This window comes from Ranitomeya imitator, chromosome 3 (genome assembly GCF_032444005.1).
Source record: "Ranitomeya imitator isolate aRanImi1 chromosome 3, aRanImi1.pri, whole genome shotgun sequence".
In the NCBI taxonomy this organism is placed as follows: Eukaryota; Metazoa; Chordata; class Amphibia; order Anura; family Dendrobatidae; genus Ranitomeya; species Ranitomeya imitator.
This window is the reverse complement of record NC_091284.1, coordinates 37034735-37095682: the sequence shown is the minus strand read 5'-3', so window position 1 is coordinate 37095682 and position 60948 is coordinate 37034735. Positions and strand designations below refer to the sequence as shown.

The following is a 60948-nucleotide window of genomic DNA, read 5'->3' as shown; positions in this document are numbered from 1 at the left end:
CTTTCTTATTTAATCCCTGATTATTTTATAATTACCTTGTACATATTTTTTTCAATTGTCTCAAATTGCAACATCTTTATATGACTTATTTTATAAATACTGCCTGAAACTTTTGATGGAGTATAATATTTAATACTAGAGTCGTTCTTCATGCTCTAAAACGTACCCTGTCTCCTGAAGGAAATTACGCTACTGTTTTGGGTTAGCTTCGGACCCGTTTAATCGAAGCTGGTGGCAGCTTACCGTGTGCAGGCCTCTGGGTGTTGTTGTAGCGACTGCGGCGTTGATAATTATTGTTCCTGCCTGAGCGGGAGTAGTTTATCGCGTCGCTGCAGCGTGCCCAATAGCCAGTACATAGCAGGCAGCCTTTCTGGCGACTAATTACCCCAGGTGCAGTACCTAATCTGACCTGAGAGAAAGGGGGGCACCAGAGAGCTGCAAGTGTTAAGTGGAACTGTAAGCGGGATATATATAAATCCCTGCAGTTCGTGGTATATTGAAGAGCAGTGGGATACCTAAAATAAGCCCCTGCTGTAAACTAAGAGGTCAATAGCCTTGTGTGTGTTTTTCCATCACATTGTGGAGTGGAGGGATAACTAAGATATGCCCCCCTGCACATGTGATAGCCGTCTGTTGGCCTAAAGTCACCCCGATCTGTGACGTGGGGGTGACGGTCACGGTGTGAATCGTGACAATATATATATATTTTGGCAGTTCTTACATTTTAAAAATTACAAAAAGGAAAATAGCGGATGCAAAAGTTTGGTCACCCTTGGAGATTTGTGTACTCATTATTTTGACCACCTGTACCCCCCAAGGCTGTTTTCACCTTCATGACCAGGCCAATTTTTACAATTCTGACCACTGTCACTTTATGAGGTCAGAACTCTGGAACGCTTTAATAGATCCCACTGATTCTGAGAACGTTTTTTCATGACATATTGTGCTTCATGATAGTGGTCAAATTTCTTCAATATGACTTGCGGTTATTTGTGGAAAAAAAAGGAAAATTGGCGAAAATTTAGCAAATCTTTTTATGCCCTTAAATGAGACAGTTATATCACACAAAATAGTTAATAAATAAAATTTCCCACATCACGACTTTACATCAGCTCAAATTTTGAAACATAATTTTTTTTTTGGTTAGAAAGTCATAAGGGTTAAAAGTTGACCAGCGATTTTTCATTTTTCCAACAAAATTTACAAAACCATTTTTTAAGGAACCACCTAATATTTGAAAAGACATTGAGGGGCCTATATGACAGAAAATACCCCAAAATGAAACCATTCTAAAAACTGCATCGATCATTTATGCTTTGGGGTTGTGTTGCAGCCAATGGCACGGGGAACATTTCACAGGTAGAGTGAAGAATGGATTTAATGAAATTTCAACAAATTCTTGATGCAAACATAACACCATCTGTAAAAAGCTGAAGTTGGAAAGAGGAAGATGATCCTAAACACACGTCACAATCCACAATAGACGACCTCAATGGCGCAAACTGAATGTTTTACAATGGCAGTAATTTTGACTAGGGGTGACCAAACTTTGATATGCCACTGTGTATGATCTAGTCAGTCATCATTTTACATTGCTCGTACAGATCCTCCAACATACACAGCAGCAAATTCCAGCAGGGTGAGCAGGTGCCAGCATAAGTACATGTGGGGGTTGCCTGGTTGCTAGGGAATCCCCACATGTACTTATGCTGGCTAACAGATGTAAATCATTCAGCTTTAGAAAAACTAAATCTCCGAGCACTAAAATATACTCGGAGGTCACCCGAGCATGCTCATCACTACTCGCCATGTCTACCACTTTTTTCAAATGGGTATATTTTTTTTTTAAGAAAAGTTTTACAGTCAGATTCAGATGAGTGTCATGCATGGAGCGTTAGCTACTTTGCTCGACGTAAGTCAGGAAAAATTTTCTGGGAATTGTCGTTCATCACAATTCCTAACTGCAGTTGATGGGGCGACAGCCAGGATAAGATTTGCTACTTGTTGACAGCAGCAACATATCTGCCGTATTGCTTTTGTCTTCCATGTTTTAAAGCTGGAAAAGCTATTCGCATTGCTTAAGGCTATGAGCACACGTTGCGGATTAGCCTTGGGAATTTTTTGTGCTGATTCTGCATCTCTTGGCAGAAAACGCAGGTGCGGAAATGACGCGTTTTTTGTGCAATTTGCGGCGGATTACTGCATTTTTTACCCCTGCGTATTTCTGTAATGGAATGGGTACAAAAACGCTGCAGATCCGCAAAAAAAAGAAGTGACATGCTACTTCTTTTAATCCGCAGCATTTCCGCATGGAATTTTCCGCACCATTAGCACAGCATTTTTTTCCTATTCATTTACATTGTACTGTATGGCAAAAAACGCTTCGGATCCGCAGGAAATCCGCAACGTGTGCACATACCCTAACAGTGCATCAACAAAAAAAAGTGCGTATTGTGGAATCAATGCTGTGCCCTGTGGCTGTTGGGATGAGGACATGTCTATTGCGTATTATCTGAAGGAGGTGTCTGAGGAGTAAGACAATGGATACAGACATAGCTCCAAGTTGCGGAGGCTTCACCACCGGTACCTGTTTTGGTAGTGTATCGCTGCCACTGAAAACAGTCACCCAGTGCGCTATGACCATGTATTGTTTCTGCCTATAGCGTCTGCTCCAACTGACTGCACCATCAGCAACTTGACCACACACAAGAAGCCACTAGAACGATTCACCACCAACCTAACTTTTTAGGCGTTGTTGAGCTTCCTCCACCAACAGCAAGCGGATTTATCCCCATAGCATCTTTTAGCCATATGTTGCCTGCGCTGCACATTGCTGAGGTCAACACTTGCCTTCTCTGATGACATCAACCTCCTCCAAACCTGTCTTGTCCACCACAGAATCATTTTTATCCCTGATTCAATTGACCTTTGCATTTGTGTGGGAAATGGCCAAAACGTCTTGGCCTCTCCCACCTGATTCCCATCTCAAAATTAGCACAGGCTCAGAATGCTACTACCACAGTCAGCGCCCCAACCACAACGATTCACACAGTAAGCAACATACCTTGGACCCCCTCCAGCCACATGTCATCCGCATACAAAGGCTGACTGGAAAACGTTGCTCTGTTGAAGTCTCTTCTGCCCCCCACCTCCGTATGCTGTTGGTTAAGAGCTATGGGGTAAAACAGAAATGGGCATCACCGATGAAATTGAAATTCCACTGTGTACAATTTTAAACGAGGTGGACTGAGCAGAACACTGACTCAAGCTGATTGTGTCTCTGTCAGAGGCTACTTCATTCTTTTATGACTGAGACGAGTTATGTGACATATATTATATTATTTCCTCTGCTTCTTCTCTATTAATACGCTTGTCAGGGTCAAGAGAGGCCACGGGATCTGCACTTGGTATATCTACTGCCAGCAATGCAGGTAGTGCTGCTGCTAGAGGCCCCCACAGGTATTTTTTTTCCTCTCACACTACCATAAATGTTGCCGGTGTCACTTCTTTGCCTAACACACATTTTGAACACAAGTACATCACATACATTGTATACAAACATTTTTTTCACACCACATAGCTAAGCTCGTAAAATATGGAATCAACCAGAAATGCTAAGCAGGCCAAAAAGGCTAATGCCACACCAGCTTGCCCATAATAAGAGTACGAGGTCTCCAATTTTTCAATTTAAACAGGTGTGCCAAATTCGACCCGTCTCCATTAAGTCTGCGGTTAGTTTAGAGGCCGAGGGCATGATATTTCTGAGGAGAAAAAGTGGAAAAGTGAATTTATATATAATGTACAGGTGCGTCTCACAAAACCTGACAAGCCATGATTAAGGCTCAGAGCTGAACCTTGCTGCTTGTTCATCCCAGGTTGTGGTGACCAGGACCCAAGTCTTTTCTAATGAACTACTGTAACGAATAAAAGTTTTTTCATTTTTTACAAATATATAACTTTCCGTTTTGATTTAGTCGCTGGAGGTTTCTTCCCCCACCCTGAAATCAATTAACTTGTTGATGATATTCTAATTTACTGAGAAGCTCCTGCATATAATCAGTCCGCACCATATTAGTTGCCCACGGCCCCTCTGTGTTGCCATGACAGCAACCGCATCATATTCACTGCTACATACAGTACATTCACAGATCGCCCATGGCAACCAATCACAGATCAGCTTTTATATAAACTGCTCAGAGAAAATAAAAGCTGAGCTCTGATTGGACTATTTATGGGGGCACTCTGCGGTTTGCACTGTATATGGGGGTACTCTGCGGTTTGCACTGTATATGGGGGTACTCTGCGGTTTGCACTGTATATGGGGGCACTCTGCGGCTTGCACTGTATATGGGGGCACTCTGTGGTTTGCACTGTATATGGGGACACTCTGCGGTTCACACTGTATATGGGGGGCACTCTGCGGTTTGCACTGTATATGGGGGGCACTCTGTGGTTTGCACTGTATATGGGGGGCACTCTGCGGCTTGCACTGTATATGGGGGCACTCTGTGGTTTGCACTGTATATGGGGGCACTCTGTGGTTTGCACTGTATATGGGGGCACTCTGTGGTTTGCACTGTATATGGGGGCACTCTGCGGTTTGCACTGTATATGGGGGCACTCTGCGGCTTGCACTGTATATGGGGGCACTCTGTGGTTTGCACTGTATATGGGGACACTCTGTGGTTTGCACTGTATATGGGGACACTCTGTGGTTTGCACTGTATATGGGGACACTCTGTGGTTTGCACTGTATATGGGGGCACTCTGCGGTTCACACTGTATATGGGGGCACTCTGCGGCTTGCACTGTATATGGGGGCACTCTGTGGTTTGCACTGTATATGGGGACACTCTGTGGTTTGCACTGTATATGGGGGCACTCTGTGGTTTGCACTGTATATGGGGGCACTCTGCGGTTCGCACTGTATATGGGGGCACTCTGCGGTTTGCACTGTATATGGGGGCACTCTGCGGTTTGCACGGTATATGGGGGCACTCTGTGGTTTGCACTGTATATGGGGGCACTCTGTGGTTTGCACGGTATATGGGGGCACTCTGTGGTTTGTACTGTATATGGGGGCACTCTGCGGTTTGCACTGTATATGGGGGCACTCTGTGGTTTGCACTGTATATGGGGACACTCTGCGGTTTGCACTGTATATGGGGACACTCTGTGGTTTGCACTGTATATGGGGACACTCTGTGGTTTGCACGGTATATGGGGGCACTCTGTGGTTTGCACTGTATATGGGGGCACTCTGTGGTTTGTACTGTATATGGGGGCACTCTGCGGTTTGCACTGTATATGGGGACACTCTGTGGTTTGCACTGTATATGGGGACACTCTGTGGTTTGCACGGTATATGGGGACACTCTGTGGTTTGCACGGTATATGGGGGCACTCTGTGGTTTGCACGGTATATGGGGGCACTCTGTGGTTTGTACTGTATATGGGGGCACTCTGCGGTTTGCACTGTATATGGGGGCACTCTGCGGTTTGCACTGTATATGGGGACACTCTGTGGTTTGCACTGTATATGGGGACACTCTGTGGTTTGCACGGTATATGGGGGCACTCTGCGGTTTGCACTGTATATGGGGGCACTCTGCGGTTTGCACTGTATATGGGGGCACTCTGCGGTTTGCACTGTATATGGGGGCACTCTGTGGTTTGTACTGTATATGGGGGCACTCTGCGGTTTGCACGGTATATGGGGGCACTCTGTGGTTTGCACGGTATATGGGGGCACTCTGTGGTTTGCACGGTATATGGGGGCACTCTGTGGTTTGCACTGTATATGGGGGCACTCTGCGGTTTGCACTGTATATGGGGGCACTCTGCGGTTTGCACTGTATATGGGGGCACTCTGCGGTTTGCACTGTATATGGGGGCACTCTGCGGTTTGCACTGTATATGGGGACACTCTGTGGTTCGCACTGTATATGGGGGCACTCTGTGGTTTGCATTGTATATGGGGGCACTCTGCGGTTTGCACTGTATATGGGGGCACTCTGCGGTTTGCACTGTATATGGGGACACTCTGTGGTTCGCACTGTATATGGGGGCACTCTGCGGTTTGCACTGTATATGGGGGCACTCTGTGGTTTGCACTGTATATGGGGGCACTCTGTGGTTTGCACTGTATATGGGGGCACTCTGCGGTTTGCACTGTATATGGGGCACTCTGCGGTTTGCACGGTATATGGGGACACTCTGTGGTTTGCACTGTATATGGGGGCACTCTGTGGTTTGCATTGTAAATGGGGGCACTCTGCGGTTTGCACTGTATATGGGGGCACTCTGTGGTTTGCACTGTATATGGGGGCACTCTGTGGTTTGCACTGTATATGGGGGCACTCTGTGGTTTGCATTGTATATGGGGGCACTCTGTGGTTTGCACTGTATATGGGGGCACTCTGCGGTTTGCACTGTATATGGGGGTACTCTGTGGTTTGCACTGTATATGGGGGCACTCTGTGGTTTGCATTGTATATGGGGGCACTCTGCGGTTTGCACTGTATATGGGGGCACTCTGTGGTTTGCACTGTATATGGGGGCACTCTGTGGTTTGCACTGTATATGGGGGCACTCTGTGGTTTGCATTGTATATGGGGGCACTCTGTGGTTTGCACTGTATATGGGGGCACTCTGCGGTTTGCACTGTATATGGGGGCACTCTGTGGTTTGCACTGTATATGGGGGCACTCTGTGGTTTGCACTGTATATGGGGGCACTCTGTGGTTTGCACTGTATATGGGGGCACTCTGTGGTTTGCACTGTATATGGGGGCACTCTGTGGTTTGCACTGTATATGGGGGCACTCTGTGGTTTGCACTGTATATGGGGGCACTCTGTGGTTTGCACTGTATATGGGGGCACTCTGTGGTTTGCACTGTATATGGGGGCACTCTGTGGTTTGCACTGTATATGGGGGCACTCTGTGGTTTGCATTGTATATGGGGGCACTCTGTGGTTTGCACTGTATATGGGGGCACTCTGTGGTTTGCATTGTATATGGGGGCACTCTGTGGTTTGCACTGTATATGGGGGCACTCTGTGGTTTGCACTGTATATGGGGGCACTCTGTGGTTTGCACTGTATATGGGGACACTCTGTGGTTTGCACTGTATATGGGGACACTCTGTGGTTTGCACTGTATATGGGGGCACTCTGCGGTTCACACTGTATATGGGGGCACTCTGCGGCTTGCACTGTATATGGGGGCACTCTGTGGTTTGCACTGTATATGGGGACACTCTGTGGTTTGCACTGTATATGGGGACACTCTGTGGTTTGCACTGTATATGGGGGCACTCTGTGGTTTGCACTGTATATGGGGGCACTCTGCGGTTCGCACTGTATATGGGGGCACTCTGCGGTTTGCACTGTATATGGGGGCACTCTGCGGTTTGCACGGTATATGGGGGCACTCTGTGGTTTGCACTGTATATGGGGGCACTCTGTGGTTTGCACGGTATATGGGGGCACTCTGTGGTTTGTACTGTATATGGGGGCACTCTGCGGTTTGCACTGTATATGGGGGCACTCTGTGGTTTGCACTGTATATGGGGACACTCTGCGGTTTGCACTGTATATGGGGACACTCTGTGGTTTGCACTGTATATGGGGACACTCTGTGGTTTGCACGGTATATGGGGGCACTCTGTGGTTTGCACTGTATATGGGGGCACTCTGTGGTTTGTACTGTATATGGGGGCACTCTGCGGTTTGCACTGTATATGGGGACACTCTGTGGTTTGCACTGTATATGGGGACACTCTGTGGTTTGCACGGTATATGGGGACACTCTGTGGTTTGCACGGTATATGGGGGCACTCTGTGGTTTGCACGGTATATGGGGGCACTCTGTGGTTTGTACTGTATATGGGGGCACTCTGCGGTTTGCACTGTATATGGGGGCACTCTGCGGTTTGCACTGTATATGGGGGCACTCTGCGGTTTGCACTGTATATGGGGGCACTCTGCGGTTTGCACTGTATATGGGGGCACTCTGTGGTTTGTACTGTATATGGGGGCACTCTGCGGTTTGCACGGTATATGGGGGCACTCTGTGGTTTGCACGGTATATGGGGGCACTCTGTGGTTTGCACGGTATATGGGGGCACTCTGTGGTTTGCACTGTATATGGGGGCACTCTGCGGTTTGCACTGTATATGGGGGCACTCTGCGGTTTGCACTGTATATGGGGGCACTCTGCGGTTTGCACTGTATATGGGGGCACTCTGCGGTTTGCACTGTATATGGGGACACTCTGTGGTTCGCACTGTATATGGGGGCACTCTGTGGTTTGCATTGTATATGGGGGCACTCTGCGGTTTGCACTGTATATGGGGGCACTCTGCGGTTTGCACTGTATATGGGGACACTCTGTGGTTCGCACTGTATATGGGGGCACTCTGCGGTTTGCACTGTATATGGGGGCACTCTGTGGTTTGCACTGTATATGGGGGCACTCTGTGGTTTGCACTGTATATGGGGGCACTCTGCGGTTTGCACTGTATATGGGGCACTCTGCGGTTTGCACGGTATATGGGGACACTCTGTGGTTTGCACTGTATATGGGGGCACTCTGTGGTTTGCATTGTATATGGGGGCACTCTGCGGTTTGCACTGTATATGGGGGCACTCTGTGGTTTGCACTGTATATGGGGGCACTCTGTGGTTTGCACTGTATATGGGGGCACTCTGTGGTTTGCATTGTATATGGGGGCACTCTGTGGTTTGCACTGTATATGGGGGCACTCTGCGGTTTGCACTGTATATGGGGACACTCTGTGGTTTGCACTGTATATGGGGGCACTCTGTGGTTTGCATTGTATATGGGGGCACTCTGCGGTTTGCACTGTATATGGGGGCACTCTGTGGTTTGCACTGTATATGGGGGCACTCTGTGGTTTGCACTGTATATGGGGGCACTCTGTGGTTTGCATTGTATATGGGGGCACTCTGTGGTTTGCACTGTATATGGGGGCACTCTGCGGTTTGCACTGTATATGGGGGCACTCTGTGGTTTGCACTGTATATGGAGGCACTCTGTGGTTTGCACTGTATATGGGGGCACTCTGTGGTTTGCACTGTATATGGGGGCACTCTGTGGTTTGCACTGTATATGGGGGCACTCTGTGGTTTGCACTGTATATGGGGGCACTCTGTGGTTTGCACTGTATATGGGGGCACTCTGTGGTTTGCACTGTATATGGGGGCACTCTGTGGTTTGCACTGTATATGGGGGCACTCTGTGGTTTGCACTGTATATGGGGGCACTCTGTGGTTTGCATTGTATATGGGGGCACTCTGTGGTTTGCACTGTATATGGGGGCACTCTGTGGTTTGCATTGTATATGGGGGCACTCTGTGGTTTGCACTGTATATGGGGGCACTCTGTGGTTTGCACTGTATATGGGGGCACTCTGTGGTTTGCACTGTATATGGGGGCACTCTGTGGTTTGCATTGTATATGGGGGCACTCTGTGGTTTGCACTGTATATGGGGGCACTCTGCGGTTTGCACTGTATATGGGGGCACTCTGTGGTTTGCACTGTATATGGGGGCACTCTGTGGTTTGCACTGTATATGGGGGCACTCTGCGGTTTGCACTGTATATGGGGGCACTCTGTGGTTTGCACTGTATATGGGGGCACTCTGTGGTTTGCACTGTATATGGGGGCACTCTGTGGTTTGCACTGTATATGGGGGCACTCTGTGGTTTGCACTGTATATGGGGGCACTCTGTGGTTTGCACTGTATATGGGGGCACTCTGTGGTTTGCACTGTATATGGGGGCACTCTGTGGTTTGCACTGTATATGGGGGCACTCTGCGGTTTGCACTGTATATGGGGGCACTCTGTGGTTTGCACTGTATATGGGGGCACTCTGTGGTTTGCACTGTATATGGGGGCACTCTGCGGTTTGCACTGTATATGGGGGCACTCTGTGGTTTGCACTGTATATGGGGGCACTCTGTGGTTTGCATTGTATATGGGGGCACTCTGTGGTTTGCACTGTATATGGGGGCACTCTGTGGTTTGCACTGTATATGGGGGCACTCTGTGGTTTGCACTGTATATGGGGGCACTCTGTGGTTTGCATTGTATATGGGGGCACTCTGTGGTTTGCACTGTATATGGGGGCACTCTGCGGTTTGCACTGTATATGGGGGCACTCTGTGGTTTGCACTGTATATGGGGGCACTCTGCGGTTTGCACTGTATATGGGGGCACTCTGCGGTTTGCACTGTATATGGGGGCACTCTGTGGTTTGCACTGTATATGGGGGCACTCTGTGGTTTGCACTGTATATGGGGGCACTCTGTGGTTTGCACTGTATATGGGGGCACTCTGTGGTTTGCACTGTATATGGGGGCACTCTGTGGTTTGCACTGTATATGGGGGCACTCTGTGGTTTGCACTGTATATGGGGGCACTCTGTGGTTTGCACTGTATATGGGGGCACTCTGCGGTTTGCACTGTATATGGGGGCACTCTGTGGTTTGCACTGTATATGGGGGCACTCTGTGGTTTGCACTGTATATGGGGACACTCTGTGGTTTGCACTGTATATGGGGGCACTCTGCGGTTTGCACTGTATATGGGGGCACTCTGTGGTTTGCACTGTATATGGGGGCACTCTGTGGTTTGCACTGTATATGGGGGCACTCTGTGGTTTGCACTGTATATGGGGGCACTCTGTGGTTTGCATTGTATATGGGGGCACTCTGTGGTTTGCACTGTATATGGGGGCACTCTGCGGTTTGCACTGTATATGGGGGTACTCTGTGGTTTGCACTGTATATGGGGGCACTCTGTGGTTTGCATTGTATATGGGGGCACTCTGCGGTTTGCACTGTATATGGGGGCACTCTGTGGTTTGCACTGTATATGGGGGCACTCTGTGGTTTGCACTGTATATGGGGGCACTCTGTGGTTTGCACTGTATATGGGGGCACTCTGCGGTTTGCACTGTATATGGGGGCACTCTGTGGTTTGCACTGTATATGGGGGCACTCTGTGGTTTGCATTGTATATGGGGGCACTCTGTGGTTTGCACTGTATATGGGGGCACTCTGTGGTTTGCACTGTATATGGGGGCACTCTGTGGTTTGCACTGTATATGGGGGCACTCTGTGGTTTGCATTGTATATGGGGGCACTCTGTGGTTTGCACTGTATATGGGGGCACTCTGCGGTTTGCACTGTATATGGGGGCACTCTGTGGTTTGCACTGTATATGGGGGCACTCTGCGGTTTGCACTGTATATGGGGGCACTCTGCGGTTTGCACTGTATATGGGGGCACTCTGTGGTTTGCACTGTATATGGGGGCACTCTGTGGTTTGCACTGTATATGGGGGCACTCTGTGGTTTGCACTGTATATGGGGGCACTCTGTGGTTTGCACTGTATATGGGGGCACTCTGTGGTTTGCACTGTATATGGGGGCACTCTGTGGTTTGCACTGTATATGGGGGCACTCTGTGGTTTGCACTGTATATGGGGGCACTCTGCGGTTTGCACTGTATATGGGGGCACTCTGTGGTTTGCACTGTATATGGGGGCACTCTGTGGTTTGCACTGTATATGGGGACACTCTGTGGTTTGCACTGTATATGGGGGCACTCTGCGGTTTGCACTGTATATGGGGGCACTCTGTGGTTTGCACTGTATATGGGGGCACTCTGTGGTTTGCACTGTATATGGGGGCACTCTGTGGTTTGCACTGTATATGGGGGCACTCTGTGGTTTGCATTGTATATGGGGGCACTCTGTGGTTTGCACTGTATATGGGGGCACTCTGCGGTTTGCACTGTATATGGGGGTACTCTGTGGTTTGCACTGTATATGGGGGCACTCTGTGGTTTGCATTGTATATGGGGGCACTCTGCGGTTTGCACTGTATATGGGGGCACTCTGTGGTTTGCACTGTATATGGGGGCACTCTGTGGTTTGCACTGTATATGGGGGCACTCTGTGGTTTGCATTGTATATGGGGGCACTCTGTGGTTTGCACTGTATATGGGGGCACTCTGCGGTTTGCACTGTATATGGGGGCACTCTGTGGTTTGCACTGTATATGGGGGCACTCTGTGGTTTGCACTGTATATGGGGGCACTCTGTGGTTTGCACTGTATATGGGGGCACTCTGTGGTTTGCACTGTATATGGGGGCACTCTGTGGTTTGCACTGTATATGGGGGCACTCTGTGGTTTGCACTGTATATGGGGGCACTCTGTGGTTTGCACTGTATATGGGGGCACTCTGTGGTTTGCACTGTATATGGGGGCACTCTGTGGTTTGCACTGTATATGGGGGCACTCTGTGGTTTGCATTGTATATGGGGGCACTCTGTGGTTTGCACTGTATATGGGGGCACTCTGTGGTTTGCATTGTATATGGGGGCACTCTGTGGTTTGCACTGTATATGGGGGCACTCTGTGGTTTGCACTGTATATGGGGGCACTCTGTGGTTTGCACTGTATATGGGGGCACTCTGTGGTTTGCATTGTATATGGGGGCACTCTGTGGTTTGCACTGTATATGGGGGCACTCTGCGGTTTGCACTGTATATGGGGGCACTCTGTGGTTTGCACTGTATATGGGGGCACTCTGTGGTTTGCACTGTATATGGGGGCACTCTGCGGTTTGCACTGTATATGGGGGCACTCTGTGGTTTGCACTGTATATGGGGGCACTCTGTGGTTTGCACTGTATATGGGGGCACTCTGTGGTTTGCACTGTATATGGGGGCACTCTGTGGTTTGCACTGTATATGGGGGCACTCTGTGGTTTGCACTGTATATGGGGGCACTCTGTGGTTTGCACTGTATATGGGGGCACTCTGTGGTTTGCACTGTATATGGGGGCACTCTGCGGTTTGCACTGTATATGGGGGCACTCTGTGGTTTGCACTGTATATGGGGGCACTCTGTGGTTTGCACTGTATATGGGGGCACTCTGCGGTTTGCACTGTATATGGGGGCACTCTGTGGTTTGCACTGTATATGGGGGCACTCTGTGGTTTGCATTGTATATGGGGGCACTCTGTGGTTTGCACTGTATATGGGGGCACTCTGTGGTTTGCACTGTATATGGGGGCACTCTGTGGTTTGCACTGTATATGGGGGCACTCTGTGGTTTGCATTGTATATGGGGGCACTCTGTGGTTTGCACTGTATATGGGGGCACTCTGCGGTTTGCACTGTATATGGGGGCACTCTGTGGTTTGCACTGTATATGGGGGCACTCTGCGGTTTGCACTGTATATGGGGGCACTCTGCGGTTTGCACTGTATATGGGGGCACTCTGCGGTTTGCACTGTATATGGGGGCACTCTGTGGTTTGCACTGTATATGGGGGCACTCTGTGGTTTGCACTGTATATGGGGGCACTCTGTGGTTTGCACTGTATATGGGGGCACTCTGTGGTTTGCACTGTATATGGGGGCACTCTGTGGTTTGCACTGTATATGGGGGCACTCTGTGGTTTGCACTGTATATGGGGGCACTCTGTGGTTTGCATTGTATATGGGGGCACTCTGTGGTTTGCACTGTATATGGGGACACTCTGTGGTTTGCACTGTATATGGGGGCACTCTGTGGTTTGCACTGTATATGGGGGCACTCTGTGGTTTGCATTGTATATGGGGGCACTCTGTGGTTTGCACTGTATATGGGGACACTCTGTGGTTTGCACTGTATATGGGGACACTCTGTGGTTTGCACTGTATATGGGGGCACTCTGCGGTTCACACTGTATATGGGGGCACTCTGCGGCTTGCACTGTATATGGGGGCACTCTGTGGTTTGCACTGTATATGGGGACACTCTGTGGTTTGCACTGTATATGGGGACACTCTGTGGTTTGCACTGTATATGGGGGCACTCTGTGGTTTGCACTGTATATGGGGGCACTCTGCGGTTCGCACTGTATATGGGGGCACTCTGCGGTTTGCACTGTATATGGGGGCACTCTGCGGTTTGCACGGTATATGGGGGCACTCTGTGGTTTGCACTGTATATGGGGGCACTCTGTGGTTTGCACGGTATATGGGGGCACTCTGTGGTTTGTACTGTATATGGGGGCACTCTGCGGTTTGCACTGTATATGGGGGCACTCTGTGGTTTGCACTGTATATGGGGACACTCTGCGGTTTGCACTGTATATGGGGACACTCTGTGGTTTGCACTGTATATGGGGACACTCTGTGGTTTGCACGGTATATGGGGGCACTCTGTGGTTTGCACTGTATATGGGGGCACTCTGTGGTTTGTACTGTATATGGGGGCACTCTGCGGTTTGCACTGTATATGGGGACACTCTGTGGTTTGCACTGTATATGGGGACACTCTGTGGTTTGCACGGTATATGGGGACACTCTGTGGTTTGCACGGTATATGGGGGCACTCTGTGGTTTGCACGGTATATGGGGGCACTCTGTGGTTTGTACTGTATATGGGGGCACTCTGCGGTTTGCACTGTATATGGGGGCACTCTGCGGTTTGCACTGTATATGGGGGCACTCTGCGGTTTGCACTGTATATGGGGGCACTCTGCGGTTTGCACTGTATATGGGGGCACTCTGTGGTTTGTACTGTATATGGGGGCACTCTGCGGTTTGCACGGTATATGGGGGCACTCTGTGGTTTGCACGGTATATGGGGGCACTCTGTGGTTTGCACGGTATATGGGGGCACTCTGTGGTTTGCACTGTATATGGGGGCACTCTGCGGTTTGCACTGTATATGGGGGCACTCTGCGGTTTGCACTGTATATGGGGGCACTCTGCGGTTTGCACTGTATATGGGGGCACTCTGCGGTTTGCACTGTATATGGGGACACTCTGTGGTTCGCACTGTATATGGGGGCACTCTGTGGTTTGCATTGTATATGGGGGCACTCTGCGGTTTGCACTGTATATGGGGGCACTCTGCGGTTTGCACTGTATATGGGGACACTCTGTGGTTCGCACTGTATATGGGGGCACTCTGCGGTTTGCACTGTATATGGGGGCACTCTGTGGTTTGCACTGTATATGGGGGCACTCTGTGGTTTGCACTGTATATGGGGGCACTCTGCGGTTTGCACTGTATATGGGGCACTCTGCGGTTTGCACGGTATATGGGGACACTCTGTGGTTTGCACTGTATATGGGGGCACTCTGTGGTTTGCATTGTATATGGGGGCACTCTGCGGTTTGCACTGTATATGGGGGCACTCTGTGGTTTGCACTGTATATGGGGGCACTCTGTGGTTTGCACTGTATATGGGGGCACTCTGTGGTTTGCATTGTATATGGGGGCACTCTGTGGTTTGCACTGTATATGGGGGCACTCTGCGGTTTGCACTGTATATGGGGACACTCTGTGGTTTGCACTGTATATGGGGGCACTCTGTGGTTTGCATTGTATATGGGGGCACTCTGCGGTTTGCACTGTATATGGGGGCACTCTGTGGTTTGCACTGTATATGGGGGCACTCTGTGGTTTGCACTGTATATGGGGGCACTCTGTGGTTTGCATTGTATATGGGGGCACTCTGTGGTTTGCACTGTATATGGGGGCACTCTGCGGTTTGCACTGTATATGGGGGCACTCTGTGGTTTGCACTGTATATGGAGGCACTCTGTGGTTTGCACTGTATATGGGGGCACTCTGTGGTTTGCACTGTATATGGGGGCACTCTGTGGTTTGCACTGTATATGGGGGCACTCTGTGGTTTGCACTGTATATGGGGGCACTCTGTGGTTTGCACTGTATATGGGGGCACTCTGTGGTTTGCACTGTATATGGGGGCACTCTGTGGTTTGCACTGTATATGGGGGCACTCTGTGGTTTGCACTGTATATGGGGGCACTCTGTGGTTTGCATTGTATATGGGGGCACTCTGTGGTTTGCACTGTATATGGGGGCACTCTGTGGTTTGCATTGTATATGGGGGCACTCTGTGGTTTGCACTGTATATGGGGGCACTCTGTGGTTTGCACTGTATATGGGGGCACTCTGTGGTTTGCACTGTATATGGGGGCACTCTGTGGTTTGCATTGTATATGGGGGCACTCTGTGGTTTGCACTGTATATGGGGGCACTCTGCGGTTTGCACTGTATATGGGGGCACTCTGTGGTTTGCACTGTATATGGGGGCACTCTGTGGTTTGCACTGTATATGGGGGCACTCTGCGGTTTGCACTGTATATGGGGGCACTCTGTGGTTTGCACTGTATATGGGGGCACTCTGTGGTTTGCACTGTATATGGGGGCACTCTGTGGTTTGCACTGTATATGGGGGCACTCTGTGGTTTGCACTGTATATGGGGGCACTCTGTGGTTTGCACTGTATATGGGGGCACTCTGTGGTTTGCACTGTATATGGGGGCACTCTGTGGTTTGCACTGTATATGGGGGCACTCTGCGGTTTGCACTGTATATGGGGGCACTCTGTGGTTTGCACTGTATATGGGGGCACTCTGTGGTTTGCACTGTATATGGGGGCACTCTGCGGTTTGCACTGTATATGGGGGCACTCTGTGGTTTGCACTGTATATGGGGGCACTCTGTGGTTTGCATTGTATATGGGGGCACTCTGTGGTTTGCACTGTATATGGGGGCACTCTGTGGTTTGCACTGTATATGGGGGCACTCTGTGGTTTGCACTGTATATGGGGGCACTCTGTGGTTTGCATTGTATATGGGGGCACTCTGTGGTTTGCACTGTATATGGGGGCACTCTGCGGTTTGCACTGTATATGGGGGCACTCTGTGGTTTGCACTGTATATGGGGGCACTCTGCGGTTTGCACTGTATATGGGGGCACTCTGCGGTTTGCACTGTATATGGGGGCACTCTGTGGTTTGCACTGTATATGGGGGCACTCTGTGGTTTGCACTGTATATGGGGGCACTCTGTGGTTTGCACTGTATATGGGGGCACTCTGTGGTTTGCACTGTATATGGGGGCACTCTGTGGTTTGCACTGTATATGGGGGCACTCTGTGGTTTGCACTGTATATGGGGGCACTCTGTGGTTTGCACTGTATATGGGGGCACTCTGCGGTTTGCACTGTATATGGGGGCACTCTGTGGTTTGCACTGTATATGGGGGCACTCTGTGGTTTGCACTGTATATGGGGACACTCTGTGGTTTGCACTGTATATGGGGGCACTCTGCGGTTTGCACTGTATATGGGGGCACTCTGTGGTTTGCACTGTATATGGGGGCACTCTGTGGTTTGCACTGTATATGGGGGCACTCTGTGGTTTGCACTGTATATGGGGGCACTCTGTGGTTTGCACTGTATATGGGGGCACTCTGTGGTTTGCACTGTATATGGGGGCACTCTGCGGTTTGCATTGTATATGGGGGCACTCTGTGGTTTGCACTGTATATGGGGGCACTCTGTGGTTTGCACTGTATATGGGGGCACTCTGTGGTTTGCACTGTATATGGGGGCACTCTGCGGTTTGCACTGTATATGGGGGCACTCTGCGGTTTGCACTGTATATGGGGGCACTCTGTGGTTTGCACTGTATATGGGGGCACTCTGTGGTTTGCACGGTATATGGGGGCACTCTGTGGTTTGCACTGTATATGGGGGCACTCTGCGGTTTGCACTGTATATGGGGGCACTCTGTGGTTTGCACTGTATATGGGGGCACTCTGCGGTTTGCACTGTATATGGGGGCACTCTGTGGTTTGCACTGTATATGGGGGCACTCTGCGGTTTGCACTGTATATGGGGGCACTCTGTGGTTTGCACTGTATATGGGGGCACTCTGTGGTTTGCACTGTATATGGGGGCACTCTGTGGTTTGCACTGTATATGGGGGCACTCTGCGGTTTGCACTGTATATGGGGGCACTCTGTGGTTTGCACTGTATATGGGGGCACTCTGCGGTTTGCACTGTATATGGGGGCACTCTGTGGTTTGCACTGTATATGGGGGCACTCTGTGGTTTGCACTGTATATGGGGGCACTCTGTGGCTTGCACTTCTGGGGGGAGGTGCTGTATATCTGGGTGCTGGTCTCCTTACCGCTCCCCATAAGCAGCAGCCGCAGATTCCTCCTCTGCACACAGCGGCCGCACTGCTCCTCCCCGCCGCCAGGTGGCGCTGCAGACTCCGAGACTCCGGGTGACGGGACAGAGAGCGCGGGCGGGAAAGTGTCTGCAGTCAAAACTCAGGCGGAGAGGTAAGAAGCGCGCTCTCCCGGCACCGAGCAGGACACGGAGGGATGTAGTGTGCGGGGATCACCGGGCAGAGCTGGCTGTGCTCTATACAGGGAGATATATATATATATGTATGTGAGGAGATATGTGTGTATATAATAAATATATATAATAACACACACTGTATGGGTGTGTATAAATGTATGTGAGGTGATTTATAATGTGTGTGTATATACTTATGTGAGGAGACTTGTGTATGTTTTATATATATATATACACACACACACCCTGCATGTGAAGATATATATATATATATATGTGTGTGTGTGTATATAGTATATCTATGTATGTATGTGGGTATATATATATATGTATATAGTGTATATAGTATATCTATGTATGTATGTGTGTATATAGTGTGTGTATATATATATGTATATAGTGTGTATATAGTATATCTATGTATGTATGTGTGTGTGTATATATATATGTATGTATATAGTGTGTATATATATGTATGTGTGTCTGTGTGTGTGTGTATATATATATATATATATATATATATACACACACCCTGCATGTGAAGATATATATATATATGTGTGTGTGTGTATATAGTATATCTATGTATGTATATATATGTATATAGTGTGTATATAGTATATCTATGTATGTATGTGTATATATATATATATATATATGTATATAGTGTGTATATAGTATATATATATGTATATGTGTGTGTGTGTATATATATATATATATATATATATATATATATATATATATATAGTATATGTATATAGTATAAGTATATGTATATATATATATATATATATATATATATATATGTGTGTGTTTTCCTCCCTGACTGCAGCACTGTGACCTCTTCCTCTTGTAAATGACACCATGGACTACAACTCCCAGCCTCCTCCTGCTCAGAGTAATGTTGGCTTATCAGTTGCTGCGTTTTATCAATCAGGACGACTAATCCTATTTTTTGACATAACATTTCTATAGATTTACATAGGACTGCAGGGATAACTATTTAACCCCTTCCCGCTGCAACCAATTTAGTTCCCCCCCCCCTCCTTTCTTCCAAAAGTCAAAACTTTATTCCCCCCTCAACGTGAGGGATAAGATGGCAGGTGACGTCCTTCCAGCACACTCCTTCAGTAATGACGACCCATTTGATCACCTGCGATGGCGCCATATAGATGCAGCTGTCGGTGCTCACCTGTAGATAACCAGCTGAGATCGGAGCAGGCAGGCGTCGGCTGTGTCACACTCTTGGCGTCCTCCCCGGGCTTGGTGCGCACTGGTACCCAGCGTGTGACGTATTAGTCATGTCATGAGATTGCAGGACTGCTCTGATTCTGGGGGAAATAATACTGCTCCCCGTCTGTTATACTCGTGCACGCTGCTGTGGAGCCCTGCACTGTCGGGATGTCAATCACACGCTCCTCCAGTCACCTGAACGCTGCAGCCAATCCTTTTCTTTAGTGGCTCCTGTCCACCTCTAGTTATTGCAGATCTCCTGGGTGTGCTGCACTGAATTCCCGGGGGCTGACAGGAGACCATCGTGTCCTCTGTTATTTTAAAAACATGAATGCCTAATTTTTTTTTTTCAGGGAAACCCCTTTAATGATATTTCAGAAATCCAAAATTTATGACTTAACCCCTTCATGACCGGGGGATTTTTCGTTTTTCCGTGTTCGTTTTTCGCTCCCCTCCTTCCCAGAGCCATAACTTTTTTATTTTTCCGTCAATTTGGCCATGTGAGGGCTTATTTTTTGCGGGACGAGTTGTACTTTTGAACGACATCATTGGTTTTAGCATGTCGTGTACTAGAAAACTGGAAAAAAATTCCAAGTGCGGTGAAATTGCAAAAAAAGTGCAATCCCACACTTGTTTTTTTTGTTTGGCTTTTTTGCTAGGTTCACTAAATGCTAAAAATGACCTGCCATTATGATTCTCCAGGTCACTACGAGTTCATAGACACCTAACATGTCTAGGTTATTTTTTATCTAAGTGGTGAAAAAAAATTCCAAACTTTGCTAAAAAAAAAAAAATTGCGCCATTTTCCGATACTCGTAGCGTCTCCATTTTTCATCATCTGGGGTCGGTTGAGGGCTTATTTTTTGCGTGCCGAGATGACGTTTTTAATGATAGCATTTTGGTGCAGATACGTTCTTTTGATCGCCCGTTATTGCATTTTAATGCAATGTCGCGGCGACCAAAAAAACGTAATTCTGGCGTTTCGAGTTTTTTTCCCGCTACGCTGTTTAGCGATCAGGTTAATACTTTTTTTTAATTGATAGATTGGGCGATTCTGAGCGCGGCGATACCAAATATGCGTAGATTTGATATTTTTTTTATTGATTTATTTTGATTGGGGCGAAAGGGGGGTGATTTAAACTTTTATGTTTTTTTAATTTTTTTCACATTTTTTTAAACTTTTTTTTTTAACTTTTGCCATGCTTCAATAGCCTCCATGAAAGTCTAGAAGCAGGCATAGCACGATCGGCTCTGCTACATAGCAGCGATCTGCTGATCGCTGCTATGTAGCAGAATTGCACGTGTGCTGTGAGCGCCGACCACAGGGTGGCGCTCACAGCGACGGGCAATCAGTAACCATAGAGGTCTCTAGGACCTCTATGGTTACCATTCACAAGCATCGCCGACCCCCGATCATGTGACGGGGGTCAGCGATGACGTCATTTCCGGCCGCCCGGCCGGAAGCGGTAGTTAAATGCCGCTGTCTGCGTTTGACAGCGGCATTTAACTAGTTAATGGGTGCGGGCAGATCGCGATTCTGCCCGCGCCTATTATGGGCACATGTCAGCTGTTCAAAACAGCTGACATGTCCCGGCTTTGGTGCGGGCTCACTGCGGAGCCCTGCCTCAAAGCAGGGGAGCCGGCATCGGACGGTATAGTACGTCCGATGCCGGTAAGGGGTTAAAGGTGGTGGCGGCAACCTGTGGTCTCCAGAAATGCTGCTGACCTGCAGATATAGGAGTAATCTGCAGGTTAATAGGCATAAACCCTGTGCGCACAGTTATCTAGAGCAGCAGCTGCAGGGAGAAAATTAAGTGACATCCTCCGTGCCGCCGCTCGCAGGGAGGGATTACAGCTGCCATCACGTGTAGTGATCAGATGTGAGCAGCTGCAGGGAGAAAATAAAGTGACATCCTCTGTGCCGCCGCTCGCAGGGAGGGATTACAGCTGCCATCACGTGTAGTGATCAGATGTGAGCAGCTGCAGGGAGAAAATAAAGTGACATCCTCCGTGCTGCCGCTCGCAGGGAGGGATTACAGCTGCCATCACGTGTAGTGATCAGATGTGAGCAGCTGCAGGGAGAAAATAAAGTGACATCCTCCGTGCTGCCGCTCGCAGGGAGGGATTACAGCAGCCATTGCGTGTAGTCAGCAGCTGCAGGGAGAAAATGATGTTATATCTTCCCTGACGCCGCTGCTCGTGGGGAGGGACTACAGCCGCCATCGTGTGCAGTGACCGGATGCAGATAAAATAATTAATCGCATGTCCACATCAAAATATTATCACTTCAGACCCGGATACCGAGAGCTGTGGTGATTCAGGATGTATCTGATGCTCTGTAACTCGAGACATAGTCACTCAATTGTTACAATGTATCAGTGTCCGGTCCACAGTGCAACAATGTAAGCGAGAGGATGCTCATTCACCAACAGCAAAGAGAGCTAAGAATGGATAAGTCTAGTTAAGCAGAACGTTGTGGAATTCACAATTTCATTAAACTTGTGCGATGTCACAACTTTTGATTGGGTGCTGGGGGCAAAGTGCGATCTTTTAGGGCAAACGTATTATTGGTCCAAGTGTGATCTGACAAAATATCAGATCTCGCCCGGATTAATGTTCTATTGGACCGTGCACATGTGCAATTTTTCTTACCTCGGAGGAAAACATGGCTGCATGCCCGAGTCTGATCACATATTCAGATTGCATTCGGCCATGCAAGTCAATGAGTGCGTGGGAAGCGTCGGACTGCACTCGGATGATTTCCACAGACTGACACGATGAAGAAGATGGAGACATTTTTTTTTCTCCATTTTATCTTCATCTGAGAGAATTGGATCAATCTCTGATCAGTGTCATTTTCATTATTGCTCTGATTTTTTTTCCGGCTGACAAAAAATAAGCTCGCCGGCACCTTGCCTTTGCGTGGAGAGCTGATATATACGGATTTGTAGACTTGCCATGAATCCGTACGCTGTGATCGCAATGTAGAAGACAAAGGGGCCCAAAAAGGCTCAGAGCTTCAGTCCCACCTTTTGAGCAACTTTAACCCCTTCATGACCTTGGGATTTTTCGTTTTTCACTCCTCTCCTTCCCAGAGCCATAACTTTTTTATTTTTCCGTCAATTTGGCCATGTGAGGGCTTATTTTTTGCGGGACGAGTTGTACTTTTGAACGACATCATTGGTTTTAGCATGTCGTGTACTAGAAAACGGGAAAAAAATTCCAAGTGCGGTGAAATTGCAAAAAAGTGCAATCCCACACTTGTTTTTTGTTTGGCTTTCTCGCTACGCTGTTTAGCGATCAGGTTATTGCTTTTTTTAGTTGATAGATCGAGCGATTCTGAGTGCGGCGATACCAAATATGTGTAGGTTTGATTTTTTTTTTTTATTGATTTATTTTGATTGGGGAGAAAGGGGGGTGATTTAAACTTTTATATTTTTTTTATTTTTTTTCACATTTTTTTTTTTTTTTTTTTTTTAACTTTTGCCGTGCTTCAATAGCCTCCATGGGAGGCTAGAAGCAGGCACAGCACGATCACCTCTGCTACATAGCAGCAATCTGCTGATCGCTGCTATGTAGCTGAAAATCAAGTGTGCTGTGAGCGCCGACCACAGGGTGGTGCTCACAGCTGCCAGCGATCAGTAACCATAGAGGTCTCAAGGACCTCTATGGTTACAATTCTGAAGCATCGCCGACCCCCAATCATGTGACTGGGGTCGGCGATGACATCATTTCCGGCCGCCCAGTAGTTAAATGCCGCTGTCTGTTAGTTACTAGTTAGTTACTAGTTAATAGGCGCGGGCAGATCGCGATTCTGCTCGCACCTATTACGGGCACATGTCAGCTGTTCAAAACAGCTGACATGTCCCGGCTTTGATGCGGGCTCACCACCGGAGCCCGCATCAAAGCAGGGGATCTGACCTCGGACGTACTATCCCGTACGAGGTCAGAAAGGGGTTAAGCACTTGGACCCCCCACTGATCAGAAGTATGCCATGTCAGAAGGTTGTTAAAATTATATTTATTTACATACATTATTGACTGGATGTGTGCAAAAACCAGTTCCCCAATCCATGAGATCCCCCTCTGCACCAATTTTCTACCCTGATGATGTCTTGTAGACTCTTTGAGCTCGTACACGTAAGATAAAAGTCCGAACTATTCTACTACCTCACGGATATTTGGCTGTTTCCTTTGACCGCAGTTTTAGGGAGATACAAAGATCAGGCATATTGATTATATCCCCATGCCTGATGCTTGGTCCTTATAGGATAGAAGACGAGGCTTTTTGTTGTTTGCTTTCTCCCCTCTCCCTATAAAGAACACGTGAATATTTCATCTGTAGTAGGGGGCCGTGTTGTGGCTGGTGGTGATCTGAGACGACCTTCACACATCAGAGCTTCACTGTCCGAGCGCAGACCACGAATCCCACAAGGACCGCAGGTCTCTTGATCTGAACTCGGCCTCAAAAGGTGGGGACCACCGCTGTCCTCATTTTCGGCAGAGGCTTATGGGGACTGGATCACATCGTATAGTTGCTAATGATGAATGACCATGGTCGGGTGCTGAATGGGGGTCATTGACGTGCTCAAATAATATGTTCGAGTTCCCGAATCCGTTCGACAGGCGCAACAAATTCAGGGATTGCATGTTTGTTAGACAATCCCTGCATGTGTGGCGACTGTCGTACACCCGCGAGACATGCAGCCGCGGGGACTCGAACATATTTTTTGAGCACACCGAAGCCTCTCGGTTGGCACATGAGCATAATCAGATAACACCTTATCCCAGCACGTTCGCTTATCACTTATAGTGACTCCTCGATTCAGGATCTGGTTTTCTGATAAGAGCACAGAAACTGCTAAAATAATTTAGAATTACCATATATGTTTTGCCATTTTTCATTTTATAGACCTTTATTGCTGGGAGGGCCCATTTAGTACTAGCTGAATAAAAATGTATATGTCCCAATACGGCTCCCTGTGGTCCCACCATTAGTACCGGGTAGGGACCGAATGTGATAATTTTACAATATGGCTGAATCAATGACATTTTTGGATGTCCAGTTTAGTAATCTGTCTGTTCTTTGTATCCAGAATGAAAGTCATCACGTGTGAAATTTCCTGGCACAACCGTGAGCCGGTTTACAGCGTGGATTTTCAGCATGGCAACAGCAAAATTAACAGACTGGCCTCCGCCGGGGTGGACACTGCAGTGCGGGTACGTTTATTGGGTGGGACGAGGAATGCTGACTAAGACCACCAGAAGAAGGCAAATGGTTTCTCCTGGTGAACCGGGCAAAGTAGTTTACACATCTTAGCGGTGCCAGCGTCCCAGTATACATTGTGGGTGATAATTTTCCTGAGTGGGTCTCTCCTCTGTACGACTTAAGGTACCTTCACACTAAACGATATCGCTAGCAATCCGTGACGTTGCAGCGTCGTCGCTAGCGATATCGTTTAGTTTGACACACAGCAACGATCAGAATCCTGCTGTGCTGTCGTTGGTCGGGGCTAGAGGGCCAGACCTTTCTTTGGTCGCTGGCTCTCCCGCTGACATCGCTGGATCGGCGTGTGTGACACCGATCCAGCTATGTCTTCACTGGTAACCAGGGTAAACATCGGGTAACTAAGCGCAGGGCCGCGCTTAGTAACCCGATGTTTACCCTGGTTACCATCCTAAAAGTAAAAAAAACAAACCGTACATACTTACCTACCGCTGTCTGTTCTCCAGCGCTGTGCTCTGCACTCCTCCTGTACTGGCTGTGAGCGTCGGTCAGCGACGTCACCGCTCTGCTTTCCGGCCGCTGTGCTCACACAGACAGTACAGGAGGAGAGCAGAGCACAGCGCTGGAGGACAGACGGCTGTAGGTAAGTATGTAGTGTTTGTTTTTTTTTCTTTTAGGATGGTAACCAGGGTAAACATCGGGTTACTAAGTGCGGCCCTGCGCTTAGTTACCCGATGTTTACCCTGGTTACCGGCATCGTTGGTCGCTGGAGAGCGGTCTGTGTGACAGCTCTCCAGCGACCAAACAGCGACGCTGCAGCGATCCGGATCGTTGTCTGTATCGCTGCAGCGTCGCTTAATGTGAAGGGGCCTTTACTAATTTTTCTGCCCAATTGACTTTTTTCCAGCTATGGAAAGTGGAGAAAAATGAAAAGGGGAAAGCCATGGTGGAGTTCTTAGCCAGCCTCACCCGTCACACCAAGGCTGTCAACGTTGTGCGATTCTCTCCCAACGGGGAGGTTTTGGCATCGGGTGGAGATGGTAAGGTTTTCATTTACAGCTCGTCTACGTTCAGCATCGGGTGGATTGTTTCAATCATTGGTTTCTTGAATGTAGCGAAAATTGTCAAAAGACCTAAACATGTTTTGTCAGTTATGTTGCTTTTCTGTTGTTCCCTGTTATCAGCCATTTTGGTTAATGCAGGAGCAAAGGCTAGGTTCACATTGCGTTAGGGCAATCCGTTAAGCGCATAGCGCTAGCGGATTGAACTAACGCAATGTTTCTAGAGGGTCGGCGTTCACCCTCCCCGCTAGCGCAGATCCCCAATCTGCGCTAGCGAGGAACGGGCCTCGGACGCTGCAAGCAGCGTCCGAGGTCCGTCACAAGAGAACAGCACATCGCTAGCGCGTGCCGAAAATGGCATGCGCTAGCCATGCGCTTCAGCTAAAAATCACATTGCTGTCAATGGGTGCTCTAACGGACCCGTTGCACGGCGTTAATTGCGACATTTTCGCCGTGCATCGCAGTCCGTTAGCGTTAACCCATTAACGCAATGTGAACCTAGCCTAAGCCGGCATTATTACTTTCCCTTCGACACACCAGACTGTTTTTTTTTTTTTTTTTTTTTTTTTTTTAAACATAAATTTTTATTTACAAATTGTGTCAAGCATTACATCTTATTGACATTAAATTCTTAATAATTAACACAACGTTATGGGGATTAGGGAAGGGAAGAGGATAGGGGAAATGGTGACATTACAATAACTATCCAATCACATTCTCTATATGCAAATCTGCAAAGTCATTTAAGAACGGTATTTAAACGGAAAGATAACCAATTGTTCCATTTTTTCTGAAATTGAGCTATATTATTATTAGATGTAGCGATTATTTTTTCTGATAGGCAATTTTCGTTGATCAGTGATACGACCTCGGGCAGTGAGGGGCACCTGGAGTTTTTCCAGTAACTAGCAATTTTGAGTCTTGTTGCTACAATAATATGTACAATCACTGTACGGAACTCATAGGGAAACGAGTCCAAATCAATAGCGAGTAACGCCTGCTGTGCATTAAGAGTCACCGGTATACCACAAATCTGGAACATCAGATGATCTATGGCTGCCCACAGACGTCTAATTCTGTCACAACTCCACCATATATGTAGCATGTCTGCACAGGGGTCTCCACACCTCCAGCACGTGTCTGGGGAACTGCAGAACATCCTGGACAATCTACTGGGAGTGAAATACCACCGATATAACAATTTCCTGGCGTTTTCTATGTGGTTAGTACATTTAGATTGGCTTCCAATAATTAAGAAGGATGCCCTCCACTGATCGGGTGTGAATGTGCAGTTTAGGTCTTTTTCCCACTTTTGCAGGTATGTAGTTAGAGAGGGCAGAGTATTCTCCAACATACAGTCGTAGCTTGTGGACAGCGCTCTAATCTGTGATGTCGGGTTCATCAGCATAGAGTAAAGTTTAGATGGCGGTGCAGGCATCTGTTTTTTCCTTTCAGTTAGGAAATGCCGCATCTGCAAATATTTGTAAAAATCCCTTTGAGGAACATTGTATTTATCTCTCAATGATGTAAAAGTAATTAATTCCTCCCCCTCATACAAGTTCCCAATTGAGGTGGTTTTGGGTAAATTCCAATTTTTAAGTTTGAGGTCCGGGATACAATGCTCCAGTGTCTCTATAGGAGCTTTGAGGAATGCGGTTTGTATAAGGCCTAATTTATTAGTCAACACACTCCATAGCTCCAGAGCCGCGTCTATTGTTGGGGACATTTTTAGGTTTCTATTAGGGACTTTAGTTTGATGTGCATGGTAAAAAGCTGAGACATTGGAGGTTCTCATCAAATGTTTTTCAATTGCTATCCAGTGCCGATCATCATCATTATTCCACATGAATCGTAACTGTTCGAATAATGCGGCCCTGTAGTACCGGACCACTGAGGGGCACCCCAGGCCACCCTTACTCATAGGGATGTAAAGCGTGTCCGCTTGGACTCTGGGTTTTCTCTCTTGCCAAATGTATTTTAAAATCATTGCTTGAATCTCTTTTAATATTTTCATTGGGAATATGATGGGGAGATTGCGGAACAAATACAGTATTTGTGGGAGAATGAACATTTTTACCGATGCAATCCTGCCCAGCCATGATAGTTCGTGTTTCTTCATACGTAACATGTCAGTTTGGATTTTCTTCCTTAGAGACTCATAATTCAGTGATAGCATTTTATCTGCCGAGAGTGTCAGCCGAATACCCAAATACTCAATGTGGTCATTTTCCCACTTAAAAGGGTACTTATTCTCAAAGCTTTTGGGGTGTTTTGTGAGAGGGGTCAGGTTTAATACCTGGCATTTAGACACGTTCAGCTTATAATATGATATTTTAGTATATGAATCGATTACTTGCATTGCTGCCGGTAATGATTCTGTCGGGTTTGTTAACGCTAGAATGATGTCGTCAGCAAATAAGCCTATTTTGTGTTCCGTTTTATTCACCTGAATTCCTGATATCATCGAGTGTGATCTAATTTTCTGCGCTAGAGGCTCAATCACCAAAGCGAATATAAGGGGTGATAGCGGACACCCCTGTCTCGTCCCGTTAGTAATAGTAAACCTGTCCGACATCATTCCAGAGACAGAAACCGATGCTGATGGGTGAGAATATAGCAGAGTGATTGCTTTAGCAATATTACCCGTAAATCCGAATCTGGCCAGAACCTCAAACAGGTATCCCCAATGCACCCGATCGAACGCCTTCTCCGCGTCCAGGGATAGGAGCAGAGAAGGCGTCCGGTCGCTCCCCGCCACATGGATGAGGTCAATCATTCGTCTGGTGCCGTCCAATGTCTGTCTAGATTTGATAAATCCAACCTGGTCTCTGTGCACCAGGGAAGGGATTACATCGGAGAGTCTATTTGCTAAGATTTTGGAGTACAGCTTGAGGTCAGTATTTAGTAGGGATATTGGCCTGAAATTACTTGGATGATCGGGAGTTTTTCCTGGCTTGGGAAGAGGGACTATAGTCGCTTGTAACATTTCTTCTCGTATTTTGCCTGTTTCAAATATATTTTGGAAGACTAATAATAGATGTGGGGACAATATTTGGTTGAATAACTTCAAGTATTCATTAGTTATACCATCCGGTCCTGGGGATTTATTATTTTTTGTTGCCTGAATGGTTTGTTGGATTTCTTTTTGGCTTATAGGTTGATTTATTGCCATCAATTTATCCTCTGGGATTTGGGGTAAAGATATGCTATTCAGGAAATTATTAATTAGCTCAGCGTTGGGTTGTGGGATAAGGTTGTCGGTCTTGAGATTATAGAGTGAGGAGTAATATCTTGCGAAAGTATTCGCAATTTCTTTAGGGTTGTATATTTTGTTCTTTTGATCATCTTGTATGTGAGCTATTTTTTGCTTTGTTAATCTCGCTTTAATCTTATTGGCAAGTATTTTACTCGCCTTATTCCCCTGCCAATAATATTTAGCTTTATTCCTCCTCAAATTATGCTCATATTTATATTGGAATAGCTGATATAGTTCGTATCTTGCCTTTTGTAGTTTCCTATATACCGTGGGTGATGGGCTATGTTTATGGATGTTTTCCATTGTTGCTATATTTTTATTGAGCTCTTCTATTTGTCGCATTCTCAATTTTTTGTGTTGCGCTGCTATCTGTATTAGCCGCCCTCTTATATAGGCCTTGTGAGCGCACCACACTGTGGTCGGGGATATGTCAGGGGTACTATTGATATCAAAAAATTCCTGGAGAAGGTCGTTAAGTTGGGATTTAATATTATCTGAGGCTATTAAGAAGTTATTAATTCTCCACGGAGAATAAGTTAAATTATTGTACGTCTCTTTAAATTTGGCATGTTACAGGAGCGTGGTCCGACCAGGTTATGTTCCCAATTTTTGCTGATTGTATATTTTGTAGGAGCCATTTATCCACTACTATTAGATCTATTCTTGAATATACTTTATGTGGGTGGGAGTAATATGTATAATCCCTTTCAGAAGCATGAAGGACCCTCCACGTGTCATACAATTCTTCTGATATAAGACACTGGGACAGCGCATGGGATTGGGACTTTTTCTTTGAGCACCAAGATTTGTCTATGTTGGGGATCGGGACGAGGTTAAAATCTCCACAGATTAGCAGGGATCCTTGTTTTATTTTGGATAATTTAGTTATGAGGTCTTTAATAAAAGTGATTTGACCTGTATTGGGTGCATATATAGATGCAATTGTATACACCTTGTTATTGATACTACATATCAATATTACATATCTGCCTTCATCATCCAGAACGCTATCAACAAGCTGGAACGCTACAGTGTCTTTTATTGCAATCGCTACCCCTCTCTTCTTTTTCGCCGCATATGACACATAGATATGGGGGTAATTTTTATGTTGTAGTCTATGGGTATCATCACGATTTAAATGAGTTTCTTGGACACATAGTATGTCCGCTTTGAGTGCCTGGGCTTCCTTCCATAATAACGATCTCTTGAAAGGGCTGTTTAGGCCTTTCACATTAATGCTAGATATTTGAAATACCATCAGTTACAAAAAAGAAAAAAAAATTCAATCAGTCACCAGATACAGGATAATAATAAGGGAAACAAAGGGGTTAAAGTAATTAACAACAACCAGAACAAGTACAACTTGTACAACTCAGAGTCCGGTTCTATGTGAACCAACTGGATAGTCGTTCCTATCCAGTATTAAAGGGGTGGAGAGAATAGAAAAAACGAAAGCAATATTCTCATGCCCCTTCAACCTGCCAGCCAGGCAAAAAAATAACAGTGTGGTGTCCTGGCATAGGCACACAGGGGATACATATGGTAACAGAGTACTTGCGTGAGAATCAGGTCCATTCTTTGTTCAGTGTCGGGGGTCTTTTCTTTAGTGGGGAGCTGGTATCTTCATCCACTGATGTCAGGGACCATTCCTGGAGCAGGGTCATGGCCTCTCTGGGAGACGCAAGGACGTGTGAAGTTCCGTTTTTCGTCACGATGAGCTTTACTGGATATCCCCACTTGTAGACAATACTGTTGTCCCGTAGAATCTTGGTTGCGGATGAGAATTCTCGCCTTCTGTTCAGGGTTGTCGCAGACAAGTCGGTGAACACCAGAATGTTCCGGAATCTTTCTGGAAGTTCTTGCTTTGCTGACGCTGACTTGGTCACTGCCTCCTTGAAATGGTAGAAGTGCAGCCTGGCTATCACGTCTCGCGGTGCGGAGCTGGGAGCAGACTTTGGTTTGGGGATCCGATGTGCCCTGTCAATCAGCAGGTCCCTCTGTTCTGCTGACGGCACCAGAATTGTGAAGAAGTCCATTAGAAACTCCTTTAGTGTATCCGCTGACACACTCTCAGGGATTCCTCTGAAACGTAGGTTATTGCGCCTGGATCGGTCTTCTAGGTCTGCAAGCTTCAGTTTTAGGGCCATGATTTCTTCGTCCGCTTCATTATGCGCGTCTACTAGTTGGTTGTGCGCCGTAGTATATTCCTCCAGTTTCCCCTCTATGTGTGAGGTTCTGTCGCCAATCTGCGTTATTTCTTTATGTAGCTCAGTGAAAGCCGTTGTGATATCAGTATGAATGGCTTGCTTCAGGTCTCCCAGCAGGGATTTGAGTGTGGCTACAGTGACAGGGGCAGAATTGGAGTCTGTAATAGGAGAGTCTGAGGAGACGGTCAGGGCTGTGTTTAGTGGCTGTAAATCTTCAGGCTCTGAACCTTCAGCATTCCTAGCAGGGGGGAAAAGCAGGGACTGCAGCGTTGGTGAATAGCTCTGTGTGCTCAGGGATCTTTCAGTTTTGCTGGGAGTTTGGGGCTGGTGGAGTGATTCACTGTGCAGCTCTGACCTTTGCTTCACACTGCCATCACTCCTGCTGCTGCCGGCGGCCGCGTGGTGAGAGTTGCGGTCGCCATCTTGGATCCAACTACCCATCGCTTCAAAGACCTGGACCCTGCTGGGCGCCTGCCCCCTCCTTCTCCCTCGCTTCATTCCTGGAGTGCACCACCGCCTGGCTTATCTTATCTTCAGATCTGACCTCCTCCGGTCACCTCACTGTGCTTTGGGCCGCTTATGATAGCTGGTGGTTAGGGAGCTCGAGCCTCGCACGTCCGCTCAGCTCCACATCCGGTCACGCCCCCGACACACCAGACTGTTATAGTGCTCAGGACCGTGGAACCAGAGTGATTTTACCCATATGAGTAAAATGTTCGAGTTTAACGGTCATCACATGGGGATTTTCCTTTTTTTTTCTTTTTCTTTTTTTTTTTCTCTTTCTTGTTTTTTCCTCTCCCTCCAAAAATTTGTTTTGAGGTTTTTTTTTTCCCCAAGTTCACTATATAATGTAACTGACCTGGTAATATACTTCTCCAGATCGGTACGATTGCATAGATATCAAACATGTATAGCTTTGTTTTGTTTTGTTTTTTAATCGGAAATTGTAAAAAAAAAAAAAAAAAAATGCTTGTGTCACCATTTTCTAAGACCCGTAATGTTTTCAATTTTCGATATATGGGTTTGGGTGAGAGCTTATTTTTTTGGCAACCTGAACTGACTTTTTTACTGATACAATGTTTTGATCGCCGTTTATTACAATGTGGCGATGGGGAAAAAAAACTATTTTGGCCTCCCCCCCCCCCCCCCCCTTCATTACGACGTTTACTAATTCATTTACCGGTATTATAGATTTTTGCTCACACTTTTACGAATGCAGGAATACCAAATGTGTATTTTTAATTTTTCATTGCTTTATTTTTAATTTGGTAAAATTGGAGGTATTTGAACATTTTGTTTTTTTACTTTTTTTTTTTCTTCACTTTTTCCTGTATTTCTTAGTCCCCTTAGGGAACTTGCAGCCGCAATCGTCTGCATCAGCGCTGCTGTATATAGTGAAAATCACGATCTATGAACGCCAGCCACAGGTCGGTGTTTGCAGGAGGATCGTAATGAAAGGCACGAGGGTCATCAGCAGACCCCCAGCTGTCATTACAACCCATCAGCGCCTCGTGATCACATGTCATGTGCGGAGAAAGATGTGAGCTTGGCGTGAGAGTCCCCATCAAACGCAGAGACATGACGTGTGACATAAGTTTACCTCATATGTCGTGATGGGATTAAAAAATGTTTGCGTAGGGACTAGATTTCTTAAAACTGTCCTATACTTGAGCTACAAACTGCCCTGAATTTCCAGGTAATCGAGGGTTCTGGTGTCTGAGTTCAGTCAGATGTTCTGAGTTCCTGATAACTGGAATATGTTTTACTTTTATTGCGCAGATGCCGTCATTTTATTATGGAAACTCAGCGAAAGCAAAGAACTGGAATCCACTCCTTTTAACGACGAAGAAGAAACTGAGCTGAACAAGGAAAACTGGACTGTCTTTAAGTCTCTAAGGTATCTGGTTTTAGGGCCTCATCCAATTAATGTCTCTTGCTAGCGTTGAGCAAAAAAAAGGATTTGTACAACTCTGATCCGGTGTCCACATTGGGATTCTATGGCACCCAGACCGGGGCATTGTGAACTACCTCAGCTGGCACTTGAATGCCGGGGTCCTGGACACTTCCTGTGATTTTTAGGCCCCCCTCAATGTCATAATGATGTTGTGTGATTACATCTATCGTAACATCATGACTTTGCAGGAGTCTAAATATCAGAAGAAGTCGCATCCTCCTCTCTGCGTCTTCATCTGAAATCTGAGTTAGTTTGGGCAAATATATATATTTTATTATATTTTTTTTGAGCACTGTATTCTAGATCTGTGGGGCACCACGGTGGCGCAGTGGTTAGCACTGCAGCCTTGCAGCGCTGGAGTCCTGGGTTCAAATCCCACCAACATCTGTAAGGAGTTTGTATGTTCTCCCCGTGTTTGCGTGGGTTTCCTCCGGGTTCTCAGGTTTCCTCCGACATTCCAAAGACATACTGATAGGGAATTTAGGTTGTGAGCCCGATTGGCGACAGCAATGATAATGTGTGCGAACTGTAAAGTGCTGCGGAATATGTTAGAGCTATATAAAAGTAAAGATTATTATTGTGTTGTTATGGATTGTTTATTAGCCCCTAGATGCTACAAAATATATTGAGTTTTCTTTCAACCTTCCTGCGTTTTTATGTTGGCAGACAACCTCCGGAAAGGCAAAATCTAAATATTTCTTTTTGCATTTTTGCAGGGGTCACTTGGAAGATGTGTACGACATTAGCTGGACACAGGACAGCAACTTCATGGTGTCTGCATCCGTGGATAATTCAGCAATTATGTGGGATATAGTTAAAGGTGGGGTTACATTTGCCTTTTGCTATTTTTCGTTTTTAAATAGATTTTAAGCATCTCAAACAATTCTTCCGGGTTATCGTCTCCACCCATGAAACTTTTTTTTTCTTCTTAATATGTTGCATAGACTATTAATGTGGGATTGGTTCTACACAACAAGTAGAAAAGCTTGACAGTCACTGTCATGGGTATGTAGCTGTGTTAGGACTGCATTCGAGAAGCTGCAGGAATCCACTCAGTTCTGCTGCCCCTTTGATAACACACTGATTGCTGACCATAAAGGGGCGTCCACTGCTTTGTCATATTTTAAAAATGGAGTCATCATGGTGCAAAAATTCCACACTGCGGCTGGTATTCTCGACTTATCTCCTGACTTCCTCTTCTGGTGAGTGGGAAGGTGCGTTGTCAGGTGACTGCTGCAGCCACCGATTGACTGCAATGGTCTAAGTTCCTACAGAACCTTCAGAAGACGTACTATAGCTCCTTCATGACTTGGCTGCAGGAGTCCCAGGATGACCCCTTCTTGCTGGAGAACATCAGACACCCCCCTTTTTTAAGGTGCTACCATGGCCTAATTTTTAAACTATATTAAAGAAGATGAGTCTCTTTAAAGGGGCGGCTTTAACATGCAAGTGAAGGCAGATAGTGAAGGGCATAGAGCGATCCCGTCGTTGGATGCGGCCAAGGCATTCGATAGCGTAGAGTGGAAATACTTGTGGGCTACGTCCAGCACATGGGCTTTGGGGAAGTGTTTACCAAATGGGTTCAGTCGTTGTATACTGCTCCTAGGGCCAAGGTACGTGTTAGTGGGCGAATGTCTGAGGGGTTTTCCTTGTTTAGAGGCACACGACAGGGATGCCCTTTATCCCCTTTATTGTTTGCTGTAGCAATAGAGCCACTGGCGGCAGTGATTAGAAGGGATCGAAATATTGTAGGATTGAAATATGGGATACATGAGGAATAAGTGGCACTCTATGCTGACGACATGTTGCTATTTTTTGGGAGATGCGGAGGGTTCCCTGGGGACGGTGATGAAGGTTCTAGACGAACATGCCGGTATATCTGGGAACTGCATTAACTGGGATAAGTCCGTTTTGTTACCGCTGGATGGTGGGACTCTTGTTGTAGGAGATCAGCCAACTCCGGTTCAAGTGGTTACAGAATTTACTTACTTGGGTGTCAAATAATATTGAAGATTATGAAAGACTTACTTTGAACCCGCTGCTAGGTAAATTTAAACAGAAAATTATGGCATGGAGGAAATTAAACTTAACAATGGCCGGGCGTGCTAACTTAATAAAGATGATACTTATGCCTCAGCTTTTGTATGTGCTACACAATGCACCGGTTTGGCTGCCTCAAAATAGATTTTACAAAATTAATGGCGTTTTCCGTGATTTGATATGGAAAGGAGGTCAAGCACGTATTCAGTTAGAACTGTTGCAACATCCAAAAGATGATGGAGGTTTGGCGTTTCCCAACCCATGGTTGTATTACATCGGGTCCCAGTGCCAGCATTTGGTGGGATGGGGGGATCACGATCTTATAAGCTCAGTGGGGAAGGTTATTTCTCATGTGGTGGGGAGGGGTCCGCTATTGGCTGCTCTGGATGCGGGTAAATTTCGTCTGAATCCTAAAAGGTTTCCAACTTTGGCGTTACTTGAAAAACTGTGGAAAAAAATAAAGCTATGGAGGGGAGAAACACAGCCATTTGGTATGACCCCCGGCTGACTGAAGTGCTAAGTCTATGGAATTTTGGACAGTGGAGAAGAATAGGTATATGGTATCTGTCGCAGCTGCCAGATGGTGAGACATTTAAGGAAAGAGTTCCCTTTGGAGCATAATATGTTCTACCAGTATCTGCAGTTGCGACATGCATTCTCTAGACAGTGGAGAAGGTCACCGATGGTGATACAGAGTGACAGTATGCTGAATATACTTGGTCCATAGGGGGGTACTAGGGGTCTTATATCGCTAATTTACAGGGGATTGCTGGATACGTTTTTGGATAGAAACCCATTGACTAGATCCAAATGGACAAGGGATTTGGGAGACATATCGGATGATCAGTGGGAGTCGATTTTACAATCTGTCCCTAGAATATCTATAAGTGAATCTAGAAGGGTGTCGCAGTTATTGACTATACATAGGGTATACAGGACACGAGTGTGGATGAAAAAAGCTGGACTAAGGGCGGACTCTGGATGTCCGAGATGTACGATGGATGAAGCTGATATTCTTCATATGCTATGGTCTTGTCCAAGATTACAGGCATTTTGGATTGTGGTCCTAAATTTAGTGGAAAGAGTGACGGAAGCAACTATTAGGGTATGTGTCCACGTTCAGGATTTTATGCAGGTAAAATCCTGACAAAATCTGCACCTGAGGTCATTGGCAGGTCACCTGCGCTGTCCTTGCGTTGTTTCTGCAATGTAAGGACATGCTGCGTTCTTAAGACGCGCCGCATGTCCGTTTCCGCGGGTTTGCTGCATGCGTCTTTTACCGCATAGTGGAGACGGGATTTCATGAAATCCCCTCCACTATGCTGTAACATCTGGACACTGCGTTTTTGACGCTGCTGCTCAACTGAAGGAATTTGTAAATAGAGTTAATTTTGTAATCCTTATGGAGCGAAGCGTATACATGAAAAGAGGCAACATGAACCACTATGAGAATATCTGGGGGGCTGGTTGGACTTTTCCAGATTGGCTTCCACAGAACTTGTCAAAAATAGGATATTAGGGTTATAAAAGAGTGTACAGCATTGGATAAGGATTGTAGAATCGTGATTGTTGGGGGGGGGGGGGGGAGGTTGGGGAAGGTTTTCTTGTTATTGAAGTGGGGAGGGATGTGTTTGGTGCATTTACATTTATTAAAAAATGGGGAAAGTATTATCATTTGTACTCTAATGCATGAATGCATGCTTATGTATGTAATTTTATCCTTTTTGCTTTCTTCAATAAAAAGTTTGATTTAAAAAAAAAAAAAAAAAGGGGTGGCCTGAAATCAAACTAAATTTCATTCTAAATCTCTATCTATTTAGTGCTGTAATCTAAGCTATTTTCAATATGCTTGTATTAAAAATCCCCTGCCGTTCCTTAACTGCTATTCTATTTTTTTCCTATTTCCTGTGTGATGACTCATTGTTTGAGAATCTCTAGCGTTATCAGTGACGCTCGTTTCAGGGGCTGTGCTCGTCCTTCTGTGCGATCTGCACAGTGACAGCGTTTGCTCTGTTGTCGGCTCGGATCAATTCAGCCGGCAATCGAGCGATGTTAGAAAAACTGGCATGCAGTAGACCAGTGATGTCACAGCGCTAGTCTCCTGCATGCCGGATATTCCGAAACGGCAGTTTGCTGGCTGATTATTACTGATCTGAGCCGACAACAGAGCGGACGCTGTCACTGTGCAGAGGTTGCAGGGAAGAGACACAGCAGGGGCGAGCACAGCCCCTGAAAGGAGCATCACTCATGACACTTCTTTTCGGGCAGGAGCAGTGGCAGTGACCGCAGCCTCTGCCCCCTGATTTGAGTATCCCAGTATGCACTGCAATTCTCAAATTAAGTGTCATCACACAAAAAATAGGATAAAAAAGTAGAAAAGCAGTTGAGGTAGGGAATTTTTAATACAAGTATATCAGAAAATAGTTTAGTTTATGGCACTAAATAGGTATTTAGAATTAAATTTTAGATTGACTTTAGTGCATCCCTTTAACACTAGAAGTCCCAGAGAGGGGTCATTTAACATTTCTTCATACCTTTGGAACCTTTGGAGCTCGAAATTTCTGGGACTTCTAGTGTTAAGGATAGTCCATAAAGGGAAAATAATTTCCTCCATATTGACCAAAAAAAACTGGTACAGATGAGCCCTTATCCTTATGTTACAACCCATTATGGGAGAGCCGCTCTTTACTTGATCGCTGGGTATAGACGATGTTGAAGGATCTCTACTAGGGATGAGTGAACATACTCTGGTGCTAAAAGTATCTTCAGCGTGCTCAAAATATATGTTCGTGGCTGCATGTCTCGCAGCTATTCGACAACCTCAACACATGCAGGAATAAGACTGCAGAATAAGAGCGGGTGACTCGTCTATAATGTGAACTTCTCTCCTTTTCAGGCCAGAAAGTCGGTATATTTAATGAGCATAAGAGCTACGTGCAGGGAGTCACCTGGGACCCTCTAGGACAGTACATCGCCACGCTGAGCTGTGACCGGTGAGACTTGCTACGTACTGTATTGTGAGCCTCACATCTTACTCCAGTCAGGAGAGACTGGAGTAAGGTTTCAGGCGTAAGGAACGCCGTCGCCCATCATGAATTTGACAAGCAGAAATGGCTATGCCCCCATCCCACCCAAGCTCCTCCAGTTGGATGAAAATGGCATTAAATCGTTAACTTACAAACCTTTTTTGAGCAGCCTCTCATTGCTCAAATTTTTTTTTCAACTTTTCAAAGCTTTTTATGCCAGTTTTGTCATAAAAGCTTTGTTGAATCAGGGAAGCCGGTACATATTTAATTATGGCAGAGGACCACATATCCCAGAATCTTTGCTTTCTTATGGTAGCCGCAGAATTAATGGAGGAGAACTAGTTGGATATTATAGGAACTGAATGAAAAGTTTTTTGGGTCCCACTTCATTATTACATTTTCAGCCTATTTTTCTTTTGCAACAAATTTCTCTTAATTTGCTCCTTTTTTTCTTATTATTTTGCTGTATTTCTTTTATGTTTGCAGAATTCGTAGTTTCCAGATATTTTTTTGCCGATTTCATCAATTGTGACTTAATAAAAAGGTCACAATTGTACTCCAGCGTCCCCCATTTATCCTCTAGAAGTGATTTTTATGTGAACCTGAAATTTTTGCACAAATTTTGCAACATTTCATGTGAAGACAAAGTCGCAAAAATAAAACTTTTTTTATTTGCACAAAATTCATTGAACATATTCAACGTTTTTATGAATTTGGTGCCAAAAAGTTAACAAATAGAAAGATAAAGAGACTTTCAAAATAATAATTTAAAAAAACAAATGGGCAACTGATGAATTGTGCTTGATATTGTCTGAGTGTGGAAAAAGTAAAGACCAAAGCCTTATTGTGTCTCCTGACGTCCGTGGATATCAGACTGCGATGCACAGAATGACGACCCGAGAGTCACCGCCTCGTAGAAATAGATAAGGCTGACACGCTCAGTTTGGGAGAGCCACGGCAGCTTGTGATCGGACTGATAGCCACGAACATCTGTAAGGATAGGAAGTAATTTAACCCTTTAAGGATTCAGACCCTTTTTCATTTTTATTTATTTTTACTGATCTATATCACTTTAAATCTATAAAAAAAATTGGTGATTTTACGAAGCTCTGCCCATGCATCCGTATAGATACGTGCCATTTGTGGACTGTTTGGAGCCTCCGTGGCATTTGTCACATTTAATGGCAGGAATGACACGATTTATTAGCGAGAGCGGTTCACTTTATTAGTGCACGTTGTACTTCTCTGATAGTTTTATTTATTGTAAATTAACACCTCTGCAAGTTTAGACTGGAATTGAAATATACAACCAGTTTGTTGTGTGCGCAGAGTGATGAGAGTCTACAGGACCGAAACCAAGAGAGTCGCCTTCAACGTCAGCAAGATGACGTCCGCTATCCCCACCCCTGAGGGAGAGGTACGCTAATCATTTTTCTTTGTCACGTGTTTTTGTAGTGAACGTTGTTTCTCCGTTATGTTTTTTTTATGGAGATTTGTGAATCTTTAATTTAGGCTCTGAAATGTATGAATTTTTCTCACTTGCAGGCTAAAACATACCGGATGTATCATGATGATAGTATGAAATCTTTCTTTAGGAGGCTGACCTTCACACCTGATGGGTCTCTCCTCCTCACCCCAGGTTTGTTTCTTCAGACTATTCCTTTGTGAAGATTTGTTTATTCTTTGCCCTGATAGTCTATCAGTAGATTTTACTGGTATAGTCTCTAACTGGGTCGCTGTGACCAGTGGGGTACCGCATGGGTCGGTATTGGAACCTGTTTCTCTTCAACATATTCATTAATGATCTGGTAGAAGGTTTACACAGTAAAATATCGATATTTGCAGATAATAATACAAAACTATGTAAAGCAGTTAATACAAGAGAAGATAGTATTCTGCTACAGATGGATCTGGATAAGTTGGAAACTTGGGCTGAAAGGTGGCAGATGAGGTTTAACAATGATAAATGTAAGGTTATACACATGGGAAGAGGGAATCAATATCACCATTACACACTGAATGGGAAACCACTGGGTAAATCTGACAGGGAGAAGGACTTGGGGATCCTAGTTAATGATAAACTTACCTGGAGCAGCCAGTGCCAGGCAGCAGCTGCCAAGGCAAACAGGATCATGGGGTGCATTAAAAGAGGTCTGGATACACATGATGAGAGCATTATACTGCCTCTGTACAAATCCCTAGTTAGACCGCACATGGAGTACTGTGTCCAGTTTTGGGCACCGGTGCTCAGGAAGGATATAATGGAACTAGAGAGAGTACAAAGGAGGGCAACAAAATTAATAAAGGGGATGGGAGAACTACAATACCCAGATAGATTAGCGAAATTAGGATTATTTAGTCTAGAAAAAAGACGACTGAGGGGCGATCTAATAACCATGTATAAGTATATAAGGGGACAATACAAATATCTCGCTGAGGATCTGTTTATACCAAGGAAGGTGACGGGCACATGGGGGCATTCTTTGCGTCTGGAGGAGAGAAGGTTTTTCCACCAACATAGAAGAGGATTCTTTACTGTTAGGGCAGTGAGAATCTGGAATTGCTTGCCTGAGGAGGTGGTGATGGCGAACTCAGTCGAGGGGTTCAAGAGAGGCCTGGATGTCTTCCTGGAGCAGAACAATATTGTATCATACAATTATTAGGTTCTGTAGAAGGATGTAGATCTGGGTATTTATTATGATGGAATATAGGCTGAACTGGATGGACAAATGTCTTTTTTCGGCCTTACTAACTATGTTACTATGTTACATTGTAAGCTGCATACCTTAGAACCATTAGACCTGGTGTGTCTGATATATTTGCCGTGAAAGTCAATGTTATACTGGAAGTATAAATCCTGTTTAAACCTTTAAGTCCAGCAAGAGACTGGAAGAGCTCAAGACCTAGTGTATTCATGAGCTTAATTCAATCTGCTCCCACATAGCCTGATTGGCTGCTCCTCAGCGTCCCTCCTCCCTGATGTTTCTGAATTTGCACCCACATATCCTGATTGACAGCTCCTCAGTGTCTTCCCTGCTGCTGTAATCCCACACAGCTCAGTACACTCTGCAGCTACACGTCAGGCATGGTGAGGAGAGGCTGCATACACTTGCACTCATGAGCGCTCCGCAGCTGAGAGCTATTAATGCCTGCAGCTTGTATTGGGAAATCTGCTTACAGTCCCTCCACACCACAGTTGACAACTGCCACATTGATCAGTCACTGTCCTCTGGGACCCCCACTTATTGCCTAGTGGAATGCAGCGGTGGTCTTGCATGCAAGTGTTACAGACGTTTCTAACCCTAATGCTTGTTGTCTTTTCCCAATCTGAAGCTGGATTTGTGGAGGTCGGAGAGTCGCTTGTTAACACAACATACGTGTTCTCTAGGAAGGGTCTGAAGAGGTAAGTGCTCGACTATTAAATGTACAATTTACTAAAGTTCTATATTGTCCATGAACAGTCGACTGATGATCAGGAGGAAGTTCCTGCTGCTGATGAGCGTGGGCCTGTGGTCTCTGCCTCCAGCTTCTGCATTCTGATTGAAGATACAAGGGAATTCGGGGACGGGGATTCCGCAAACTCTTAGACAGATGCAAATTTTACATATCTGAGAATAACCTTAATTAATGGCAGGGATTCATTTTTTTTTTTTTTTCTTCTCTCCCCCTATTGGTCATTTAAGAAAATTGTGTAACAGATCTAAGTTAAGACAACCAAAAATAAAATATCTATACATTTAATGCATTTTTTCTATCGATGTCATTTTAATTATTTTTATTAATTACAATTTATGTATAATATGTTTTGTCAGGCCCATAGCTCATCTCCCGTGCCCAGGAAAGGCGACACTTGCCGTTCGATGTTGCCCTGTCTTTTTTGAGTTAAGAGCGACAGCTAAAGGTGACGTATCGTAATCCTCACATTTGTGTTGTGCTTGAATTATTACACTATTCAGAATGTGTTAGTGACATGAAAGCAGCGCTGGGTTTCTAAACCCAGAACTGGGAATTACCGTATGTTGTTTTTTTTTTTTGTTTGCTTGTTTTTAATTATATTTAACACATGCAGGCAAATCTTTGCTTAGGAACGTCCAACTTATGTGCTACTCATAGATAAGAATGAGTCCATCTGTCCCAGATAAGAATGTCAGGGTTTTGAAACAAAACAAATACTCAGCGCTCACCTGTTCAGCCACTTTGGTCCTCCTCGCGGCCCTCCTTCCTGACCTTTCCGCTCCTCGCGGCCCTCCTTCCTGGCCTTTCCGCTCCTCGCGGCCCTCCTTCCCGGCCTCTCCGCTCCTCGCGGCCCTCCTTCCCGGCCTTTCCGCTCCTCGCGGCCCTCCTTCCCGGCCTTTCCGCTCCTCGCGGCCCTCCTTCCCGGCCGCTACGCTCCTCGCGGCCCTACTTCCCGGCCTCTCCGCTCCTCGTAGCCCTCTTTCCCGGCCGCTACACTCCTCACGGCCCCCCTTGACGTTCTCTCCGCTCCTCGCTGCCCTCCTTCCTATACCCCTTATCACACTCCTTTCTGTCTCCTTTACTTTTTCATGTTCTGTATCGCTGATCTCTTCCTTATAGGCCAGGACTACCGGTCACATCCACGCCCTGGAAGTTACTGCGCATTATAAGGGTGCAACAACATCGCTACCTTGTAACAGACAGTGACATTCAGAGCGTGAACGTGCTCAGAAGTTCTGGCCTATAGTGAGAAGGCCAGGGATACGCCACTGTACGACAGAAAAAAGAGGAAAAGACAGCATGAAACGCGCAGAGGGGCGGCCTGAGAATTCAGCGAGGAGGTGAACATTCGGTGGTGTCCTTCATAATATACATATATTGTAGTGAGATGTTTTCCATCTGGCCCATGAGCACGTTTAGCACTTATATAATGAGAACACGGCCTTTTTCTACAGGTCCTCGTGTAAATATTCATGGCGCTGTGTGTTGCTATTATTGCTCTGGACAGATATTTTACTGTGACAAGAAGAGCCGGGTTTGTAGCTTTCTGTTCTGGCGTATAGAGGGGGATCGTGACCTAATGAAGGGGGATTTGTCCTGTTCCAGATGCTAACGGAGAGGTTCCCCAGCAGAGTCTGGTCTCGCTGCCTTACCGCATGGTGTTCGCCGTTGCCTCAGAAGACGCTGTGATTTTCTACGACACGCAGCAGCTTTTCCCCTTTGGTTACATTTCCAATGTGCATTATCACACCCTGAGCGACATATCCTGGTAAGATCGTAGCATCCTACACGGAAGCTTCTAGGACTATGCTAAAAGTAATTTATCTGTGCTCCCCATACTCGCCTTGTTGCATCCTCTGCAGATTGCCGTCATCCTAATGCTGGGGAATGAAGACTCTTTAGATGCCATTAGTGACTGTGACCCCCTCTCTGTAAACCCCTGTAGTCTTGCGCAAAAAAACCCCCAAAACTAACAGCTGTCCACGATATCGCCATTAAGACTACTCATTATTCTGTTCTGTTTGTTTTTTGTTACGTGGCAGGTCCAGCGACGGATCGTTCCTGTCCATCTCCTCCACCGACGGCTACTGCTCATTTGTATCTTTTGATGACGGAGAACTCGGAGTTCCTCTGAAAGAGAAACCTGCGTTAGTGTTAAGTACTCCTTCTGCCTCAGAAAAGAAGGCCCGGAGATCACAAGGCAGGAAGGTATCATCCCCGATATCACGAGCGGGCGAGCAGTCTAATCCGTCCACTCCTATGCAAAGCAAACAGTCTGCCTCCAAAAATCCCACAACACCGCTGGCAATAAACATTATCCCTGCGACCCCCACATCTGAGGAAAGGAAGGGGTCTCAAAATAAAGCTGGTCAGACCAGAAGAATTACCCTGAACACCTTGGAAGCCTGGAGCAAGCCCACCACGCCCAGCCCCAGGTGAGCGCCTCTGAGTGATCCATGCAGGTGGCCGCATCTTACATGTCCGCACAACCAGAAAACAATACTTCTGTCACTACTTGTTTGTTTTTTCTCCTCTCATTGATTTAAACATTTTTTTCCCTCCTTAGGAGAATTAATCTGATTCCTGTAAAGACAAATTCAACAAACATAGAGCAGATCCCTCCGGAGTCCCCCCAGCCCAGCCGACTGGAGCCCGGTAGCAATGGTGAGTAATACCGGCTTATGGATTAATATTCCACACGACCACCTCCATAATAATATGGACATCAGACACGGAAGTGCAGACAGAAGGGTCTCGATCGTCAAGTTTTCATCCCAGTCCATGAATTGATAGCGGATATAGAAACACACGCACCAGTCCGGTGCGGCTTCAGTTTGGGTAAAATCCATGTATTTTTGCCTCGTTTTTGTTTCATATTTTCTCCCTCTCATTAGTAAGGGTGAAATCTGTAGCAAAAACGCTGAAAGAGTTGACAGACAGATTTTAGTCTGCAAGGAAAAAATAAGCAACGTGTGCATGAGAGTCATATTCACTTTGTTGGAATGAGGAAACCCTTTAGGTGACCCTAATCCTATTGACTTACCACTCTCTCAAGCCTTAAGTGAACCAGGGAAGAGATAGGATCCAACTTTGATGTAGTTAAAACCTGTCAGGGAAAGTGAAGGGGATAAGGGTGCACGGCCATATACAAACACTGGTGGTGGTGGGCTTATGTAAACTAAGCAGCTCCGTTCTTGTACATGTACTGCTAGGCACGGACTGTCCCACAGGAGAGCAGGAGGATCCTCCGGTGGGCCCACCTTGCATTGATGGGCTTTTCACACCACCAATATGAGAATTAGATGGTACAATACTTGTTTCACAACCTAAAGACAAGGGCATAATATCAACATTTATTTAAAAAAACTACCTAATTTTATTATTACGTGGAAATATAGGCACATTTTTAAGTGAGGGTAATGTGATATTTACGTTACTGATGGGCTTCGCTGATTGGGCGACATTGGGGCAGGATTTAAATCCCTCTTCGCTGATTGGTCGCGGCCAGCTGGCGCGACCAATCAGCGACATTGGCGCGGGATCTAACGTTAAAAATAATTAAAAAAAAAAAATATATATCATTATATACTCACCTTCTGGATCCAGCTCAGGCCTTTGTGTTATATACTACATGGGCTGTGCTATATACTACAGGGCCTGTGCTATATGCTACGTGGCTGTTATATACTACGTGGGCTGTGCTATATACTACGTGGGCTGTGCTATATACTACGTGGGCTGTGCTATATACTACGTGGGCTGTGCTATATACTACGTGGGCTGTGCTATATACTACGTGGGCTGTGCTATATACTACGTGGGCTGTGCTATATACTACGTGGGCTGTGCTATATTTCTCTGCTGTATCTGTGCATCATGAATCGTGGTATGTGTTAAAGAGCGGGGCCCACTGAGACTCTTTCACCCGGGGCCCTGGCTTCACTGATTGGTCACGCCCGGCCGCGAACAATCAGCGATAGGCGCAGTCCGCCCGTGAATTGGCGCGGACTTTGAACCAAAAGTCGCTGATTGGTCGCGCCCTGCCGAATCCTGTGTATTCATTGCATTATTCTGAAAACTTCATAAATAAAGTACATACATATGCTACAATACCCGATGCGGGTCACCATCTAGTATGTATGTGATACACATATATACAGTACATATATATATATACATATATACAGTATATTTAATTCATTTTTTAAGGTCCTACAATTGAGCAGATCGTTGTGGGGTCTGCATCATAACACTCCCGCCGGTTGCTCCTTGGAAGCGGAGTACGGATTCAGTAGAAGGCCTTTCTTTTTCATCCGTACTCCGCTGTGAGTGCCTGTCTCCTGGGCTGATCTTTTCTAAGCACCAAGATTTATTTTCTACAGATGACTCCATCCAATTGATATTTTTTCCCCATTTCCTGACCATTGTAACAATGGATCTCCCTCCTCATTTGGTTTATTTTTACATTTAAAATACTTTTTCTTTTTGCCTTTCAGAAAACTCACCGGTTCAAGACTCCAGCTGTAAACCCCCAGAATCAAAGCGTCTGAAAACTGAGCAGTCCACGTGCATCGTGAAAGATGATGAAACCCCCGGCACCAGCGCGGATCCAGCAAAGTAGGAAAGTCTCGGTGGATTTGTGACTGTCTTGTCTGCGCACTGGTCCGCGATCAGTGCAGGACGGATATCCGGCGGATTCTTACACATCAGTGGACGCTCGGCGATCAACTACAGACTTCGTCCATTATCACACTGTCTCTCTCAGGTCACCCACATATGTTTGAGACGGATTTTCCTACAACTTGCTTAACCATTTCTCGTTGTCATTTTTCGATATCTTTCGATGCAGTTTTGAGCGCTTTGGCTTTGAGAAAGTGATGATAAAACACAGTGAAAAACTGCATCAGGTTAATAGAGATGTGCACCGCACTAGTATCAGACTTATTGCCCTATGTTTTATCCATTGGTTGAAATATATTACACAGAATTAAAGGGCTATTCCATCTCCACTCCCACTTTGGGAATGGATTATCTGTGGTAATCAGCACCTCTCCTGTCATAATGCATAGGACAGCTGTAGAAAGGAGGAGCGGAGATGGAATATCCCTTTAAATTTCGAAGGATTGATCTCACTAGTTTCAGGACATCATATCTCGTCAATTACCAAGAATAACAACTTAAAGGAGAAGTATTTAAGCAAAAAAAGACTAGTGAAGTAGGTGGTGACATTCACCTGCATGAGTTTTGTCTGTGAAACAGGTAACATCGATTTATACTTCAGCAAAATAGACGACAGACATGGCCGACGGTCTCCTGAGGTCGGAGCTCCACCAGTCTAGCAGCAGTGGATACTTTATAACTTATTACTTACTGTAAATATGTTATCTGTAGCCACCACTAGAGGGAGCACTCTGCATACTGATATTGAGTTCAGTGTAGACACAGTGAGCTCCCCCTAGTGGTGACTGTAGGTAGCTATGTTACAGGGGATTTGCAGCTCTATATCAGAAAAAGAAAACTGTAGATATAAGATTAATCTGCAAGGACGTTTTTACAAAATATTAGAAAGTTGTCATCTGCTTTACATCCCGGCTTTTCAGGCCTATGCACATTTCATTGATTCTAGACTTTACAAAGGTTATTCACAGAACAGTGAGTTATCGCCTGTCCGCAGGACTTGCTGGGACTTTGTGATTTCCAAAAATGGGGCCTTTACAAAGTCAGTGGGATTTTATCAAGTCTCATCCTAAAGCAGCGGAAAGTGACAATATATGTCCTCCGCTGTCACTTCCCTGCAGAACCTCGGTCCCTGCAATGTAAAAGGTAAAACCAGAAAGAAATGGAAAGTTCGGATTTGCCGAAAGAATACAGGAAAAAAAATCTGCATTGAAAAATCCGTCCGTGTGAACGTATCCTTACAGTTCCCATGGGAGCTGCGCTATGTAAACGTGGCCTGACATGTTGTCTAGCCGATACTTTTCACTTCTTGTGAGTTGGACCTTCCTGTTCTGATTGCAGTGTTAGTATTGTTATATAATTATATTTCTGCTCCTTGTAACATTCACTGTTGTGTTTTGTACATTTTTCTTTCCCATGTTGTGTATTTTTGTGATTTCAGGCAGATGTTGTTACTTTGAATTCTAAAAATAAATATAATTAAACTTTGTTGTTTTCATCATTGTGTTCACATAATCTGGGGAGGAAGGAGGCAAATGTGAGGATGCCGTGTCTGCACAATGCTCTATATACTGCACCGCACTGGACACATCCTCTATATACTGCACCTCACGGGAGATGTCCTCTACTGCACCGCATGGGACACAGCCTCTATATACTGCACCTCACGGGAGACATCCTCTACTGCACCCCACGGGACACATGCTCTATATACTACACCTCACAGGAGACGTCCTCTTCTGCACCGCACGGGACACGTCCTCTACTGCACCGCACGGGACACAGCCTCTATATACTACACCTCACGGGACACGTCCTCTACTGCACCCCACGGGACACATCCTCTATATACTACACCTCACAGGAGACGTCCTCTTCTGCACCCCACGGGACACATCCTCTATATACTACACCTCACAGGAGACGTCCTCTTCTGCACCCCACGGGACACATCCTCTATATACTACACCTCACAGGAGACGTCCTCTTCTGCACCGCACGGGACACAGCCTCTATATACTACACCTCACGGGACACGTCCTCTACTGCACCCCACGGGACACATCCTCTATATACTACACCTCACAGGAGACGTCCTCTTCTGCACCCCACGGGACACATGCTCTATATACTACACCTCACAGGAGACCTGAAGACACAAAAGAGAATAGTAAAACAAAAAACACTCAGTTTGAAAAAATGTTGCAGTAATCCGCAAGTGCTAGTAAAAGATGTAAAAAACAGGGTATTTGGTTGATACGTTTTTTGCAAAAAATGTATACTAAGCTGCTCTACCAGTCTTCACGGTATACCCTTATCAGAGCAGTCCTAACTAATGTATGCAATCCCTATCTGATGTATTTAAAAACCTGATCATCTGTATATAACCTGTGTGAACAGGGTTCAGAGAGGAAAAATCCATGTGTGCATACAGGGTAGAACAGCTTTTGTGCAGATAGCCCAAGAGGAGTGGTGGAACTCCCCAGTCTTGTAGACACAAGAGAACAATTATGGAAACAGGAACACAGACGTCCTCTTCTGCACCGCACGGGACACGTCCTCTACTGCACCGCACGGGACACAGCCTCTATATACTACACCTCACGGGACACGTCCTCTACTGCACCCCACGGGACACATCCTCTATATACTACACCTCACAGGAGACGTCCTCTTCTGCACCGCACGGGACACGTCCTCTACTGCACCGCACGGGACACAGCCTCTATATACTACACCTCACGGGACACGTCCTCTACTGCACCCCACGGGACACATCCTCTATATACTACACCTCACAGGAGACGTCCTCTTCTGCACCCCACGGGACACATGCTCTATATATTACACCTCACAGGAGACGTCCTCTTCTGCACCGCACGGGACACGTCCTCTACTGCACCGCACGGGACACAGCCTCTATATACTACACCTCACGGGACACGTCCTCTACTGCACCCCACGGGACACAGCCTCTATATACTACACCTCACGGGAGACGTCCTCTACTGCACCCCACGGGACACATGCTCTATATACTACACCTCACAGGAGACGTCCTCTTCTGCACCGCACGGGACACGTCCTCTACTGCACCGCACGGGACACAGCCTCTATATACTACACCTCACGGGACACGTCCTCTACTGCACCCCACGGGACACATCCTCTATATACTACACCTCACAGGAGACGTCCTCTTCTGCACCGCACGGGACACAGCCTCTATATACTACACTTCACGGGACAGGTCCTCTACTGCACCGCACGGGACACAGCCTCTATATACTACACCTCACAGGAGACGTCCTCTACTGCACCGCACGGGACACGTCCAATATACACTGCACGGGACACATCCTCTATATACTACTCACAAGAGACGTCCTCTACTGCACCACACGGGACACATCCTCTATGTACTACACCACACGGGACACATCCTCTATGTACTACACCACACGGGACACATCTATATACTACACACGGGACGCGTCCTCTATATACTACACCACACGGGACACGTCCTCTATATACTACACCACACGGGACACGTCCTCTATATACTACACCACACGGAACACATCCTCTATATACTGCACGGGACACATCCTCTATATACTGGAACGCATCTATATACTAGAGGAAGACTCTCAGAATAGACGATATATATATAGATTTAGATATATACAGCTCTGGCAAAAACAAAGAGACCACTGCAAAATGTTCAGTTTGTCTGATTTTTCTCTCTATAGGTATGTTTTTGAGTAAAATGTTCTTTCAGTCTATAAACTACTGACATGTCTCTGAAGTTCCAAGCAATAAATTTTGTATTTTTTGAAAATGGTCAAACTAGCAAAAAAATGCATTGCTTGCAGACCTCAAATAATGCAAGAAAAAAAAGTTCATAATCATTTAGAAACAAAAATACTAATGTTTTAACTCGGGAAGAGTTCAGAAATCAATATTTTGTGGAATAACCATGACTTTTAATCACAGCTTTCATGTGTCTTGGCATGCTTTCCTCCAGTCTTTCACACTGTTTCTGGGTGACCTTATGCCACTCCTGGTACAAAAATGTAAGTAGTTCTTCTCTGTTTGATGGCTTGTGACTATCCATCATCCTCTTGATTACATTCCAGAGGTTTTCAATGGGGTTCAGGTCTGGAGATTGGGCTGCCCATGACAGGGTTTGGATGTGCTGGTCCATCATCCACACGTTGATTGACCTAGCTGTGTGGCATGGCGCATTGTCCTGCTGGAAAAAGCAATTCTCCGAGTTGGGGATCAGTGCCTGAGCAGAATGAATCAACTTTTTCCAGGATAACCTTGTATGCGGCTTGATTCATACGTCCTTGGCAAAGATCAACCTGCCCAATTCCAGCCTTGCTGAAGCATCCCCAGATCATCACCGATCCACCAAATTTCACAGTGGGTGCGAGACACTGTGGCTTGTACGCCTCTCCAGGTCTCCGTCTAACCATTAGGCGACCAGGTGTTGGGAAAAGCTGAAAATTAATAATCTTTATTTTTTATATAGCGCTAACATATTCCGCAGCGCTTTAAAGTCTCCACACATTTTCATCGCTGTCCCCGATGGGGCTCACAATCTAAATTCCCTATCAGTATGTCTTTGGAATGTGGGAGGAAACCGGAGTACCTGGAGGAAACCCACGCAAACACGGAGAGAACATACAAACTTCAGCCTGGCTCTCCTTTGCTTCTCATTGATCAAAGGCTTTTTCTAACTTTACATGACTTGAGTCCTGCCTCTAAGAGCCTGTTACGAACTGTTCTTGCCATGCACTTCACCCCAGCTGCCATTTGCCATTCCTTTTGTAGGTCACTTGATGTCATCCTGCGGTTGCTGAGTGACATTCGAATAAGATGACGGTCATCCCGGTCAGTGGAGAGTTGTTTTCGCCCTCTGCCGGTCTGTAGCTTTGTTGTCCCCAATGTCTCCTGTTTGACCTTGTTGTAATGGACTGCCATCTTAGAAATTTTAACGATGGAGGCAACATGACGCTCACTGTGTCCCTTTGCTATTAAAGCCAGAATTGAGCCCTTCTTTTTCTCACTCAAGAGTTCTCTTTTTACCTCTTTTGCATGGTTAAAAGTTATATTTTCATTCCTATTACTTTTGGGATATTACTAGCACTTGTTTTGCCATCCAGCTTGTCCTATTGCAAGAGGATTATGAACACCACGGCAGGGTTTTTTATATATATTTTCCTTCGTTAAATAAGATTTGGTTCAGGTGATCACCCAATCAGAAGCACATTAAGTAGAATGAGGTGTACTTCAACTAACACTGGAATGGAATGGCTGTCAGACATGTAGAGAAGCTGATTTTTATAAAACTGCAGTGGTCTCTTAATTTTTGCCAGAGCTGTAGATAGATATAAATTTGGGGTTCCCTGAATTTCTAATGACCATCTGAGGGAAAGCCGGATAGCTGCGGGCTGATGATTATAGCCTGGAAGGGGATAATAATATCCATGGAGATTCCTATAGATTCCTATTAACATCAGCTCACAGCTGTATACTTAGCCTTTACTGTTTATTAAAATGGGTAATCTCCCCCCAAAAAATGACATGTGGTCCCCCCTATAACTAATAACCAGCAAAGGTTAGGCAGACAGCTGCGGGATGATATTAATAGTCTAGGAAGGGGCCGTGGATATTGGTCCCCTCCCAGACTAGAAGCATCACCTCTCAGCCACCCTAGAAATGGTGCATCCATGAGGTGGGGTAGCAACGTTGGGGTTGATGTCAGCTGGTTTATGGTTGCTGACATCAAGCCCTAGGGTTAGTAAATGAGGCATCTATAAGATGCCCCAATTACTAACCTCATAGTCATATTGTAAAAAATACACAGTAAGAATAAAGTCCTTTAATTGAAAGAAACACAGACTAGTGATGAACAAACATGCTCATGGGAAAATAGTGTATTCGACGTGCTCGAACCATACATTCAAATCCCTGTGCCTGCATGTGTTGTGGCTGTCAAACAGCCACAGGGCCTTGAACATATTCAAGCACGCAGAAGACACTCGGTTAGTACCTGAGCATGCTCAGATAACACTTTGTCCGTGCGCATTTGCTCATCACTAACACAGTCACCTTTACTTTAAACAAATAGTTCCTGTCCCTCTTTTTCCCATTTATTACTATAAGCTAAAAAATAATAAACCACCATATTCCTCACCTGTCTGCCAAGAATCCCTTTGTGATGCTGTCCCACAAAGACAGTGGTGATACATCTGGGCAGTTTGTTGAGCTTTGGCATGATGCGACTGCTCAGCAAGCTAGCCAGAACTCACACCTACCATCATGAAAAAACTTTATCACGCAGCAGGCGGTCACATCAGTGAGGTGAAGGAGGGGTCATCAGCTATGAACTCCTGTGACCTCACATCAGCACTACACACTGCAGGAGCGTAATCACTCTCCTGTCTCAGTGTGTACTGGCTGGCTTGCTGAGCGGTCACATCATGCCTGCCACCACTCAACAAACCACCCAGAAGTAGCATAGCTGGAGTTCTTCATGGGATAGCATCATATAGGGATTCTTGGCGGACAGGTGAGGAATATGGTGGTTTATTATTTTCTAAGTTTATTATTTTTTATATTATTGCAATAAATGGGAAAACGGACAAGAAGTATTTATTTAAAATAAAGGTGTCTTTACAATTAAAAGACTTTATTCTGGCAGTGTACTTTTTTTTTAAAATAAATTCTTTATTTAAAGAACAGTTTATATGACAACATTGTATAAATGCAGCTCAAAACAATTTAGTTGAGAAAACTTGGTCAATTGAACGAATTTTGGAGATGGGGTAGGGGAAAGGGGATAGGAAGGTGAAGGTGAAAGGGGAGGGGAAGTTGGTGAGATTGGGAAAGCAAGGAATGGCAAGTGGGAAAAAGGCAAGGACAACAACGTGTAAAACGAAACAAATACACGCGTGTGTGCAACGATAAACATTCATACGATAGACGGTATAGCCAAAGTTCGGTTAATAGTTTTACGTAGGATCAAGCTTTTTTCTTCTGCATGTTTTTCCAGGGTCTCCAAGTTTCTAAGTACAAGTCATGCTTGTAGACTTACCAGTTCGAAAGTTCCTCTAGTCTGGAGATGCTTTCTATTTTAATAAACCATTCCCCTACCGTTGGAGGAGTCACACTTCGCCAATGTATGGTAATTATTATTATTTATTGTTCTAGCGCCATTTATTCCATGGCGCTTTACATGTGAGGAGGGGTATACATAATAAAAACAAGTACAATAATCTTAAACAATACAAGTCATAGCTGGTACAGGAGGAGAGAGGACCCTGCTCGCGAAGGCTCACAATCTACAAGGGATGGGTGAGGATACAGTAGGTGAGAGTAGAATTGGTCATGCAGCGGTTTGGTCGATCGGTGGTCACTGCAGGTTGTAGGCTTGTCGGAAGAGGAGGGTCTTCAGGTTCTTTTTGAAGGTTTCGATGGTAGGCGAGAGTCTGATGTGTTGTGGTAGAGAGTTCCAGAGTAGGGGTGATACGCGAGAGAAGTCTTGTATACGATTGTGGGAAGAGGAGATAGGAGGGGAGCAGAGAAGGAGATCTTGTGAGGATCGGAGGTTGCGTGCAGGAAAGTACCGGGAGACGAGGTCACAGATGTATGGAGGAGACAGGTTGTGGATGGCTTTGTACATCATGGTTAGGGTTTTGTAGTGGAGTCTCTGGGTAATGGGGAGCCAGTGAAGGGATTGACAGAGGGGAGAGGCCGGGGAATAGCGGGGGACAGGTGGATTAGTCGGGCAGCAGAGTTTAGAATAGATTGGAGGGGTGCGAGAGTGTTCGAGGGGAGGCCACAGAGCAGGAGGTTACAGTAGTCAAGGCGAGAGATGATGAGGGCATGGACTAGGGTTTTTGCAGATTCTTGGTTGAGGAATGATCTTACATTAATTATAATGGTAATAAGGTGTTTAGGAGCACCCAACAGTAAGTGAAGAAGACCATGTTTCTGAGGTTAAAAATTGGTTGTCGGGCATGAGAGTAAAACTTCCTGGGCCGACAGGTTGGATTTTATTAAATTCAATTTTATGAGAGTGGAATTGACACCTGCCCAGTAATTTTTAACTAGAGGGCATTCCCCCAAAATATGTGTGTGTGGTTTCCCTGGTGAACACCACACCTCCAGCATATATCTGATTCTGATAACCCTAAGCGGTGTAGCTTGACTGGGGTCATATTCCACCTCGTTAAGATTTTATATGCGTTTTCCTGGAGGAGGAGGATGCAGCGCGAGAACCCACGTGCGTGTTGAAGCATTTTGGTAATCAGCTCGTCTGAGAATTTGATTTTGAGTTCAGACTCCCAGGAGTAGATAAAAAGAGGGTTTGAAATTTTGTACAGGGAAAAACAAGGCGTGAGAACGCTCTTGATATAATTTTAAATCTAGGGGATGATGTTTTAATCATGAGATCCAACCACGACCAGGTAGGTTTGTTTGGATATTGTTGTCTAAATTGCTTAAGTGTTCGTGCGATGTGCTGCTCTTGGAGGAAATTTTTACGTCGACGCATAGCGTCTCCAGGCCAGGCGTCATTCTTGAAAATTTTATTGCCATAGAAGCTGCACAAGGAATCTTTTGGAAGCGTTGACCATAGATCAGATGAGTCTTTGAAATTTGGGTCAACTAGGTATGGAATAGATGTGGCAGTGTACTTTTTTACAATATGAGTATAGGGTTAGTAATGGGGGTGTCTTATAGATGCCTCTCCATTACTCCTGGGCTTGTGCCATTTCTGAGGCGGCTGAGAGCTGATGTTATTAATCTGGGAGGGGGCCAATATCCATGGTCCTTTCCTAGCATATTAATATCATCCCGCAACTGTCTGCCTAGCTTTTGCTGGGTATTAATTATAGGGTGACCACACTTTTCTTGGGGGGTCCCCCATTTTCATAACTAGTGAAGTCTTAGTATACAGCGGTGACCTTATATGAATAGCCCGGGAAGCTCCATGTTTATTACCATTATTTATTCGTTTTTATCATGAGTTTTCTGTATTTTTCTTACATCAATTATAATGGGGAAAACATTGATTTCCATGTTGTATGCCACTACAAGAACTTGTAAATGTACCATAAAACAAATCAAGGATAAGACATTTGCCTGTTTTGTTTTTAAAGAAATACATAATGACTAAAAAGTCACATGCCTGAAGCTATGGTTGTCTGATCCTTTCACAAAGATAACATAAATTCCTCGCATGTCTTCTGTCCTTATCTAGCCAAGCAGATTGTCCAAGTTATTGGACTATTCCTATTTCTTACCCAGAGTAGTAAGGCTGGCAAAAGTGTTTTCATGTTTGCATTTTTATAGGTATCCACTAGATGACGCTAATGTCAAATATATTTATTTCTAGTCCTCTATTGCTGAAATGTCACAAAGAAATTCAGAACCACAAGAGTAAAAAAAAGCACAAAAACCTTTATTAATACAATAAAGATGTGAACTCATGTATCTTGGTTAATACATGAAAGATTCCTATAATGAATACCCTAGTAATGGCATTTGCTTTAGGCTGGGGTCACACTATACGTATAAAAAAATCGGTCCAATGTTGATCCAGAAAAGTAACACAAGTGTCATGCAAGTATAATGCGATTTTTCTCATCTAGCATCTGCATGCAATGCATTTTTAACATTATCTTTTACATACTGTAATTCTCAATGTCATTTAAAGCTAGTTTACAAAACTAATAAAGCAATATTATATACAGATAAAGATATCCTGCAGGTATATAATGTCACATTCCTACTACATATTATTAAACTTGCACCATTTATTGCCTTTCATGTGGCACTAAAGGGTGTTTAGTCTTATTTTAAATAAAAATTAAAAAAATTAAAAAAATTTGACACCAGCCAAGGTAAAGCAGACAGTTTCAGGCTTATATTATCAGGCTGGAAAGCTTCCTGGTTATTGAGCCCATCTCAGCCTAATAATACCAACCCGCAGCCCCTCCAGAATTGGTGTAGCACATGAAAAGAGCCAATTCTGGTGCTTTACCCGACTCTTCCTGATTGCCCTGGAGTGGTGGCAATGGCAGTAATGGTAGTTGGGGTTCATGGCAGCTATGATTTGTGAAAAATCACAGCTGCCATCAACCCCTGGTGTTTGCAATGGAGAGGTGTCTATCAGACACCCCCATTACTAACCCAGTAATCAAAAATAAAAACACGCACACAAAAAAAATACCTAATTTGAATAAAATTTATTGAAAAAAAATCCCATGTAGTTCAACCGTAATCCAAGGAAACAGTCCACCAATTTATTACCAAAAACGTTCCCACGAAGCTCCAACGTAGTCCACATTTTCCCCAATCTGGCTCCAGCGACTGTGAATAGCAGTAAAATGACCGCTACACACAGATGCCAGGAAGATCATCATCATTGTTGGGTGTTGCTGGCTGCAGCGTTAGCCAGAAACACTGATGAGCGAAGTTGACAACACCTGGTGCCTGTGAATGGCGATCACTTTACTGCTATTCACAGTCGTCATCAACCCCAACCATTACCCCGACTGTCATTGCACCAGGGCAATCGGGAAGAGCCGGGCAAAGATTCTAATGTGATGCCCCACTTCATGCTGGTATTTTTAGGCTGAAAAAGCACAATAACCAGGGACCTTCCCAGTCTGATAACATCAGCCTGCAGCTGTCTGCTTTACCTTTGCTGGCTATCAAAAATAAGAGGGACCCCACGTAATATTTTTAAAATTATTTAGTTCATTTTTTATTTAAGTACTTTGTCTATCTGTCTTTGCACAGTGCATTATTTTTGTGCACATTGTTTGTGAATTACTATTATAGCTAATCATACTACGTCATTTGTTACATCATCTATTTGCTATTGAGACTACATGACTTCTTATTTTATACCCACTGTCAGAACCGGACCGTATGGGTCTATGGGATTAGGCAGATTTTAGCCACAGTGTTTTGGCTGTTTACCATCTGTGATAATATGGTGGGACATTATTTTTTTTGCTATATTGGTGGTCCAGGAACAATATCTTTTCTATAAAACCAACTGGAACAGCTCAGTTTTGCATATCGTTATTGACAGGAGTTCCTCTTGTTGATTATTGGTAAAAGCTCATGGCTATGAATGTATGGAGGACAGTGTCATTATTTATGTGACCTGATCAAGGACAAACCTTTAAGCTGTAGTTTCCCTAATTGTTCCATCTTCAGGGGTCCTAACAGGGACACCAGGGCAAGTCGGTGAGGAACGAGGGCGCCATATGCGTATCAAGAGGGTGCGAACCTCCGTAGACAGGTAGGAACAAGAACAGTGGACAGACTAGGGTATCTGTTCCCCACGCCCATGCTTGACTACTTGAATATTGGATTTTTTGATAATCACTTTTTGTTATTTTGGGGTGTGTCCCACATTTTTTTTTACATATTTTTAATGTATAGCAATAAAGTTATCTTTTATTAGGGTCTAATCGGTGAATTTATTAAATATTTCATAAGTTAAATAAAGCTAAACACCCTTTAGTGCCACATGAATGGCAATAAAGGGTGCAAGTTTATTATTTGTAGGGGGCTTGAGACATTGTATATCTTCAGGATATCTAATTATCTATTATCTATCATCTCTCATTTACCATCTATCTATTATCTATCTATCATCTATCTATTACCTATCTATCTATTATCTATCTATTACTTATCACCTATCTATCATCTATCTATCTATTATCTCTTATCATCTATCTATCATCTATCTATCTATTGTGATGCTGTAAGAATCTGGCTGTACTCGGATGTCACCCGAGTGCAGTCCTATTTGAGCGTGTCGATTCAAACAGGGAAAAGGGAGAGTGGACCCACTGACGAACCCCTCTCGGACGAGCTGACCAGGTGGACTGCCCCCTATACAGGGAGAGTTAGGGGCAGGCCCGTGAGGGACTATGGCCACGGAAGCTGGAGGATCTACTGAGATAGACGGGTACACTGTAGGCAAAAAGGGACAGAGGGAAAAGAAAGGAACTACTGAGACGAGGGAGAAGATGGGAACGCTACGGAGATACGGAGGCTGGCAGGACAATATGGAGACACTGAGGCAGGAAACTCTGTGTGACTGCAGACTTAAGAATCCCTCCAGCACACGCACTATGTGCTGCAGGGAGAGTCTTGTGGGCTTGGACCTACTTCATACACTTGTAATGAGTGAGTCTGCTCCCCAACTAGTCACGTGGCTTCCGGTGGCCGTGGCCGAAAAGAGGACGCGCACTGGCTGGGAGTATGTACAACTCATACATACCCTGCAGTCCCCATTAAGAAACTGGTGAATCCCCGAAGTGCACAGTGCAGAGTGACTGCAGGCGACGAGGTTCAAGCACTGACAGTTTCGGGACCAGGGGACGAGGTTCAGGCACTGGTCGGTCCGGAATCATAGGACAAAGTTCAGGCCCTATAATACAAAACCCGGCACTCAACTTTGTGGTGTGAAGAAACAAAATATTTATTATCCCAAATCAGAAAACGTTTCGGTCCCACAACTGGACCTTCATCAGTAACTTTTACTGGGACAATGTATAGATTCAAGTGGCTATATGGCCTGCCCGGAGGTTGCTACCAATATAGTATTGGATACCCAGAAAGAGAAGTTGCAGCCTATATTGGTGCTGTCATCACGGCATCCACCGCTGAATAGCAGCAACGACCTGCTATTCAGCGGTGGACGCCGTGATGACAGCACCTATATAGGCTGTAACTTCTCTTTCTGGGTATCCAATACTATATTGGTAGCAACCTCCGGGCAGGCCATATAGCCACTTGAATCTATACATTGTCCCAGTAAACGTTACTGATGAAGGTCCAGTTGTGGGACCGAAACATTTTCTGATTTGGGATAATAAATCTTTCGTTTCTTCACACCACAAAGTTGAGTGCCGGGTTTTGTATTATTTGCTGATTACGGTTTGGGAACCTACCCGTGCACCTCATACGGTTGTATTTCTAACTAAAGTTCAGGCCCTGACCTCTCCAGGACCAGGGGGATGAGGTTCAGGCCCTGGCCTCTCCAGGACCAGGGGGATGAGGTTCAGGCCCTGGCCTCTCCAGGACCAGGGGGATGAGGTTCAGGCCCTGGCCTCTCCAGGACCAGGGGGATGAGGTTCAGGCCCTGGCCTCTCCAGAACTAGGGGATGTGGTTCAGGCACTGGCCGCTCTGTGATAAGGGGACTACGAAAACCAGACTGGCCAAACTGGGACCAGGGATACAGGATATGACCTGGCCGCACTGGGACCAGGAGACCTCACATCTCACTAGTAGTACACCTTACTGACTAATGATGCACTACTGTGCTTGGCGACTCCCTAGGGGAAAGGGAGTCTTTTATACAAGATGTCTCCCAGCTATTGGCTGAGAGCCATCTTGCAGGTGTACTTCTTATACTAAATGCCTCTCACCTACCTGCTGAGAGCATTTAGTATATGTGCTGCCCCTTTAAGTACTGGGGAGTGCGCGCCGCCATGAGCTGTGGCACACACACAAAATGTAATCAGGAAGTATGAAGTAGGAGCGGACTGTGATGTGGGGCGGTGAGTAAGCCGGCATCCCTGCATCGAGGGGTAAGAGGACAACATGCAGGGACGCCGGTAGCATTGCTACAGTCCAAATACTTTTGTCCATACAGTGTAAATAAAATACTTTACATAGTCCCAATTTTAGAACATGTGTTTCACATTTACTGTTCCTTTAAGCCGAGCGGTGTTACCTCTATGTTTTAAATTACTTTTTTAGTGGCAATTATTTGGAATAAGGACTTGGCTCATTATTTTCATGTCAGGCGATTCATCCTTTGTGGATCCTTCTTTTCTGTTGCAAATGAAAAAGTGAGATTTTCACACCTTTGAGTAGGAGCCTTGTTTTGCTCCTGGCTGACCTCTAGCTGTCCTGTCCCCGGCCCAGAGCCCCTCCAGCCTTTGACGTCCCAGGGCTAGGACACATTAAGATTGTGACATAGCGGCAAGGACAAAGCGAGGGCTCGGGAGAGATTTACTATTGAGGTGTTATGTATACCTGAAGAAGAGCCAGGTCTTAGTACATAGCTACCCGAGCCCGGCTTCCCGGCTTCGGATCTCAGGAGGGCTCTCAGGCTTGTTTGGGTTGGCCGGTGGGCCAAGGCTCAGCAGATGGTAGAGGCAGGTTTATAGGGGTATTAACTTTACTCTCGGCCTAATGCAGTACTGAATTTCATGAGAATAGCACCATATTTACTTCTCCGTGCATGATATTTTCTTTGAGAGCGGAGAAGTAGCCAGACACAGGAGACGATTAATTCCAAAGTCAGAGCTCGAATGTAAAAAGTTAAGAGAGGAAACGATAAACGTGAACACGGGGCTGGAAAGTCCGTCCATCATATAATAATTAGTCAGCTGGAAAAGTTTATAATTTCACATAAAGTTACATTTGATTTTTGTCGCCACTTAATACTCTCCAGGTCCTGTGGGCATATCTGCTGTCGGTGCTGACAATTAGCCGTGTATGGGTTTCGGTCCCTGGGAAGCTCATTGTTGTTT

The 60948-nt window shown here is 45.6% G+C and overlaps 1 protein-coding gene across 2 annotated transcripts; it reads left to right on the top strand.

Annotated features, from left to right (window-relative positions):
- Positions 1 to 18099: 18099 nt before the first annotated feature.
- Positions 18100 to 47847, top strand: CHAF1B (chromatin assembly factor 1 subunit B). 2 transcript variants are annotated; one of them, XM_069760764.1, is made up of 14 exons: positions 18100 to 18201; positions 24552 to 24675; positions 25590 to 25722; positions 32986 to 33103; positions 33877 to 33980; positions 38097 to 38193; positions 39556 to 39643; positions 39772 to 39865; positions 41560 to 41629; positions 42039 to 42127; positions 43288 to 43450; positions 43725 to 44117; positions 44249 to 44346; positions 46179 to 47847. In XM_069760764.1, the coding sequence occupies exons 2-14, from the start codon at positions 24553 to 24555 to the stop codon at positions 46301 to 46303; spliced, it is 1695 nt and encodes a 564-aa protein (XP_069616865.1). In that variant the 5' UTR covers positions 18100 to 18201; position 24552; the 3' UTR covers positions 46304 to 47847. The 2 variants fall into 2 exon arrangements, with proteins under 2 accessions (XP_069616865.1, XP_069616866.1); XM_069760765.1 differs by lacking the exon at positions 18100 to 18201 and adding an exon at positions 18262 to 18309 and having other exon boundaries at positions 46179 to 46444.
- The last annotated feature ends 13101 nt before the right edge of the window (positions 47848 to 60948 follow it).

Coding starts and splice junctions, on each gene's coding strand:
- CHAF1B (XM_069760764.1), top strand. CDS start 24,553: ATGAAAGTCATCACGTGTGAAATTTCCTGGCACAACCGTGAGCCGGTT. Junction 33,981..38,096: donor TATGTGGGATATAGTTAAAG/GTGGGGTTACAT, acceptor TCTCCTTTTCAG/GCCAGAAAGTCGGTATATTT. Junction 39,866..41,559: donor GTCTCTCCTCCTCACCCCAG/GTTTGTTTCTTC, acceptor CCCAATCTGAAG/CTGGATTTGTGGAGGTCGGA.